This window comes from Silene latifolia, chromosome 11 (genome assembly GCF_048544455.1).
Source record: "Silene latifolia isolate original U9 population chromosome 11, ASM4854445v1, whole genome shotgun sequence".
NCBI lineage: Eukaryota > Viridiplantae > Streptophyta > Magnoliopsida > Caryophyllales > Caryophyllaceae > Silene > Silene latifolia.
The window spans coordinates 194,607,838-194,679,926 of record NC_133536.1 but is presented as its reverse complement, the minus strand read 5'-3'; the positions used below and the strand labels follow the sequence as shown (position 1 = coordinate 194,679,926).

At 39.2% G+C, this 72,089-nt stretch overlaps 1 protein-coding gene and 1 non-coding gene across 2 annotated transcripts; one reads left to right on the top strand and one right to left on the bottom strand.

Annotated features, from left to right (window-relative positions):
- Window positions 1-16,411: 16,411 nt before the first annotated feature.
- On the bottom strand, window positions 16,412-44,436 carry LOC141612234 (CHD3-type chromatin-remodeling factor PICKLE-like). Its single transcript, XM_074430969.1, has 31 exons — window positions 44,235-44,436; window positions 43,390-43,539; window positions 41,004-41,141; window positions 40,621-40,775; window positions 39,405-39,566; window positions 36,203-36,441; window positions 35,964-36,059; window positions 35,700-35,836; window positions 35,278-35,505; window positions 35,046-35,153; window positions 34,054-34,104; window positions 33,844-33,943; window positions 33,094-33,236; window positions 32,901-33,004; window positions 32,646-32,784; window positions 31,442-31,611; window positions 27,772-27,838; window positions 26,658-26,780; window positions 25,222-25,328; window positions 25,057-25,138; window positions 24,752-24,943; window positions 23,393-23,540; window positions 23,195-23,297; window positions 22,925-22,999; window positions 21,843-21,904; window positions 21,661-21,737; window positions 20,340-20,470; window positions 18,425-18,764; window positions 17,369-17,501; window positions 17,110-17,183; window positions 16,412-16,978 (listed from the first exon to the last, which is right to left on the bottom strand). The coding sequence occupies exons 2-31, from the start codon at window positions 43,534-43,536 to the stop codon at window positions 16,520-16,522; spliced, it is 4,290 nt and encodes a 1,429-aa protein (XP_074287070.1). The 5' UTR covers window positions 43,537-43,539; window positions 44,235-44,436; the 3' UTR covers window positions 16,412-16,519.
- Window positions 44,437-64,819: 20,383 nt separating this feature from the next.
- On the top strand, window positions 64,820-64,926 carry LOC141616466 (small nucleolar RNA R71). Its single transcript, XR_012530813.1, has one exon. It is a non-coding gene; the product is annotated as a small nucleolar RNA R71 (small nucleolar RNA).
- The last annotated feature ends 7,163 nt before the right edge of the window (window positions 64,927-72,089 follow it).

Here is a 72,089-nt window from a genome sequence, read left to right as displayed (position 1 = left end):
ATGGGGAAAATGTATCCCTCAAATGACAAGACGATAAAGGGTGAGTCTAAGCAATCCTAGTAAACAAACTACTAATCCAAGGTGCTCGCTAGCTCACACGTCTAAACCCCACAAATGCATCTTCACAAACCTGTCAGTCATGTAAACATGAAAGCCACAGTCAATGGGGAGTACCTCAAGGTTCTCACAGCCACAAATTGTCAAAACAAACATAACAAGGAACTCAACTAGGTAAATCATGTAAGATACTTACAAATGACATGAATATCAATTTTATGTTTGAACATGGCAATTAAATGAGATGGAACAAGATAGGTCAATATTAGCATAATAAAGACTCAATTATTCATGTGAGATAATTAAATAATATGAAAGACAAGAATACGGTCATTTAGACAAAAGCACACATTTCAAGGAAATATGACATAGATATGAGATTAGGATTCAAATCATATGAAGTAGATAAGTAAGGGATCAATCAATACAAAATACGTGAATGGAAACCGTAGCCATTACTTTGAAAACCTTTTAACAAACATTGCATGGGACGTGACTACTAATGTCACATTCATACTTATGGCTTGCATCTCACCATAAGAACGGATAGGAACATCAATCCCGGCGATCATATCGCAACTAGAAGGCTTGCATCTCACCTCTAGTATCCGATAGGACCAAGACCCTCACACCCAATCAATATAAGACGTAGCTCTTACCTTAAATGACATATGTCAATAACTATAACCCAGCAAAACCTTTATTACTCATTAGATATAATTCCCCTGGTAGGACGATAATGAAGATCACTAAGACTCGGTCCTAGTCTAAATCTGGCCAGACTCTTGTGACAGTACAGTTCCCGATTCGACATGCGGCAGGGCGGTCCGCATCCAAGACTCGAACGACAGATCGGAAGTCGAGAACCCACATTTGGCAGAACAGTCTGAAAGAGACGGAAGATATGAGTTAAACCCATACTTGGCAGATCGGCACAAGTAGGGCGTAAAGATAAGTCATGCATTAATGTATAGCATAAAGGCAGTATCATAAGAATACGACTCCTCACAAGTAATTATTTATAATAAATCTTTCATACTTGTATTATATTAATAAGCATGTCATTTCTTAAATATACGTGCCAGTTAAATAAAATATAACAAGCGGTAATGAATAATTTACGTTATGTAAAATACGAGATGAAAAGTAACTAACAACAAATGGGTCATTCATAAGTCTATGCCTTGATATTGGGTTGGCCCAATAACATGAAGCATACAAGCCCAACTAATAAAACATAACAAACCCAACTAATTTAACATAACAAACCCAACTAATTAAACATAACAAGCCCCACTAATAAAACAACATAAATCACCAAAATGGAAGAAGGAAAACAAGTGGGTAAACAAACCCTTCACCCGTGACCACCCCACAGACCACCAGACCGTGGCCACACCACCAGCTCACGGCCAGCCACCACAGCCACCTAGCCAGGCCCACCTGTCGGCTCCACGGTCACCCCTATCGTGGCCCACACCACTACAAAGTCGGTCCAACACATGACAACAACAACTTATTCAATTCAACCATACATGTAAATAACAAGACGAGTTCGTGAGCATGTTTCAGACGGAAATTCACATCGGCATTACAACTCAAAGCAACAACTTACCTACACCATATTGGCCACCAACAACAGCCCATAATCATCCCATAAACAGCCCCCGCAAACACTCTTTCAAGGCTGCCAGACAGTCTGTAAAACAGCCACCAAAAATCGTGCTAACACGGTCAATAGCTAGACATTTAACACGAGATTTTTGAGTACACACAAGATGATTTTGACATGTATAATGCAAGCTCAAAAAAAGTATCGAAAGACCACGCATCTCGTTCCAAACCAGGGTTCAAACACCCCTTTACGGCTCCAAAATAGAGTCCCAAAACAGTCCCTTCGGCTCAAAATTAAGACGGAAATGAAAGCAAGGTTGAGACGGAAACAAAGCACAAATAAAACATGAATAACAACCATTAAGTTTACTCCAACACTCAAAAATATCATGTAAAACATGGCACTTCTACCCGTTTTTGGAGACGGGAACCCACCCGACTGAGACATACCCATACCCGAACTTCATAGAGAAAACAAGTCATGTAAACTTACTTCAAACATGCATGTGGAAGACTAATTGATAAGGTTAAAGTTGTATCACCTTAATCAAAGTAAATCCTAAACTACTACTAACAAGATAGCTAGCGGTAAGTTAGGGTCGAATCCACAGGGAGGCTATTTAATTTATCTAGTTTGTTTATATTTAGATTGTCTTAAAGTAACCAATTTTAGGGGTTTGGTTATTTGGTTTCTAACAGCTAATAACAATGTAAAATAAAGATTGTAAACAATAATATTAAAAAGTCTACGGATTCGGGTTCACTAGGTAGTCATCCAAGGGTAAATTTAATTCATTGATTGAGCAATTTATATTGTTGAAAGTCATATGATCGGTCGATTCTAATATGTCTTTTTAGATCTAACTTAACATGCAATCGCTATAAGTAAGTCGGTCTAATTCAATTATCGTGGCCTATACTAGTCTTAACCCGATCGATGATAGTCCTAGTTTATGCGAGGCTAAATAATTAACTTTGATCAGTAATCAACTAATTAGAAGTAATAAGATAATTAAACAACAATAGAAACTAATTTAACAATCAATTCATAATAACCCCTTTTCTAACAACTTAGATCCCCTTTCACCCTAGATAATAGATTTAGCTACTCATACTAATTATAATCACAACAATAATAACGATATAAGAAAGCATAATTAAGAACATGATGAACAATAATAAAGATAAATAATGAATTAAACAATCATTATGGAAAGATTAATAATAATACCGTAGTAATGAAGAACAAGCTTAGATCCGAACAATAATAATGAAACTAAACTAAACTAAAAGTATTTGAGAGAATTTTAGAGTAACTATGCTAAACCTACGGAAAATAAAGCGTAATAAAAGCGTCAATAACTAGGGTACGATATTAGGTATTTATAATAAAACGTAACCGACTTAAGAAAATTGCGGAAATTATAGAACACCTTGGTTCCTCGATCGAGTCTAGGGCTACTCGATCGAGTCACCACTTCCTCGATCGAGCCCAGCTCTAGTTGATCGAGGAATCATCCCTTTTCAACTCCTTTCTTCGTGTTTTCTTCTTAACTTCTCTTCCTTCATTCTTATGGATTTCCGTGTCATGCTTTGTGTGTTCCTTCATGCCTACTCCGTGATGCCCATTTTATTCCTTTGCTCCTTAAATGCATTATTCCTGCATTAAACATCAAAAGGCGAAAATATCAACGTTCTAACATAAAAGGCATGTAAATGATATAAACTAGCACGAAATCGTATCAAAAGCAATTAGGGGAGGCATAAATATGCATATAATTATGACTCATAAAACTCCCCCAAACCATCTCTTTGCTTGTCCTCAAGCACAGCAAGACACAACACAAAAGACAAACATACAAATGGCGAATAAACAACTCAGAGCTAATGTTTAATGCATACAAATCCCAAGTTATTTGTATCTGTAACAAAGCAATGACCAAAGTGTACCAATAAAACAAATTCAAAGGTACTAGAAATAGAAAATGCAGCTCAAGTCTCAAGTCACCATACTATAGACAAATGCCAAATACCTTTCGAACTTGCAAGACAAATTAATCGGATTCTCGCGGATTCACTCATGCACTCATAAGTATTGTAAGGGTGAGTTATATGTGAAGATAGAAAGAAGTAGAAACACTCAATCGACTTATAAAACATGCATGCAATCTAATGTGATAGAGATTTCCCCAACTAATATGCAGTCACCATATATAGACAAAAGTACATGTATCAAGGACAATAAGGGTGGCAAATGGGTTAAAGGGACGGAAATGGTTTGTGCCAAAGCACGTTATGGATATGTGGAGCTAAGACGATAGTCGCAGCGCTAACCAAAACCAAATCTTCTGATAACAAATGCACCCAACTTAAAGAAATGATCTCAACTTTACAACACATGAGAGCTAACAAACTACTCTCCAAATATGCATTAGACTCTAACTACCATCCTTTTGATCCTTCACAAAACCAAATGAAGTAATCTCTTTTTCTTTTTTCTCAATTCTCTTCAATTCTTTTTTTTCGATTTTCTCTTTCTTTTTTTCCTTTTTCTTATTTTTTTTCTTTTTCTTTTGCTTCATATTTTTTTCTTCTTTCCAACACAATGATACAACACAATTGCTAAATAATTCTACTACACCCACAATAGACAATAATAATCCCAATCCCAACCATAGTAGTAAAGTAGACATGATAAACACGCAACTGCGACTGTCCCAATAAGGTAGGCAAATTCTTGGATTGTAGCTCATAAGATATAGTTTAAGATTCGCTACAGGTTCAAACGGGCTAACAAAACAAGGTAATGTATGGCTTATTTGAATGGTAAGAACCGCCTATCCATATGTACTTAGTCAAATGAAAGCAATAAAAGTATCAAGAAACCAATGTCACACTTATGCAGTTTGATATTACATATTCCACAAGGAGAAACCACGCTTAAGCCTAATTGACAATGAGACCAGTTTATTGATGTTCCTGGCCTAGGAAGCTCATTTAAGTAGTTTACCAACATAATTGTGTCAAATATAATCAATATAGGGCATGTTAATATGGTTAAGACTTGAATTATGAGCTTTGTTTCCATGGATAACGGGTCAAAACAATGTACATGGGCAACTATTTGGGATTCAAATGCAAAAACAATGCAATTTAACATCAGTGTTATTAAATTCACCAAGACTCGACCTAAAACAAAGGAAAAACACGTTTTTATGTTTTGGAATTTTTTTAGTTTTTATGGATTCTTTTATTTAAATGCACACAACAATAAATAAAGCACACAACATAAATAAACTCCTCCTCCAAACCTAAATGTCACAGTGTCCTCATTGTGACGCCTACAGCATAGCAATCACACACAAATCCAGCAACCTAGAGGACACAATTAACAAGAGGAAAGGGAAATACTTAAGATATTACAATAAAAGAAGGTACAAGGGAAGAGAATACCGGGTAAGAGCGTAGAAATTCCCCCAAACCAGCTGCAAAAATAGGGGAAAATAATCAATCGCATAATTCCTATCATCGTCTGGCTACGAAATAAACCCAACGAACAAGGTTACTCGATCGAGCCCCATGACACTCGATCGAGGAACCAACTGTCGAGCACCAATTCTGCATTCAAAAGAAATGTGCACACAAATCATAATCAATACAAGTTAAAGCTCGTAACAAAAAAATCAAAAAGTAGCGCATGTGCTACACACAAGCATAAGTAGCACCAATAAATAGTCCAAGCAAAGAACAAAAACAATGAAAAATGTCCTGGCTCATCAAACTCAAAGTTTATAAAATATGAGCAAGCATGCCCATCACTCTTCAATTCCTCATCCATAGGTAGGAGATAGAGCTCTTCATCCGTCACAGGAGCTTCCTCAAAGACTCTAACTGGCTCCTCTTTGAATATTTCTGCCTCTAAAGCATCCAACTTGGCTTCTATGTCAACGCTCTCATCACAGCTGTAGACCATCTCAGGAAGAGGATCATCTCCATAAATCAACCTTTCTATTTCATCCACTTTCTTGCTCCATGGATATGACGAAACAGCAGGGGCGTCAAGTGGATTCCTGTCAAAACACAAAGCAAAGGAATCATCAATAGTAGGTTCAAGGAGAGCATTAATCATATGACAAGAAACTTTTAAATCAGGAGGACGTGATGCTTTATCAAGACCAAAAGTGATAGCATCTTCTCCAATGTTGAATGTAAGACTCCCATGTCTAAGATCTATAACCGCCCCTGCAGTATGCAAGAATAGTCGTCCTAGAATAATAGGAACACGAGAATCCTCAACTATGTCTATCACAATAAAATCGACTGGAATGAAAATTTTCCCTATCTTAACTGGCACATCTTCTAAGATACCTATAGAGTGCTTAATAGACCTGTCGATCAGCTAATTGAATAGTCATGTTAGTACATTTAAGCTTAGTCATGTTTAATTGATTGCGAATTTTATACGGCATGACACTAACACTCGCTCCTAAATCGCATAAAGTATTGTCAATATTTAAAGGGCCTATAGTATAAGGAATAGAAAAACTCCCTGGATCCTTAAGCTTAGGTGGAGAATTGGCTTGTAATGCGGCGTAGTATTCATGAGTGAACGCGACAGTCTCCACTTCATCAAAAGACCGCTTCTTTGATAATATCTCTTTCAAAAACTTAGCATATGCCGGCACATGAGTTACCAATTCAGTAAATGGCGTTGTCAGTTGAAGCTTCTTTACTACCTCCATGAATCTCCCAAACTGTTGTTCAAGTTTGGATTTCTGCAATCTTTGTGGAAAAGGTAGTTGAATTGTGATTGGCTCGGCTTCTTTTGCATTAGGAGACGGTTTGGAAGTATTAACGTCAGTTCCAAAGGTGCCTCGATCGAGCCCACTAGTCAATCGATCGAGGAACCTATTTTTATCCAATGTCGTAGCTAAAACACGCGAAATTTCATCAATAGGGAGGGTGCCTCGATCGAGCCCGGGGTGAACTCGATCGAGTAAGGAAGTGCCTCGATCGAGCCCATGCTTACTCGATCGAGGAACCATGTTCTGCATCCTCTTTTCGCTTTTCGTCAAATCCCGTGTTTGATCTTTGCAATACTCTTTCTCGTCATCGCTCAACTCGAGATTTCCCAATCCCTTAGGGTGCATATAGGTAACCTCATCTTCATTAATGGGCATGTCCGGACTGCTATATAAAGTACCGTTCCTCGAAGAAATAGAATTTACTTGCTCATGTGGTTGTTTACCTTGAGGAGGAAGACCAGACTGTTTTGAAGGATTTTAAGCCGCCATTTGAGCAACTTGAGTATCCAACATCTTATTATGAGCCAAAAGTTCGGAAATTTAAGCCGTTTGCTTTTGTTGCATCATCAAAGTTTGTTGCAAGAGAGCTTTTAACTCCGACACCTCATTACTTGGAGCTTGAGAAGAAGGTTGAAATTGTTGAAAACCTCCTTGATTTGGCCTTTGATAACCTCCTTGTGGTTGATTACCACGATTTGGAGGAATAATATATGGATTTTGTTGAGGAGCTTGAGCATAAGCATTCTGACTCCATTCAGTGAAGAAGTTAGAATATGGATTACCTTGTTTGAAAGACTGGAAAGCATGTACTTGCTCAATGGTACTCATACACTTGGCCGCAGTGTGGCCATCTATCCCACATCTCTCGCAGGACACTTCTTGTTAAACCATGTGAACCATCTCTTGTTTACCCAAAGACTTGGTAGTCTTCAATTCGGCTATTTGAGCCGTTAGAGCCTCCAGTTGTGCCGCAATTGCATTATCTGACCCACTTCCTCTCTAATTGCTTCCTCTGGGGTTACCATACTCAGTTGTGTGAGTATCTATCTGATGAATCAACTTCCAAGCATTACCATCATTAGTGTTATCTTGGAATCTCCCATTGGCAGCTGAATCAAGTAAGGCTCTATGATCATCATACAACCCATTGTAAAACTGGTTGCAAAGGAATCAAATCTCAAATCCATGGTGAGGGACGGACTGCACTAATCATTTGAACCGTATCCAAGCTTCATTAAAATCCTCGGTGGGACCTTGTTTAAAGCTTGTAATATGACTTCTCAATGCATTTGTTTTCTGTGGTGGAAAATACCTCTTGTAGAATGCAAGAACTAATAAAGTCCAGTTAGTAATTGCGTCGGTCTCCATGTCTATGTCCCGTAAGGCCGTAACCACTCAGCTGCATCATCTCTCAAAGAGAAAGCAAATAAAGTTTGCTTGACCTAATCTTGAGACACCCCAGCTGTCTAAGGAATAGAACAGCAATAAGTAACAAACTTTTCCATGTGCTTTGCGGGGTCATCTCCTGCTTTTCCTCCAAACAAATTCCTCTCTACTAGGCTTATGTATGAAGGCGTGATCTCAAAAGTTCCCTTATCAGCGATAGGGAGCTTGAAGCCTTTAGGAAGTGGGTTTGGAGTGACTTGCTAATGTCGGCATCTGTAGTATTGTAAACGTAACTGGTGTAGACATAAGAGTGTCCTCTTCAAAGGACGAATCTTCTGCGAAAGTATACCGCTCGTAGTCAAGTGTAATCAAGTCTTCCACCTGACTTACTTCTCTTTGAAATTTTCGTCTGTAGCGAAAAGTCTTTTCTGGCTCGGGATCAAAAGGTATAATCTCTAACCTGTTAGAATGGGCATACACGAAAACAACAATAAAAAATCAAACTGTCTCTAGGAACTGAAATTCCCTGAAACAAAAGACAAAAATAAACAGAAACAAACAAGAAAATTGTTACCTCCCCGGCAACGGCGCCAAATTTGATAAGGTTAAAGTCGTATCACCTTAATCAAAGTAAATCCTAAACTACTACTAACAAGATAGCGAGCGGTAAGTCAGGGTCGAATCCACAGGGAGGCTAGTTAATTTATCTAGTTTGTTTATATTTTGTCACGTCTTGATTTATTTGAGCACGAAAAGACGTGTGCCACTCAGCCAAGCAATGCTACTTTGGTTGAGTCAGGCAACCCTTCACGAACAAGTATCACTACGGAAATAATATTGAAAGAACGATATAATACGAAACTAATAAAGTGAGGAATAATCGTAGAATATCGATAAAGAAAATGTATTATCATTATTGAGAATGGGAATATATAAATATAATTACAGGAGTTTCTATACATAAATTTTGTAGAAGGAAAAGGATTTGTAGAGAGAAGAGATTGTGGAAAAATGAAGGCAAATGCCTTCTTATATAGGCAAGGGGAAGTGGCGGTTGGGAGTGAAGGGGTGCGAGAGACACCCCTTGGTGTATTTGGCTGGAGGAACCAAGGAAAAAGGGCCTTGGTGTCCCTTGGTGTTGGCGGGAAGAAAAGGGAGGGAGGAACCAATGGTTCCTCTTCAAAATGGCGCCAAAAGGGAAGAGGGGAAGGGGGTGTATGTGTGGTTGTGAGAGGATAGGATAAGGATGAATGTGGATGCAACACATCACCACCCATGTGCCTCCTCCTCTAGCTAGGGTGAACTAGGGGTGGACTAGGTAGTGAGCTGCCCTAGTGACCCCAGAGTACTTGTGAGCTGACTTCCACTCCCCGTGAGCTGAGTGAGCTTGAGTGAGCTAGTCGAGCTGAGTGAACTAGCGTTGAGCTGCGTATAGTTGCCTTGAGCTTGCTTGAGCTTGCTTTGAGCTTGGATTTGTGTTTGTATGCAAATGTTGAGGTGCCCGAGCGTTGCTAGGCCATGATGCTTGCTCATATAACCTCAAAATGGCTAAGAAAAAAGCGACAGGTGACATTACATTGTCTTAAAATAACCAATTTTAGGGGTTTGGTTATTTGGTTTCTAACAGCTAATAACAATGTAAAATAAAAATTGTAAACAATAATATTAAAGAGTATAGGGATTTGGGTTCACTAGGTAGTCATCCAAGGGTAGATTTAATTCATTGATTGAGCAATTTATATTGTTGAAAGTCATATGATCGGTCGATTCTAATATGTCTTTTTAGATCTAACTTAACAAGCAATCGCTATAATTAAGTCGGTCTAATTCAATTATCGTGGCCTATACTAGTCTTAACCCGATTGGTGATAATCCTAGTTTATGCGAGGCTAATTAATTAACTTTGATCAGTAATCAACTAATTAGAAGTAATACGATAATTAAACAACAATAGAAAGCAACTTAACAATCAATTCATAATAACCCCTTTTCTAACAATCTAGATCCCCTTTCACCCTATATAATAGATTTAGCTACTCATACTAATTATAATCACAACAATAATAACGATATAAGAAAGCATAATTAAGAACATGATGAACAATAATAAAGATAAATAATGAATTAAACAATAATTGAGGAAAGATTAATAATAACACCGTAGTAATGAAGAACAAGCTTAGATCCGAACAATAATTATGAAACTAAACTAAACTAAAAGTATTTGAGAGAGTTTTAGAGTAACTATGATAAACCTACCGAAAATAAAGCGTAATAAAGACGTCAATAACTAGGGTACGATATTAGGTATTTATAATAAAACGTAACCGACTTAAGGAAATTGCGGAAATTATAGAACACCTTGGTTCCTCGATCGAGCCTAGGGCTACTTGATCGAGTCACCACTTCCTCGATCGAGCCCAACTCTAGTTGATCGAGGAATCATCCCTTTTCAGCTCCTTTCTTCGTGTTTTCTTCTTAACTTCTCTTCCTTCATTCTTATGGATTTCCGTGTCGTGCTTCGTGTGTTCCTTCATGCCTACTCTGCGATGCCCATTTTATTCATTTGCTCCTCAAATGCATTATTCCTGCATTAAACATCAAAAGGCGGAAATATCAACGTTCTAACATAAAAGGCATGTAAATGATATAAACTAGCACGAAATCGTATCAAAAGCAATTAAGAGGAGGCATAAATATGCATATAATTATGACTCATCACTAATAAATCCACAAATTCAACCACACATATGGGAAAGGCATAAAGAATCAAACTTTACGACAAAAGAGTGAAAAACCTAGTTAAAGGGGCGAAATTTCGACACTTTGTCGAGTAACCTATCACCGTTACCTCGAAAGCTCTCTAATATTCAAGTAAATGGTCCACAAAGCAAGAGTCTTCCTCCGGGTCAAACCGAAATTCCCATAAGACGGGTCATTTCGAAAACTCAACAAGAGTGAAACTTTCTTACCTATAAAGTTGAAGGACGGAAAGGGGAAGAGAATGGCGCAAAAATCAAAGGAAACGGTCGAGATAAAGGCGAAATCTCAGTTTGAAGGATGGGCATCAATGGTGTTCATGGTTTTTGTTTGAGTACTGCATTATTGTTGTTTGTTCGAAAACAAAAGAAAGGAGGGAGGGGGGTTGACCGGTATGTGAGTGCGAGAGTGAGGGGGAAAATTTATTATTTTAGTGAGGTGTAAAAGGTAGATGGGTGTGTTGTCGATTTGTGATAGGTCCAGATTAAACTAGTCTCACATGAGAAATGTAACGATCTTTTGCTAGACGGAAACACGTCTCAAATCTACTATAACTTAAGATGGAAATTATTATTATTATCACTATTATTACTATCCGACTAAAAATATATATTTTTATCTAAACTAAGCTTTAAAAATATAATTTTATAAAAACTATGCTTAAATGAAATTAATTAAATTAAGAAATTTAAAAATATAAATAAAGTAATAGAATGGTTAATTAGATTATAAATGTCAAAATGGAAAATTCGCGTGTGTTACATGTTGCACGTTTCAATTCATGTTGCTTAATTTCCGCATGCATTTGTCAAATGTATATATGTGTGGGTTTTTAATTATAGTCTTGCACTTAGTTTGTACATAAATATTTTGCATAAAAATGTGGTCAATGGAGGGAAGTAAATACCCCAAGGATGAGTATATTCCAATTGTGCCTTCCCCCTCCCCATGGCTTGTACCCGTGATCACTTGGTTATTCATGGGAAAAGGAGTTTGACTAACGAGTCTAGACCGCCTTGTGAGACCAAAGACTGTAGGCTAGACCTAGTTTTAGACCTAGCTACTCATATGTGAGGATTAGAGCCTCCTAGGGTCGGTGCATTCATACCCGACCCCCGTTTAGGATTGTGAGTAGGTCTCCTCGCGAGACGTGTTATGTTTAGACGCACAAGTGTGTCATTCCGTCCTTAGACCGTGAGTTGCTTTCTTTTTATGCACATCTTATGAAACAAACTTGTTTACATATACTTGAACCTCACATAGCCTAAATAAGCCTTGTTTTGACTCTTGCATTAGCTCCCCTTTTCACCCCTTTGAGACTTAACCTATTTCATTTGACATAACCACAATACAAGCTACATTCCATAAATGACCTTCCTTAATCAAGAATGAGTCATGTTTTTAGTAGTGAGTTAGGAGGTGTCTTGGGTCCTAGTCGGTGGATGACATATGCATTCACTTGGGTCGGAATATTGGATTTTATTTGGCATTTGCAAATAAATAAGAGTTTTTGAAAAAGAGATGAAAAACAAAAGAGAAAATTAGAAAAGCTTTGAAAAATACAAAAAAAAAAAAAAAAAAAAAAAAAAAAAAAGATAGTTTGTGATTGTAAATAGTTGTTTTAGAAATAGAGAAAGAACAAGCAACACCCCTATTCATCATTTAAGGGGTAGAAAAAGTCGTTGCTAGAATAAAGGGCATATGATATTTTTCCAAAGTGAGTCGGGGTTACACAATTTTTGCTTAATTTTGGGAAACCGGATTCTTGTTAGGGTGTAGACGTTACTCATTTGTTGAAATAAGGTGACAATTTCATATTTTTCCAATTTGAGTTGGGTTTATGCAATTTTTACATAGTTTTGGTAATCAAATCTATGTTACGGTATAGACATGTCTCATGCGTTGTAATAAGAAGTAGGAAAAGCGGTATGTTGACTATTCTTGATTTGAATCTCACATATCCAAATGGTTCTTGCAACAATACCGTTTCGTTCTTCTCCCTAACCCCGTTACAACCCTTATTTCATATTATATGCATCTTCCCATTTTTGCATCTCACTTGGTCATAAGATGGTCTTACACATTAGATTGCGGACACGTTCTAACGAGTCGTAGTAGGAGAGTGTTTCGGCCACTTTTTGTACACAAAACACCCGTTCTTTAAATGAATAGCGTGAGGATGTCGTTGACCTAGGCCCTCTTAGTCATGGGTCTTCTGTTGAATCTTGTGTCGGTCTCGTAAATCTCAAAGGACTAGTTCTATTTCCCTTTTCCCCACTCTTGAATTTGTTTCTTGAGCTTTAGTGGTCACATTAGGGTTGCTTGGGCCACCCTTAGGGGGTTGGCACCTCCGTTGGAATTCTAAGACGGTATTTCCCGACCAAGACCATGTTTTTGAGATTAAAACTCGGCCACTTAGATGAGGAAAGTGGACCATTTTTGTTAGATTCATTCTATTACTTGCTTATGTGCCTACATGTTGGATGCATTGCATTTTTCATGCAAGACCCTACTTGCCTTACGAGTCGTGCTTTACCTCATAAGCACAACTACGTGAGTTGAAGGGACGTTGAGTGCGCTAATACTCATTCGGTTATTACTCGTAAAATAAATTTAAGCGATGCTTATATTTGTGCATAAGGCTTCTCTATGCTAAGGGGGGTGAGTCCTAAATCTAATATTTACTCTAGAACGAGTAAAGGTCAAGTGTGGGGACATTGTATAACTCCATTTTATCCCTCATAAATCATGCTTAGGATCCCTTTTTGTCGCCCCTTTAGCTCTCTTAGTATGTCACTTTAACTTGTTTTAGCTTAATCCATGTCACTCCCACCATGCCTTGCACATATGGTGTTTTCGAGCTATGTTACTTGTTTTTGTTGACATCCTTGTAGGTACCTTGCTCGGGAGCTCATGCGGGACGGAGTTAGAGCGGAATTTACTCAAATAAAGGAAGCAACAATGAGGAATTGCAGCCGAGGGAGCTACTCACACCCGACTGGGCACCTCTATACCCGACCGGGCACAACTATACCCGGCCAGATATCTCTCACCCGTTTGGCGTTTTTAGCCATTTTTAGCGTTTTACCCGATCGGGTGAAGTTTGAGCCGACCGGGTACAATTCACTCCCTCAGAAGAAGTTTTCGTCTTCTCTTGTATTTCCACCTACCTTTTTGTACTTCATATAAACAGTTAATTTTTCAGAAAATTAGGGATCCAATCCTAATTTGTGAAGAATATTTGTAAGGTTAAGAGAGTAAAATTCAAATCCTTTTGTAGCTTGTTAATCATTCTTCATCAATCAAGATTATTGTTATTGTTCTTACTTTGTTCTTCATTATTCTTCATCCATCAATCAAGATTTGTTGTTTGTTGCTAGTTTAGTCAAAATCTCTTTCTTGTTTGTTGTTCATACTTTTAATTGAAGTTCTCCATATAAAGCTTGTGCCTTTGATTAAGCTTGATAAAGTTTGTCCCTTCTTTAATTAATTCATCCTACTTTTAGTTTAATTATTAAACCTCTTTATTTCCTATAGTTATTGCATGTTTAATTGTAGAAGCCATGTTCATTGCCAAATCATCCAACTTTATTAATTGTCTTGCCACAACAAACATGATTAGTGAGTAGTCTATTTACCAGGGTGTGATTAGACCCCAACATGAGTTGTTTACTTATTTGATTTCACTCAATTAGTTGTAAAAAGGGAATTTGTTGGGTTAACTAAAGGGATTGACTTGTTATTGCTCTATGGATATTGTAGTTGACTTTAGACCCTTGACCGTCAATGGGAGTTGGCTAGGTTTGGAGTTGATGCGCTTCTTGTAAAGTAGTTACCTACTTGAGTTGAATCCGGGAGGGGGAACTTGAGAAGGGTACCTTAGTTATCGGTTTGAAATCGACCTTTGGGAGAGGGAGTGGGATGACCGGGGACTATCGCGAGCCTAATGACTTGAGTCTTGGTGAGAGGTGGGTGGAAATAGGCCAATTTCGGTGAGCCTTAACCTTAGAGTTGGGATTTTGATCCATGAACCCGGAAGGGAGTTGGATTAATAGTACTAGTGTCCTATTGTGAACCCGGAAGGGAGACAATAGGCGACCTAGAGGCGTTCCTCCCGATATCTACCCTTTGACAACTAATTAACGAAATTAAATGGTAAATCATGAGTGCTGGTGGTTGAAGTCACGCCCTAGGCCTCTCATCTATTGATTAAAACCATATTCAATCGCTTGTCTCTTGATCTTAATATTTACTTAGTTTATTTACTACATGTTCTTTAGCTTAGTTGTTAGATAATACCCAAAACTTGCTCTTATTAGACTTAGCTATACTATTGAACGGAACGATTAGTAGTCTCATTTGCTCCTTGTGTTCGACCCTTACTAGTGCAACGATACGTGCACTTGCGAGGTTAAGACTTATACCATCAAGATTCATATCCAAATCCACGGCTGGGAAACTCGAACCAAACCGATTATCGATCCACTCATACCCAAAATCCAATCCATCAATGATTTTTAGGCTTTAGTTTATTTGAATTTCAATTTTTGTCATATAAAGTGAACTTTTATAGTCAAATTAAATTTTGGATCGAATTTTGGATTAAAGTTGTAGATAAGGTATGGTTTTGGATCACGTAAGGTTTTATTAAGTATATAACGGAGGGTATGGATTTTAAAGATATGAATCAGTAATCCAATAAGTGGATACCCTTATAAACGGATCCATCCCGATCCATTGTTAACTGATTGAGGCATTAATGTTCGTTGAAATAAAAGTGTTTTGCTATTTCTTGACAATTTTATATGATTTTGACAACCAGACTCATGAAGGCCTGTCAACCGAGGACCAAGGCAGCCATGTCACAAGGAGCTAAGACTCAACTCGTATGCACACTGGGACGGACCATAGTAGCATCACATAGGCGACTGATTAAGCCCTATGAGGGTTTCTTCACTTCTTGACCTACATTGCCCTCACCACGAGGGATATCGTGGTAAGGTGCACCACGTTATCGTTTATGGTTGGTTGGCTCAATTCCGACACTCCATGCATATATCCCGACAACTTTCATTCAATTCCGACCCAATGGTCCATAGTATCTTTCAGGCATGACTCTGGGTTCATGCCTTTTCAAGACTTTTCATTCAAGTCCGACCAAGCTCGACCTAATCTTTAACCGAATCGATTACACTACCGGCCCCTGATGCTCGCTTGACAAGCACGACATGTCATAGTGTGTACAATGACTAGTCTGCTTTTCATACCGCTTATTGGTAGACCTTGCTCAAGTCTAGTCACATGTTCCGGCTCATGGCTACCCCTTCGCCAGTTACCCCCAGCCTTGGTTATGAGCTTATGCTACTTCGTGGTTCCGCACTCACAAGCCTGAGCCTCACAGTTGGGCATATGAAGTCCGTGGCCTTGACTATCAGAAGCCCTTGGCCATGCTCATGCCTTCCAATCACCACCACAACTTACTTTTGGGCATTGTTCGCACTTGGATTGTCTAGACTAGCCTCCATCGCCGAGGCCGCAGCCCCCAGACTTCCAAATGCAAAACCACTGTCTTGGTCATGACTAGTTATATCCTGTTTCAGGCAAAAGAGCATGTCTCGTGTCTCAAACCTAAATGTCGCGGCCTCTACCTGCTGCATTTCTAAGCATTTCATGAAATGTGTCGGGATACTCAAGTCCACCATAAAAATATTGGTCGGCTCGATTCAAACTTTGACTAGACTACTCGTATCTGTGCTTGTTCCCTAAATTAGAAATGTAATACACTCATCTGAACTGCTCAGGAAATTTTTTTGCATAGAATTGCCATGAACGGACTAATAAAATATATCATTTCAGTCCCAGCTATAAGCAACACATTTAGGATTAGTTTATATCACTCATTCTGTTTTTACATCACTTTTTCTGTTAATCTCCGAAACAGGCAGACCAGAATCTCCTTCCGCTTTTTCTGTTTTTACATCACTTTCACGGCCTTTATCAGCTGCAAGGCCAGCAATCTTCGTATCAACTACACCATCCAGCATGTTCACATCACCTTCAACCTTTACATCCAATTCACGGGTTTCACTTTCTTTCCGTTCATTGGTTTCCATCATCACCGCCTCTGTTTTCACAATGGGACAAGAACTAGATGGCTGCTCTGATCTCTGATCTTGCCGCTGTTTTTGGCCAGGTTCATGCTCTGAAAAATGATACAGAGGTGGATTGAAAAGCTGGTTTATCTTTCCACATAAGCCTTCAAGTTTATCAAGTTTCTTTGCCAGGTTTTGGTCAGGTTCACTAAGAACTAAAGCTCTGACCGATTCTTTTTCGGATTCAGCCAGTACCTTGCATATCTGTAGATCCAATGAAAATTGCAAAAAAGATGTTATTGTCTAATCACAAAAACATTCATGCAGCTAACATATTCATCAATTAGCCAATAAAGTGGAAAAACCCCCGAAATCAGTGAAACTAACAGGTTTACCTGATTATAATACTGAACCAACTCCTGGCGTCTAGGATCTGTATCGTAAACATTATAGGAAACCTCTTTTGCAGCTGCAAGAAAACCAATACACATAACATTTCATCAGTCAACGTTCAACTAAACTGCGTGTAAACAGTTAGATGTAACTTGTAAAGCACTCTTATTCTGAATTGAGATGTACAATCATTATGCAACTAACTACTACAAATATCTTCCAACTTCAAAAACCATTCGCAAAAATGTTGGATCAACTTACCCAGCACTTCTATACGAGGAAGCTTGTCCACAAGCCCATCAACAACTTGTAGAACATTGGTAGTTCCCTCGCCTGTCCCGTTATTAGCATTTTCAGATTCCTCAGCACAAACACCATCATGTTTCCCATCACCCTAGAACATCATATGGAATAGAAATTAAGTCATTTGCTCATGAAAAGACAACATGAAAACAAGATACAATTTGAGTCAAAAACTCTATTATTAGGCATTTTACACTAACATATTGTAAAACCGCATCTTATTTACCCAAATGCTCATATATGCGAATATCTTGTAACTAGCTTTTATAGGGCATTTGCGTAATAACATCCGGTTTTACAATTACTTTTTTGTAAACTTGCAATTCATACATTTATGTGCAAGAATAATCAGGCTGCGGCAGCTTTTCTCATCACAAACCAGCAGGCCGTGAGGTCAAATGCCTGAGGTTACATTGCCCTCCATATCAATGTTGGATACACATTAAACCACAATCATAGACTAACTACCCACTTTGTTCATTTTTGGTGAAACATCGGGATATCCCTCCCTTCACCAACTATCCTGCTCGTAAAAGAAAAGAGAACGAGAGGAAAAAGACCAGGTTTTGTTGTTGTAAAGGACAGAGCTCAGGCCTCAAATACATTAAATTACCAACACTTAAGTCTCATTACACATTTACTACATTTTCCACGTATAAGTGGTTGCCAAAAACTACAACATGATGTAACAATTACCAAAGCCAGATTTAAATATATGCAGATCATTATACTCTTTGGGTTCTGGGTTATGATGGAATAAAGCAAAATGGCTCACTAAAGTGATTGTGCTTCTTTCTATTGTAAAGTATCAGTCCAATGTAGTTCTTGACGCAATTTTCATCTTAGGTCATTCGAAAACAACCTCTTTGTGTTGCTAACACAAGGGTAAAGTTGCGTACATCCTACCCCCCACCCCACCTCGCAGTTTGCGAGAGTAATTGAGGCATGGGGTGGTTGTTGCATATCATTACAAAATGAAATAGAGAGTAGAAACGAACCAGCAAAGAAACTTACATAACATTCTTTCTGACACTCTGCATATAAGCCCTTTTCCAGTAGTAACACTCTTTTTTTAATAAATTCTACTGATCTTCTTTGCATTTCCCGGAACTGATACAGTAAAGTAGTACTATATGTTCCTTCGGGCACTAAGTCAGATTCAGGACGGTTTTGACTGACAGTTACCTTCTGGGAATCAGCTGATTCTGCAATTGCCACCGTAGATGAAACTTGTGGTTGATTACTTACAACGCTATCAAGTTTGATCAAGGACAGATTTAGTTCTTGGCAAATTACTTCCTGAATCTTCAACTCTTTGTCATCAAGAATAGCTTGAAATTTTCCATACCCATGCCTTGAGACAGAGTTAAAAGAATGTGTTAACTGCCACCTTATTATAATGTCTCAAAGATTCCCGCACATAGCAAATAAAGAGTTAGATTTACAAATTGTTAAAAGGTTGACATTAACAAGAAATCCCCAGCAAAAGAACAGCAGCTCAAACTCCATAGGGCCCCACCTAGCTGACCATTAGCTTCTTTAATGCTCAAGCATAACATACTAAGAGCGATCTATCATAGACAATATTGACAAAAATAGATATTAATTGTTTGGTTCGAGGCATCTATGGCCAATACTATCCAACCACCACTCTGAGGTTTCCCGACATTATCGTATAGCATATTAACAATCATCCTAGAATATTAGGAAGCTTTGTTTTGCAAAGGGAAGCCCTTTAATTAGTTTACTTGTTTGGTTAGGAATACGTAAGGGAATGATTAAAAACTGCTCAAACCCAACCACCGCCCAAAACCACCAAAGACCGCCCCGAAACCCACCCTAACACAAAACCACCGTCGCCTACCGGTAAAACCACAACCGTTGACACCCCCCCAACCCAAACCATCCGCCGACGCTCCTACCCAGCGGCATGCTCTTCCCTATCGACCCCCTCCAACAACCTTCAAAATTCCCACCTCGCCACCATAAATACCACCCCCAACGCTAAGTGATTGCCGCTAATGGTGCCGATTGAGGTGATGCTGGAGGTGATTGGTGGTAGATGTTGGCGGTGAGTGGACGGCCATGGAGGTGATAGACAAAAGGGTTTTGGAACCATTGAGATGCGGAAATAAATTTGGGGAATAAGAGGTGAGCAGATACTGAAAAATGGGTAAAGGGAATTGGAAAATGGAGGAACCAAACATCAAGTACGAAATTCGAGAAACTTCATTCCCTTTCCCTTCTTTAAAACCCTCCAATCAAAGGCCTCCTTAATGTTTCTTACTTTTAAATTTACTTATTCATAAACAATTATTTATAAAAAAAAAAGGCCAACAACAACAACATCAGAGCCTTAATCGCAAAATGATTTGGGGTCGGCTGACGTGAATCATCCTTTAAAACCGTCCATGGGTGAACGCACACCTCAAAATGCGAAAATATAGAAAAGAAAAAGTGAAAAACAAAGGGAAGTGAAACCTAATACAAAGGAAGGTAAACTTAAGGTTTTAAATCGAAGTCCGGATTTCTTTTATAAAAACTTAGAATTTAAATCGAGAATAAAGATTAAAAACGATTTTGAAAACCGAAGTAAAACTTAAGGGTCCGGAAAACCTTAAAAGTGAACTAAGTATTAATATATAAGAAAGTTGTTGGTAAAAAGGTGTAATAAAACCGAAAAGAACAACTACATTTTTAAAAATTAAATAAAAAACATTAAATATTTCAAATAACGTCAAATACTAAAAGTCCACATGTATCAGCTCCCTCCATTGTGCCCTCTCCGTCACCATTCCCTCATCAAGCCCGAGAAATCTCATCTCGTGCTCTATCACTCTCAGCCATGTCTGTTTTGGTCTCCCTCTATTACAGTCACAAATTCAACCATGGGCCAAAGCTGTCAGAAGAATCTAAGATCAGAATTTACTTTGTCACTGCACGTAAAAGCATCAGATCATGTTCTGGCTTCCAAATCCTTCCACCTTTTAGGTTTGGATAACGTAATATAATGTCATCACCAAAAAGGGGCTCCTCTGGCTTTGCTAAAGCAGACTTCACCTGTTTGTTTGACACAGAGAGAACATTTAAGAAAAGATATAGCAGACAGATAAAACCAACTGACGAAACAAACAAGCAACAAATGATAAGAAAAATGAACCTTTTATCTCACGTTACTAGTTGCATCTTATAGCTTTCGACCAATAAAATCATAATTTAATTAAAAACAAGAAAATGATGCTAATTGTGTTAACTTGGTGAATAGATGGATGGGGTTGGATGGTTTTAAACTTGTCAGTGACTACGTGTTCACATATGGAGGGTGCACAAATAATGATCCGAATAGTTATGCAGTGAACATCTCAGTCTCACACACTTGTTGCACAACCATGTACCTGCTATCATTTAGAGAATTGAGATACTTTGTACCTCTCAGGCTCTCAGCTAGGCAATGCTTGCACAAGATCATGTGAAAATGCAATCTTATGTTAAAGAAACACTAGACCCAGTACTTGACTTCTTCATCGGGGAAGCTATCCCACTTTGAATCATGTAAATTGCATCTTGTTTACTTTCTAATTTTCTAGATCGCACAGTTTCTTGGTAAACTCAAGATGAGAATCTAAGGAAGTTACAATTTGTTTACAACACAATTCCACGTATCAACGAGTATATCATATTTCGTATTTTCGTCCATAGGCTTTATCTTAGGTCGCAAAATAACAATTACAGAGCCAGTTTCTAGTGGATAAAGCAAGGACACTAATATTCAGCCCAAACATTTGATACTGTCAGGTAGATGACGCTATTCTTACGACCTTACGTAAATAAAACAATGCATCAATGTACCAGACAGCGCCCATTTCTCCAGACAATTTACAATGGTAACGTCTTACAAGCAGATAGCAGCAAATATAGCATTCAGCCAAGTGCCAAATGTATCTAAATGCTTGAGAACTATGCAGATATGCAATACAAAGACTGTAAAGGGGGTGGATAACAGAGACTAGAATCAGAGTAGAAGGATGATAAAGCAGTTTGAACACCAATAGACCAAATTTGGGCCTTACAATTACTGCTAAAAACAATTTGTTATTAATTAAGCTCAACATTGGTACGGGTCGCCTCTTATTATTGTTGTGTTACTGTTTGCTTTAAGTTAAGGGGCTCATAGGGTAAGATTGATATTTTAACTATTAAAAAAATATGAAGAACGGGCTCAAATTAAAAATCTACACTCTTTCATTTACCTTGTCTTTGTACAGAATCAAGAGTCCTATTCTGGCGAGAACATCTAGTACTCGTAAGCCCTCTTTTGGAACACCATCTATGATATGAACAAGCATTGAAGATTAGAGTTGAGCAAACTACAACTGAGGCTCCAATCAGACCTAAAAATATAACGATGTCAGAAGAGAGAAAAGAAAATTACCTGAAAAAGTTGGTGAATCATTATCTCCCTCAGAGAGATGAGACATAAAATGTAGTCCATAACTGTTTGTGAGTCACGTAATCAAAATCAAAAGGAAATAGTAAATACTCGTACGTCATTCTGTTAAGAAATAAAGAAAATCGCAAAGAGCAAAACATGGAAGTGTTCTACTCAAGTCTGAAAATGCAGCTTCTTCAAAACGGATAGACGACTACATAAGAACATCTGTCTGACACGGGAGGGTGGATTAGAGAGGTAAATTTGACTGTGTGGATTACTTTCCCAGTCCAAATCCAATTAAAGATATTTAGGACAGTTATCCCGTCAAAACTTTTATACTACTCAATCCAAAAATTATTCTCAATGTCCATAACCCAATCCGAAAGTAGTTTCACTTGTTCATTGTTCTTTTTCTTTTTTCTCAGAATTTAAACAACCTTTTGTCTAAATTATCATTAAGAACTAATAAAACAGACTTGAAATACTTCTATCAAACCACATTCAAAGTGCTTCACAGGCAATTTTCAGTTATATCAAAATTTTCTAATATGAATATGTGCTGGATAGCATCTTTTAACAAAACTTGGACTCTAATCTGGACTTTGGAATCCAAATCCTTGATTACATATCAAATCTGAAAATTTGAATTTCCAAAAATTGGACTCCAAATTTAGTTCTTTTCAGAAGAATAGCATATTTTGTTCATATTTATATTTATGTCCAAATACTAACACCCCTCTAGGCAGGACAGACATCATGATGTCCTCAAATTGTGCAAGTTGGGACATAAAAAGTCCAGAAAGAATAAACAGAATTGGCAATTTGCAAAACTATAATTGAATAGAAAAAAACTATATATATACTCATATTCTGGCATAAACAAACCAGCAAAAAAGAGGTAAAGCAGAACTGCCAGGGGAAAAACGAAGGATCCAGTCAATGCTAATAGTGAAATCTGATCATGGTTTGATGCAAACATATATCGAGACAAATTCAAGGAACATATAAAACATGAAAAACGTTAGCCAATTTTTGTGCGATTGATTTTTCTAATCCAGAGATGAACAAGCCATATTACGTACTTCTCAATTTCTTCGTAAGTCTTCAGCTTCAAACGCGGCACAAACTCCGCCCAGTCATACTCTCCAAATCCAAATCTGCAGCAAAACAGCAACAAGTTCAAACCAGATCTGGCAAAATGCCACAGCAAAAAGGCGTCTACTTAAATACTTAATCCTAATTCCTAAACGAATTTAGAGTCAGCCAATGTGAACCATAATAGAGTTTTGTATGAAGAAAGGAGATACAACGCCTCAAAATCAGTTAATCAGATGACTAAATTAATTGCAAACCTCATAAGAATTTGTACAAATGCAGCTCGCTGACTCTGATTAAATCCCAGGACTCTAAATGACTTCCCTTCACCATCCATCAGAGGAAGAGATTCAACTTCAGCTGCAATTACATATTCCCACAAACAGCCAGTCATCAATATTCAATATCGATATATATTCTACCAACTGGGTAAACAAGCATCAAAAACCAATTACCGCGCGCTCTTTTTCTGTGAGCCCTTCTACCTGAAGGTGCTCCAGAAGACGTCTCACTGTCCGTCAACTCAGCCTCGTAGTTGTCGTCTTCGCCATCAGAACTAACATCCATTAAGCCAGCCAGATCATCATCTTCAACAGAAACCATCTGAGCGAGAAAATAAGGACTTATTGCATTTTGTACATCAAAAGTTGTGTATGATATCCTATAAATAAAATTAGGTTAACCTGACAGTCTCTTTATATAGTAAATAGGTAACAACAGCCATCGCAGTAGGCAGCGACTGATCTTCATGTAGCTGGGCCTGGGCCCGCTCTTCCAATTTTCAGAAATGCCTGATTCTAATACAAAATTTATTTAATGGGCTGCTGACCGTTCTATAATTGGTTGGCCCTCATTCCCTCCTATAGTTTCCGGTTTTCTTAAGCTCAAATCTCACAATAATACAAAATAGGACATGATTCTCTTTAGACAAAAAGAACTTTATTACTTGTTTCCTTATATGTTTATAGAAAAGCTAAATAAAAGTTATGTTGACACTTGAAATTAAGCAAAACTACATGTATTTAGGACTTGCGTAGTCCTTTCACACTTCCATAATTATTTGTTTCACAGCGACAAAAAATGTTTATTGGTATTCCAAAGAGCTGCACAGGAATTCTAAACCTAAATTACCAATTGCAAGCTTCACCAACAGATTTATTTTTAACGGATAATTCACGCGGTACCCTTAAAGTTTGCCATTTTGCACGAAATACCCAAATTTCTGATCCGTAAATCTTAAAGAGGTCATAACTCGTGTTTACGTGTTCCAAAAGTGACGAATTTTTTTTCCAAATCGCTTATCTTTTCGAGAACTACAATTTGAGAAAAAAAAATGGTGCATTTGGATTCCGCTACTAGGAGTTATTGTGTGTCAAAAATTTTTCAACCGAACAAACTTTGAGTGAGCATATCTCCTGTCCACGAGTTCCAAACTCGTCAAACTTTTTTTTTCAAATCGTAGTACTCAGAAAGATGATCGATTTGAAAAAAAAAAATTTACTTTCTGAGTTCGTAAACACGAGTTATGGCCTCATTAAGTTTTCCGGATCAAAAATTTGGATATTTTGTGCAAAATGACCAACTTTAGGGGTACCGTGTGAATTATCCGTATTTTTAATATACTTTATCATATATCCCGGAAACAGCCTCTCTGTTCACGCGGTACATAATGTCATCGGACACTCTAAACAAATGGAATATTACTTTTTAATTTTCTTCAAATTCTACTTCGTTGTAGGGAAGTAATATGTAATCATTGATTATGACATAGGACAACATACATGATATACTGACAGAAAACTTATGAGTAGTACCTGTTTACGGCTTCTCTTTCCTTTTCCTAGAGAGTTGAACTCCTCAACTTTATGCACTGCATATTTATCTTTTAATAAATCTTCCCAGTAAGTCATTCTCTCTGAACTATTAACATTGGATTTGGCCTCAGCAGCAACCTTTTGTGCTTCTGCTGCAGCTGCAGCTTCATCTACAAATTCAAAGTTTGCAACCTACAACACATGGCAGACGCCTAAAAAGTCTACACTTTAAACAAGCAAATTGAATGAAATATCAAATCAGGCTAAGACTATATTGAGGCATAAACCTCAACCTCAATACATACCTTGAAAGCTTTTAAGAACTCACTGTCATCCACATCATCTAAGGTATTCTCTTCATCACCAGCACGCTCACGGTCAAGTAATCTACATAATAATAATTAAATTATAATACTACATACTAACAAGAAATATCAATAGAATAAAACTATTATTAACCATCATATTACCTGTCTATTGCAGTATCATCATAATGAATTTGACGGGCCTTTGCTTCTTCAGTTTCATCTGTAAAAAGCTCCTTTGAGCCATATCTTATGATGTCATCCAGCTCTTCCTGAACAAAAAGGCAATATTGGAACTAGCATTGAAATTGAGATTAACTGAAAAAATCTATAGACAAAGTGGAAAGTGGAAACCACAAAATTCTAAAACAATAAACTACTCCCTCCGACTCCGCAGATTCTTTACATATTCCTTTTTGGGGAGTCTCAAAAGGTTCTTTACATCACTTACCCAGTTACTAATTTACCCTTGTGAATAGCCCTCGACCACAACTACCCTTACCACTTCTCCCACCCTCCCTCATTAACCAGCCAAACAACCTACCATCACTCTAACTCACTACCATCCTCCAACACCACCATTCACACCAACCCCATCTCCACGTGTCAGAATAAGCTCCCACTTAAGTGGCCCCATTTACCGGAACAAGTTCCCTCCTAAGTTTCCCCACCTGCCTGTAAAACACCCACCCATGAACACCATCCCAACTCCGATGAACACGACTCACCCCGATGAATACCGACCTCAGCCCGTCGGAAACCAAACCCCGCCCTCCATACACCATGTCCTACCCTAAGAAAACGCTCCCCGGCCCTATAAAACTCTAGAGCTAGACTTTTTTTATGGTAACATGGTTCAAAATCTCGACCGAGCTGTATCGGTTTTTCACTTTACCGCTAAGAGATCGCCCATGAAATCACCGAGAATCACCGCAATTCATTCGTGACGACCGATTAAGAGCCGATTACATCGCTACCGCGACTATGATCGATCCCAAGTTTTTGAACCATGGATGGTAGGGGAGGGAGATTTGAAGGTGGATGAGGGGCTTTTAGGCGGGGAAGGGTGGGGGTTGTATGGGTGACCTATGGTGGTTTGGTGGACGGAGACCGGGTTGGGTGTAGTTGGTGGGTGGTTAGAGGTAAGGGTAAAAGTGAAAATGACTAATCCATACTCCATACCCACTTATCTTAGCTTTCCTAGAAAAACTTGCAGGGGAAAAAAGGTAAACATCATGTTGAGTCGAAGGGAGCATTAAAGTAAAGATGTGACCCAGGTCATGCATTTATGCTTACATGATCTCTACAGCTTAAAAATCTTGAACACTGTAACAAACTAATTCTTTTTATAAAGCTTCCTCTAATATATCCATATCATTTCTGAGATTTTCTTTAGTTCTTTCATCTTTATATAGTTCAAATTGTAAAACAAAAGTTTCTAAAAATTAAAATTAACAGCCCCTCAGGCTAGGGTGAAAACAACAATGTGCTACTGTTACCTTTGACGTGTTTTCAATGCAATCTACTTATATTATCAATAAGCTACTCAATATATCTAACATTAATACTGGGCTATAATTCATATCAGAACAAACAAATACCTGGTTGATATTTTGTGTCTTCAGCTTTCCGACGACTAAATGTTCTAATACCATCTTCTTCTTAGTCATCTCCATCATTCTTTCTTCAATTGATCCCCTCGTCACGAGTCTGTATATCATAACCTGTTAACATTCAAAAGTAACACAAGTATATTTATATGAGCAATAAAAATCCAAAATAGTTTCAAAAAAATGGCAAAAAGTTGTCACCAAATCAAAATATGTTCCATAAATTACTATGTTCAAATGTCTTAACTCTAAAGGAGGCAAATGTAAGTAAAATGAGTGTCCATAAGAGGTATAACATAGTTATAATAACCTATAGACTATAGTACAAGGATTAAACATCACTCCATAACAAGCTTCTCACTTTTCTTATTTTGGGTATTCTGACAACATAATCCCAAAATGATTTGCGGTCGAAACGCCATTAAATGGTCTGCACACCTCGAAATGCAGTGAGAATAAAAAAAAAGAGTGAAAGGGGAATGGGAAGCGAAACATGGTACAAAAGTCATTTTAAACCTATTGGTATAAAAAATTAAAAACTCAGTTTTCTTTTATAAAAACTTAGATACAAATTACAAATCAATGACCATAATATTTGAAAATAGAATAAAATATAAATTAATGTTAGAAAATTATAAAAACTAAACAAAGCATGATGATATATGGAGTTTTATGTATAATGTTTTAAAAATCTCAAAAGTAGACAAAGAACAACATTACCCGTGCCTCAAGGGCTCCCACAAATTGGGGGTAAACAAATACTCCCTCCGATCCAGACCAAAGGTAACATAGGAGAAAATGGATAAAGAAAATGTGGAAAAAGCAAGGGTAAAGAGGGAAAAAATAGGTGGGCCATGTAATTGTGGGTTGGTAAGTGGGGTAGGTAATGGCATTTTGTGTAAATATCAAATGGGTATAAGGACAACTTGGTAATGTTGTGGGACAAATAAGGAATGTTACCTTTAGTTTGGATCGTCCATTTACCTTTGATTTGGGTCGGAGGGAGTAATATTTAAAAATATATAAGTAAATTATATAGCAAAAAAAAATACTAAAGAAACCAGTAAAAAAAAAACTCGAACTCCAAAAATATACAAGTGTTAACCTTATTCGTCTGTCCAAGTCGATGGGCTCTGGCCATGGCCTGCAGATCAGCATGCGGATTCCAGTCACTGCAATAGAAGTGACAGAATTAAACAAGACAATCATTGTATAACCAAAAGCAAGAAACTGCAAATGAAGACTACTACAAAGACTTAAATGCAAATCATGTAGGAATAAAAGTACAGTTCATTCAATAACCTGAATACCACAGGCAATGGCTTACAAAAGAAGAAACAGTGAGAATAGTGATTTGTCTTAAAACATGTTCAGCGGGCTACTATAAATGTATCTGGTTTGACGGAATATATAATCCAATCCAAGGAAACTAATAAATGGAAATCATCATCATCATGTATTTAAAACCTCAAAAATGTCGAAAAACAATTAGCTCTTTTGCTCAGATTCTATTACAACAACAAATAAAACATTTCATAAAAAGTATCCACACACTATTAGTGAGCAAGGTATCCTACAAATTACAAGTTGATTCAATTGCATTGTAGATTTAAAAGTGAAAAATGGGAATTCTCTTCATAGAAACGAATGGCTCTAGCCATAAGAAAAAAAGAAAAAAAAAAAGAAAAAGAACTTCCCCAAGCATAATACAATGAATAGTCTCGGGAGAAAAATATGAAAATTTCCTTCGGTGCATATACAGTAAAATCAGATATTCTCTATAAAATAAGATGCAATATCATAAAGTAGATAAACACTAAATAGGGCTAACTTCAACACCATTACCCCACTGCCTCAATGGCTCCGGCAAATTGCGAGATTAAGGGGTCGGATGTACGCAGCCTTACCCTTGTGTTAGCGACACAATGAGGTTGTTTCCAAATAAACCAAGATGACACTTGTGTCAAGAACTGCATCGAAGGACTGGTACTTCAGAATAGAAAGATGTGAAGCCACTTTACTGAGTCATTTGGCATTTTGGCTCCATTAGAAATGGAAATAAAAGGGCTAACTTCAAGATGGTAAATTATATGATCGAAAATGAGTAGTCAAGAAACATTGAGGTTTGAAACATAAAAGAGTGTAAAAATTAGGTCAATGTTTTACGCGAAGAAGCTTATAGTTAAGCCATGTCGGCTCTTCCTATAGCTAAACATAATTAAACAGCAACTAGATAGCTCAGTATATTACCAATGAGATTAGAAATATTAGTTTCTAGGCAGAGGCAGTCAAGAATTCAAAAAACTTGTTATTCCTCTAGAAATGAAAGGGAAGTAGGCTACAAAGACAAAATCTCAACAAATGGATGTCCTACGGAGTAAGAGTGCAAACGACCTAATGTTTATTAAAGTGAGATATGCCGAAATCCGAGTGGCAATATTAGGAGAGGGTTTGATGTGTAAATATTAATGGTAATCCCATTTAAGCAACAAAATTTGGATGGGAAATCATTAATCATTAATTATGTTAAATGTTGATAGTACAAATGTGGAGAGTTGTTTAAAACTAGTTTAGATCCCGCGCAATGAATGCGCGGTATTTATAGACTTACTAATATAGACCATGTGTAATATATGCACGGTATTTATAGAGTTTTACTTTTTAGTGTATTATTTATAAAATTTAAATTGACAATTCTTATTTTTCATGTTACTCCTTAAAGTATTTTGATTAGAGAAATAAATAAAAATTTAAATTGTAAGAAGTAATAAAATGTGTTTTTTTTTTTTTTTTTTTTACCGAGAAATTAATGATGTTAATTTACAAATATTTACAAAAAACATATTTTTTAGCTGCAATTTTTTATCAAAAAAAGTCAATGAATTTTAACAAATATTTACTAATACCATATTTTTTAGCCGCAACTTCTTATCATAAAAAGTCAATAAATTTTTATCATAAGTTCTTTAGAAAAAGAATTTCCTTATCCTAAAAATATTGGAGATAAATTTGTGCAAAATGTAGAATATTAAATGTTATAAATATTTAAATACAAAAGATTATATCCATTTATAACTTATCATGTCCACACCTATAGTATATGCTAAAAATACCAAACACTATTCTAGGACATATGTTTTAGGTGGGAAAAATTGGAGGTTTGCCTATTCGTTTAGTAAATAGGGGATTAGATAGTAGTTTCTCCAATGCTCTATGGGCCTAAATTTGATGAGCATCTACTAAATAAATGTACGTTGCTACTCTTCAAATTTATGTTCTTCAACAAGACTGAATAATTCCTAAAAAGAGTTTCAATATACTAAGTATCGAGCACTATTTTTCCTTCCACCCCCTTGCCCAGGCTCTATCTTTTCCCCAACACCATTTTTCTAGCATTTTTCTAGCAGAACAATTTTGAGACCTTCACATAGAAATCAAATTTCCCATGGTCAATCTATAATTCTATATGCAGGAAACCAAGCTCACTAAGATCCTTGAAAATTTCTTCCTGCTTCTAACATAGATTATGAAAAAAAAAAAAAAAATGGCCGCCTTACATTATTGGCCATAATAACGGCGTGATTTGAGCACAAAATTTCCACACACGCGTCTACAGCAACCTACAGAAATTAATGAACTAAGAGAGTCCCAATTATCATTTACCCTCCCATGGCATCAAACAAATCGGATTTACATCACGTTCCGCATCCCTATAACTTGCTAATGAACCCAACCAATTTGGGTATATCTTTGTTTTTTAACTTCAGCAAATTATTTGTTTTGCTACCACCTCTTCAGATTGCTCAACGACACAATTTTGCTACTTCAACAATTTATTGTATTCCTTGTAATCTTCATCTTAGAAGAAATTATGGCTGGGTGTGACATGATAAATCCTTGAGGGCTCTAAACTTTGAAAGATATTACTCTCGCTGACTTATCTGATAACTACCATAGTATACATGTTTCCTCATGAACATTTGTGGGCAACAACATTCACTAAATGTGTGAATGTGTCCTCAACTAAGGTGCTCCCCATTATGGTAGCTATAAATTGTTTCTTATCCCATGAGATTGAAAAGTCGTGTCCTTCACCTTTCTGGTCTATAGCATATTTGTAAGACAATGATCCAGATAAGGTTAAGGAATTTGCATAGACATCTTGTTTGGAGAAACTGAAACTAATATATGTTACAAGGAACAACCAAATTGTTCAATTATTCCCATCTTTGCAGAGCCAGCTACATTCTCGTGGGCCAAACAGATTACCAAGGAGAATAATGTATATATTAAATTGAATGAAACAGAAAATAGTTAAGCTACAATCTGAGAAATAAGGAGAAGAATCTTTGTGGAGTATCTTCACAAATCTGCATGATTTACTTTTCTTGTGACCTTATAGTTGGAAAGAAACCAGATATGCATCAGTACAATTTTCAGCCAAGATTTTCGATCATAAAGAGCAGCGTCCAAACTATATCAAAATTTAAAACGGCATGCCCTATAAACATCCCTCACATACTCGTCAAATGGATGTATGAGATGCATTTCACCAAGACGAATTTTTTGAAGGAAGCAAAGAGCCGCGAGACAATAACAATATCACTAAAATAAATTTAAGAAATGCAACTAATTGAAAGATATTCTAAACCAAAAGTGTCAAATGGTCGAGGCATCTTATAGACTTATAAACAACTACACAAGTTTCTCGTAATCAGTATCTAGAGAAATAGAAGCTTCTGCAAAGCAAAGCAGGATTAAATCAAAAAATTCACCTGTCATAGATAATTACTGTGTCTGCTGTTGCAAGATTTATTCCCAAACCACCAGCTCTCGTAGATAGTACAAAACAAAACCTTGATGAATTCTTGCCATTGAATCTATCTATACGAATTTGTCTCTCAGCTCCACTAACCTTTCCATCAATCCGTTCATACTGCCATTTCTGATCAAAGAACACATAGTTGGGAGACAAGGTAAGGTTACACTGAAATATTACATGTGACAGCACTACAAACCAAAGAACATGACATTAGGACTTAGGTACAGAGAAGTTATTGAAGGCAACATAAATCTAATTTAATGTTCATTTTCGATAGTGTGAATGTAAAATGTCCAGGTACTTTCTTTTTTTAAGAAGTGAAATACCTAGATACACAACATAAATAAATACTGAAAAGAGCTAAAATTCCATTCAAAAGATTTTTGGGGGATAGAGCATACAACACAAGCTTGTCTAATTCTTTATGAATATACACCACATCCCGATTACACTTGAACACAAGCTACAAGATTTTTGTGACCTTATAGTTCGAGTGTTTGTTCATTGATTTTTAGCAAATGCCAAGATAGAATACGCTTGAACCGATTCAAGATTTCCTGGGGGTCGAGTGAACCGGTCACCCAGGCGTACATAGGAGATAACAACAAAGATACGCTTGAACCGAACTAAGAATCGCAAGGAGTCGAGTGAATCCGGTAAACCAGGCGTGCATAGGAGAGGAGGACATTCCAACAACAGCAACAACAACAACTGAGGTACTAGCTCTAGCCTACTACCTCAGTCTTCAAATGCTCCACCCCCTATGGCAGGGTACGGAGAATTTTATGCACATAGTCAAAAGCCATGTCATGAAGATACAAAAAACACAAGTTCTGACCTGATTAAAATTTCATAACGAATTGCATTGCCCAACTGCTACTTCACATGTAAGATATACATTTGATATATAAGTTCTATCTTAATTTAAAGCTACAGGTAGTTGGTTCCATTGGAGATAGATAAAAAGGGGACAGGAAGTCAGCAAAGAAACTTGGTAGGCAAACAAACAAAACAAGAAGACCCGAAAAGGGTAACTACCCAACCAAGAAAATGATGGAAAACAAAGCCTTACAACACGAGATAGAACTAACAGCACCATAAACCAAATGAACGCCAACATAGAAGACCATCATAAGGATCAGTGAGCATGTCTACACCTTGTATATTAAGTAGTCTTCAAGTATGTCCAGCATGTTCTGAAATTGGGAATATATCAGAACTCTATGGCCTTGCTCCTTCAGCTTCACCAACATTTTGTCCAACAAATGCAATTTTCCTGATGATTCAAGGAGTTGCCTGTCGTAGAATAAAAAAAGGGTTACAGAAGGCAGTGCAAAATGAGAGATCCAAAAGCAATGTATTTTAAATCAGAATACAAAATTGAAAAAGGGAGTCATAACATGAAAAATTACTTGAAAGATTCATTTGAATCTGGTATGACTGGCTCAACACCCTCCAACATGTATGGATGACAACATAGCTTCCGCAATTCCATAACAACATTGATAAGGGATATCTGATGATCAGAAGCATTCAGGTGTAAGATCCTCTCTATTATCTTTAAAAAGGATCAGATGAACAATGTAACATTTAAAATTAACTAACTTGTCCACCGCCTTTGCGAGTTAAGAGCTCATAGTTCCGAGTCAAGATTGCCTTATAGTATTCCTTTTGCTTACTGCTTAGTTCGACGCGTAAGATCAGTTCCTTCTTAGGAGGGAGCTCCTTCATCACATCTTTCTTCACCCCTGTAATAAAATTCATTATGTGAAAGGCATATATATTTATAACAGCGAAGGTTCCAACTTCCAATACAGGACCAACGACAAAAGGAAGATTAAACAAATTCATCTTCTGAATCAGAAAAATACAACATATTTTAACATAATAAACATCCAGCATCCCCTTTTTCCATTTCAAAAAACCTTACACAATTCCAGCAAACTCAGAAGGCTTTACCAACATTAATGCCTGTAGTTTTCACTTTTGCAAAAGGTTGAGGGCATAGAGTATATGGCAAACTGGCAAACTGGCAAACTGGCAAAGTCACCATGGAGATTTCAAACACGAAAAAGTAAACAGAAAATGTATATTATACATCAATATATCAAAAACACTCTCAGATTTTCATCGTGTTGTATGTTTCAGATAGTTTAGACTAAAATGAGAAAGACAGCTGCAAAAGGCAGCACTGAAGGGAACATCAATTGAGTAGAAAATCATCCAACAAGAGCAAATGTTTTGATCAGTTAGAAGCCCCATACTCCAACTATACTTAGTCTCAAGCAATACATAACTTGGAAAGTTTTAGGTTACACAATGGCACAAATGCATCACTGAGTCACTGACACATACTTCTAAGAAGATGAGGAGCCAGCATTCTGTGAAGCCTTGAGACCTGCTCCTCTTGATTGATATCCTTAAACTCATCCTGGAACTCCTCCAAACTCCCAAACTGCAGTTTATGTTTACATAAAAAGAACAATTCTGAAGTATAAATATTAAATAACCATCTTGAAATGGCCAATTGAAAAGCAATCTTATAGCTCCATCACAAAGACTGACCTTCCCGGCATCAAGAAAGTGCATCAGCATGAACAGCTCATCAAGGTTGTTCTGAAAAGTTCACCAAAACAATAAGGTTGACGATGCAAGTCAACTTGACCAGCGAAAACGTACATGGCTGATTAATAACAGCAGAATACAAGCACCTGGGGAGTTCATCATCTTCCCAAGAGAGGGAAATTAAGCACGAGACAAAGACTTACATATATGCCTAGTAATGGAAAAAAAATTCTATCATATGAAAACCTCCATACAAAAATTTCAAAAAAGCAACTATCAGCATAATTAAAAAAAGAAAGAAAAAAAGACAAGATCTTACTAAGACGAGATCAAAAACAGCCAAGTTTTCTAAGAGAGTCATACTAAAAGTACATAGTGTGATAGTGGGACTCCCAACAAGCAATTGTCATATAACAATCAGTTAATATAAATACTGAATTAATTGACCATTTATACCACCAAGAACAAAAAATACAAAGTCTAGTCCCAAAATGATTCGGAGTCACCGAACATGGATCATCATTAATGAGAGGTAAAACAATTTACAGAGGAGAACCCGAACATGATAAAGTGAATAAAAAGTAGTATATATATAAATAAATGTAGTTTGTAAATTGCATTAAAGGAAAAAAAAACTAAAAATGTGGACAGAAAAATAAAATAAAAAAGTATAGTTACAAAACATGAAAATGAACCCTTATAATGGGTAACATTAATTAATAAACAATATACACATGAAACATAAAATGAAATCATGGTTACCAGATTTGTAATACGACCAATGTAAATTCGTAATACAAATATGCAATTCGCTCAAAATGGAGCATAATTCGATAAAATTATAACCAAACGCCATAATTCGATGCAAGTCGAATTCGTAATTCGTTAGGCAATTAAGTGAACTATGTAATGGTCTAATACAGAACCTAAACAATAAAATGACCAAACAAATGTGCAAAAATAAAATCCAAATATTGGGGGCTTTGCAAAACCTGAAGAGGGGTTCCAGTTAAAAGGACACGATGTAAACTGTGAAATTGCTTCAACTGAAGGAACAATTTTGAATCCTTATTTTTGAGACGGTGACCCTCATCCACAACCTGAAGTAAATTTTACAAAGGAACCATCAGATAACACGTCTGTGAGCAGCAGACTTTAGGGCTCTATAGATGACCAAAAAATTTAAAAAGGCTCAACAAGAAACAGATACAGCAGAAGCATTACCATACACTCCCACTTAATTGGCTTTAAAGTTACAGCATCTAAGTTGATCATTTCATATGATGTAAGGAGGACATCAAATTTGATTCTGTCTTGTTTGTCTTGTTTGCTTTCACTGGAGATCGGCCCAAATTTTTTCCTCTTGAGCTTCCCAGAAGTAGGCTTTTTAGGATAGTAAAATTCATATTGCCTTATAAGAGAACGAGCTTGTCCGGATCCAACATACATAATCTGCATTTTATATACAGTCAATAGGCATAATGAGTACTCAATTAGATAACATATTCCTCTTGTTTACTAGGTTTGTATTTAAGACAAGGTTCAAGGAAGAGAGAGTAGACTACGATGGATATGATATCTAGCCAACTGCCCAAACAAAAGATTAATTACACAAACCCCTCAATCCAAAAGTAAAGAATACATACGACATTCAATTGTGGTGCCCAAGTTGCAAATTCTCTTTCCCAATTGCGTAGTGTGGACAATGGTGCCACCACTAAATGGGGATAAACTCCTTCTTCAAAAAGAGATGCCAAGAAAGCAATACTCTGTATCGTCTTGCCTGGGACCATTTCATATTAACGATTACTTAAAAAAGAAGGGAAACAAAAAAAGGTAAGAAAGAAAAACACACACGCATATAAACACAGTCCCCGGAAAAGTCAATTTTAAGAAACGCAAATACTTACCAAGACCCATTTCGTCAGCAAGTATCACATGCGTCTGTTTGGACCATGAGAAACGTAGAAAGTTCAGCCCTTCAAGTTGATAAGGATGCAGAGAACCTTCAATTTATGAAAGAAACATATTTAACTAAAAAACTCTAATGAAAGGAAATGAAAATTTTACTAATGGACCACAGTTAGCTTCAAGTCCTCAACAAAGAATACCAGACAGAAATAACTTTCTGAAAGCAACCCAACATTACCTCCAGGAAGAAAACTAGGAGTCTTTTCAAACTGTTGAAATTCCTTGTGTTTCATATGGGGATCCAAAGAATCACATGGAACATTTTTCAGCTTAGAAGGTCTGCGACGCCTGGACTGTATCCTACTAAACCTTTCAATATCAGTCTTGAAAGCAGAAATATCTGCCTCAAATTCCCAATAGCACTCATCGTATGGAAGCTCTTTCCACTTAACAAGATACTCCTTTTCATCGTCTCCTCTTCAAAGTAAGAAGACAACTTGCAATTAGCTCTCCAAAGACAAAAACAAGCTCTCAAAAAAAATGTCGCAAAAAAATGAAAAGAAGGAAAGAAGATTTATTGCTTACTAGATTACAAACAAAAGAAAAACAGTACAATAATGTGGCCAGAATAATACCAGATACAATAGCTAAAAATATTATCCTCATTAATTCATTATGTTCTTATTGTGATTAAAGGCACCAGAGGTATTAAAGTTTTTTTCTTCAAAATACACGAAAAATTTAATAAGAACAATATGATAATAAAGGAATCCAGTTAATGTAGAACGATGAGTGGCATTTAGACATCTATAACAGAATAGGGTGGCATTCTTTGAATCATTACAAATTAGGAGGCGGAGAAAGACATAACTAGGGGAGCATAATAATGTGAAAATCCGTGAAGTTGGAGTATTACACGTAGAAGGATCAAAAAGACTTTATTCACCAAACTCACAAATTAATGGAGTTTCATACAGTGAAAATGAAAATCAGAAAACGTATAAATCATGGGAAAGGCTGATCAGGCAACAAGCTCAGATGTTAGAATCTCCAATATAAAAACATCAATATCACAAATGCCTTATAAGGCATGGTAGGTACTGTGACTCTTCACTTCTAGGGCCTATGAGTATGGAATCCATATCCAACCCTTACCAATATGCCAGTTCGCTTTCTTCAAAGAACCAATAAGGGAGGGCTGCATAACAATATGGTCTGGAATATACATTGTATGAATCAATTTGTATGATATATTGATATTTATGCCTTATTGACCTCTATTTCACATTTTCACTAAAAAGAAAAGGAACTAAATATTAAAATTTTATAAATGTATTTTATGTTTTGAAGACATGGCCCGCACAAGTGTACACATTTAGGACAAACTCCACGTGTCAAAAATTGAGTCATGTCAAGTCCAACCAGCTTTAGCAAAATAAAATACAAAACTAGTATTGGTGCCCGGGCGGTACCTACATTTACCGTCTAAATTTTATATCATATGAAATTGACTTATGTTGACTTGCCTTATTTATACTATTACCATTTATGAATATGTTTTTGCCATATCTAACATCTAACATTATGATTAAAATAAACTTTATCAACCATATTATGAGACACATTCCCTACTCCCATGGTTACTATTGCTACTTTAACTACATCCGTTGTTACTACTGTTATTTTCACTACTCTTGCCATTATTATTATTACTTTCACTACTCCCGTTTTTAATACTGTTAATTTCACTACTCTCATTGCTGCCATTGTTACATTCACTACTCTCATTGTTATTATTGTTACTTTTACTCCTTACATTGACGATTACTATCATATTTATTACATTCAATGTTGCTACAACTATTTTCATTACTAATACAATTACTTTTGCTACTGACACAATCAGGCTTGCATATTTAAATAATAAATATATTACATATTTGCATTAAATCTTAATTTTATATCAAATGGTTATCTAATTGTATTACTCATATATTTAAATAAATATTTAACATTAGATTAGAATGTCATATCTAACTTGAGTACAAATCTAAAAAAATTATGGAACATTTTATATTTTGAAAATCTTGATTTATTTACCTATTTATAGTTTCCAAAACCTAACCTACTTATATTATTATATATGCTAGACAATAAACATCTTTTATACATCTAAACTATACAGTATATTTTATAAACAATAATCCTGGTTTTCGGTTTATATATATAGTATTAGATAGAAGATAGATAGCTGAATTGGTGCAATTTTGCTCTTCGTGATACGAGGAATAAGATGGCCATGATAACTATGAATCTTAGCCTATGACAAAACACTAAACTCCTAACTTGACCACGCTTGATGTAAATGCCTATAAGACTATTACATGTATTTCATCAAATGACACGTTCGCATTTACACCTGACACGTTCGCATTTACACCTAGGGTGTTCACATAAGTAACATGATAGCTACCATGCTGACAATGACACTAGTAACCAACAACAGAAGAAAGACCGGACCTAGAATTAAATTGCATATCATTAATTGGCTCACAAAGGATAATATACAAAATAACTAAAACATAAACAGGGAAGTTATATAAAGGTTGTCAAGGTGCACTTGTTTCACTAGTTGCACGTTGCACCTAATCATTTCACACACAAAAAAAAAACACTAATTAAGATTTTGAGATAGCCGTTAGATTCCAGCCCATTCAAAAGTACAGAACAAAAAGAGAATGAGAAGGACTGAAACCTTATGGCCTTTAGACGCCACACCCTACCCGCCCACTAAGGGGTCGTTTGGTTCGCTATAGGAATTGAAGTTCCAAGGAAGTTACAATTCACATGATTTTGCAATTCATGTGAAATGGAAAAAAAGTGTTTGGTTGGAATGTGGGAAGTGAATTCCATAGGAATTCCCACTTACCTAGGGGGACCTAGGTAAGCAACTTCCCCCATCATGGAGGAATTAGAGTTCCTATGGAACTTCAATTCATGTGATTTGGGGTAAACAAACAACCCACCAATTTTACAAATCACATGAATTGCAATTCATGTGTTTTATGTTGGGTAACCAAACACCACCTAACATTCACCAAATAACTAGGTTCATCCACTGACCATCCCATAAAAAAGGGCAGCCCGGTGCACGATGGCATCCCCGCTAGGCGAGGGTCCGGGGAAGGGTCCCACCACAAGGGTGTAATTGGGGCAAGCCTTCCCTTGCCATTTTGGCAAGAGGCCGCTCCAAGGACTTGAACCCGTGACCTCACGGTCACAAAGCAACACCTTAACCAGTGCGCCAAGGCTCCCGATGGCATCCACTGACCATCCCATAAAACATCAAAAAATTAATAAAATCTTTGACAAAAGAAAATGGCACCAGATGTTAAAGTCACTATAAAATATAATAATAAATAACTGTCTAGCTAAGTAACCTGCAAGCAAGGATCCGATCAACAGTAGTCCACTCGGGTCGTATAGCGACATAGTCATCATCGGAAGTGTTAACAGATGACATTTGCCGATGAAAGTTATTAAATTTGGTCCTGAGGCGAGGAAGGGTTTTAAAGGCCTTCATAAACTGTTTTTCCGGCACCCTGCATTGTTCAGCAAGACATCGAGAAAACAGTCAGCTTAAGAGAAGTAACTACAGAAATGAGTCAGTATACATAAGAAATAGAACAGTAGGAACGGCAATCAAGCTAGATAGTACTCCCTCCCATTCTCAGCGTACATATTTCATACAACTTTGCTCATTCACTGGATTCATACCATTATCTTAAATGGTAAGAATAAACTTACCAAAACTCGTATATACCCTTCTACACTCACCCCACCCTCATAGCCTCTCCTCCTGTATCCCATATCTCATACCCTAAGTCCCAACCCCAACACTAGACTCCATCACCACCACCTCAACGTCACATCCATCTCCAAGTTGTCGTCCCACCACTCTCACTACCAGACCTACCATACCAGTTACCCACACACGTCACCACCGCACCACCAACACTCACCCGTAACGTGTCTACCACCTCCTCACTGCACCACCCATCTACCACCACCTTTCGGAGTTTGGACACCTATCCCACTCACTCACAACCAAGAACCTGTCGACCACCATGTCTAACACCACCACCACCACCTTTGAAACCGTCACAAGAGAAGCGTGCGGAGGTCGGCTTAAAGAAGTTGAAGGTCGAAAACCTAGATCTAAGGTGTGGAGATCGGAGGGATCCGGTGATGGGTAAAGTCGGGGGTTGTAAGGCGGCTTTAGGTATAGTGTGGCAACGAAAACATAGATCTAGGGTGCGCTCAGTTGTGGTACTTATGTGGGGGTCGTTTCAGAGAAGTGTGAAATGTGGAGTGGTCTTGACGACAGCTTGCGGTGCGGTGCGGCAGTTCCGGTGGTGAAGGTCAGGTGGTTTGGCTGGAGCTAGTGGGAAGGGGGATAGGTTGGGGTGTGATGGGTGATGAAGATGCGGATTTGTGGGTTATGTAGGGAAGCTCATTTTAGAAAACACACATATTTGGCCCACTTGTCTTTATAATTTATATTGAGAGGAAAAGAAAATACTATGTTTACACTATATGAGAGGGGTAGTATTTAGCACAAGAGAAATTTGAAACAAAAGGTAAATAAGAGACTACCAACTGCAATGCAAATAAGAGAACGCCTTCCACTTTACAAGATACTGTTTGACAAATACTTGCTTTGAGCCCACGGTGGTCGCATCACCATCATCTGCTAAAGTAGGACGCATTTCACATTCCAGTATTTTCTCAATTTCATTAAGCGGGTTAACCTACATATTCCATAAAATTCAGATACTTTATTCATCAAGATACCATAAAAAGAAAAGGAATGACACTACTGCCTAGTGCCTCAAAGGCTCCCCTCTATGGTATAGTTGGGGGTTGGATAAATATAACTTTACTCTTCAGAACACATAGTGGTTTCCAAATGACACATAATGCAGATTGCGTAGAGATTCAAGAAGAACAAGAAAGTAAATGTATGTGCAGACACATACGCATTCGGGACACTTCCAATCATCAGGGAAAGGTGCTTTAAGAGGTGGAAGCAAGCATTTCGGATGGTAACTGTAAGTACAAGTTTCACACTCCAACAAACTTCCACTTTCTCCACATGACTGACATGCATCATCTTTCTGCAAGCCATAAAAAGGATAACATGAAAAAGAAAAGAAAAAAAGACATACAAACACCATAGAACATAAAAAAGTAAAGTTTGTAGAAAATGGAGTTTAAGAAACTGTGCATCACCGACAAACTCTAGACTTCATATACTTTGCAAAGAGAAATGTGAAGTGAAGAATGAAGTAACTCCAAAAGCTATTTATAGTATAAATATTTCAAAGAAATTGTGGCAGAAAGTGAATTGAAATTATTTGTTTACTTCTACAAAGGATGATCAAATGTAAACCAAGCATTGTATCCGCTTACGACTATATGACTATTGAATTATCAGTAATTTAACTTTACATAGCGACAAAGCACTAAGAGGATGTTGGAAGTTTGGCAAAAAAAAAAATATTGCATTCTAACATTCGATTCAACCAGAGACAACTATATTACAAGTATTATCAACTAGTACAACCTACAAACAACAATCATGTTTAGTCTAAGAAGCGAAGAACCAAATGCTCTTGCAATTGGACCAAATACATCTACCAGATGAGTATTGTAAGAAAGAAGAAAAAAAAAGTATCAGAGAAACCAAAAAATATTCATCTTGGAGCTTCAACTCTGATACCATATAACTGCAGCCAGAGATATAAAATCTAAACTAATCAGACAGCAGCTAATAAAATAGATCCCATTTGGACCCATGCCTCAAAACCTTCTACACCTTCAAACATTTACAGCATATATTAGACTTTCAGTGTTCATGGAAAGTTCTAAGACTAAAAACTTATGGTAGTTCATCAACAGATACATATGTAGTAGTCTGACGAAGAAGGAAACTTGATGGCCTGCCATTTGAGTTACAACATACTGGTAGCATCACAACAGAATATGATTTTTATTTGGACTCGATAAATCTTTCCATCGATTGTACTTAATGGCGCGGCATTTCACCGGAAGAATAGAAATAGTAGTGGAACTCCTTTAATTTTAAATTGAAGAGAATACTTGGCAAGAAATCCTGCTTGCTATAGACAATCCCTCGGCTATTCAATCATTCATCTCAACTACTTAGAAAACCCTTAACCCTTTTTGACAAAATATTCAAACAAAAAAAATTATTCCATCCATTCCACTTTTATTATCTTACTTTTTATTTTGGGAATGATTTAAGAAATATGGGTAAAATAACAACTCTACCCGTCAATTAAAAAAATGCTGACAATGTCATTTTGATAGAGGGAATGGTAGTTAAAAGATCAACAAGTCTTACTTGTGACGTCTCACAACCCCTTTCCTCCTTTAGGATGTGTTTGGATTGGGTGATTTTGAGGGAAAAGAAAGGGAGGGAGAGTTGGGGATCTAAAATCCCTTGTTTGGATAGTAAATGAGGGTGGAGGGAAATGGAGGGGGGGAGATTTTGAGGGATTCAATTTCCCTCCTCCAAGCCTAATCAAAATCTCTCCACAATAGGCAAGATTTGGAGGGAAATTGTATCCAAACACCCACACTCCATTCCCCCTCCTCTTCCTTTCCCTTCCTTCCCCTTCCCTCCTTCCCCCTCCCCTCCCTTTCCCTCCTTTTTTCCTATCCAAACACACCCTTAGGGTGTGTTTGGATTGAGAGAATTGGAGGGAAAGTGAGGGGAGGGAATTGGAAGGATGGGAAATCCATTGTTTGGTTAGGAAAATGAAGGTAGAGGGATTTGGAGGGGAGGGAAAATGGATCCCTCCATTTCCCTCCTACAAGGCAAATTATTTCCCCACCAACATAGGCAAGATTTGGAAGGAAAATCATCTCCTCCATTCTCCCTCCCCTCCCCTTCCCTTAGTATCTCTTCCCTCCTCCTCCCTCCCCTTCTTTTCCCTCCTTTTTTTCTATCCAAACAAGGCCTTACAGTATTTATATTGGGTGCGAGCTGTCACAAGTAAGATTTTGTGTTAAGAGAGTAGGAGTAATATTGATAGGTCACCCATTAGCCATACTAAATTTAGAAAGGGGATAATTAATTTGGAATAAATTTTAGAGAAAAGAGGACAATAAAAGTGGAATGGAGGGAGTACTTTGTTATACTCCGTAATAATTAAGCAACCAATGTACATAGTTAAAAACTGATGCATAATTGCTAACAAAAGGCATGCACCTAGCAACATCATTGAAGTATAATCTTTGTTCCGACATGAAACAAAACCATTTTATAAATAGGATGCATAAAGTTGAAAATGCGCATCTATGAGAAATTAAGCAACAGTATCACAAGGTATGACCAACCGTATCATCTCTGACAAACCGCTCAAACTTCTCAGAAGACACCCCAGACTTCCCGGGCATAAGATCCGCCTCATCATCTGAAATATCAACTTTATACAAAGGCCTCCGGTCCGTCCTCTGGCGAAGCCTCTCGACTAAGCTACTCATATTCTGCAGAAAACGAAACGCAAGCATTACATTTAACCAACGTTAATAAACACAATAATTCCTTCTTCGATCGACCAAGGCTCAGAATATGAACAGAAAAAAGACCTAAATTAAAATAAATTCAGCTCCTAACTTTCCTTCATAACTTGATTATGCTGCCATGAAACTCCAATGACGGATCTTAATATAAAAATTATAAGGGGGTCAAGATGTGAACACTGAATCTCATGTGTGAATATTTCCACTCAACCGCCAAGGGGGGCCGAGTGATCATTCATTCATTCACTGAAATGTATATAGACGTAAATAATTAGGAGGGTCGCCCCCTCCCCACATAACTAAGGTCCTCCACTAGGAAAGCAACAATCATATTATCAAAAAACATGTCAAATAAAGCAATTTAAATAGTTTTGATCTGCAAACCACGCAATAGCAAAATCAAATAATCACAATTACACATGAATTATACAGATACAGAAACTAAAAACTCCAATGACGGACCAAATTCACGAATGCTACTACATTTCAAGAGAAAAACGAATTAAAAATCGTAACCGAAAACTCAGAAAACCCAGAAGCTTTAATTGACGCAAAATATGTCACAGAAAACCCTAATTCTGCCAAATATACACACAAATGGAGAAAATTAAGAAATCATAAGTAACATTAAGAAATAGGGACAGAGGTTAAAAACTTACTGAAGAAATTGCGGTTTACTGCTGATCGCCGGTGAAAATTACGCCGGAAATTGTAACTGTGGCGGGAAGTAACATCAGCTGTGTTTTTTACCGGCGAGTGCAGGAGAAGCGGTGAAATTAAATGACTGTTTTCGTACACAAATAAATCCCGATAAAGAAAGTTTAGTACAATCAGTCCGTATAATATAAAAGTGGCTTGAAACGAAGTGGATGCGCTACGGCCTAGTGTCTTATATATGACAAATATTTACTACATCTAATCATTTAATATGAACATAATATCATTAATCACGTTTGATGTCCGGCTATGTCCGGGTTACCTTTGTTACCATTTAAATTTTATTTTCTATGAAATATGATTCGCTATATTTGGCTAACTTATACAGTACATTTACAATTTATATCTTGAAAATATGATGAGATGTAAAATTAATCAACAAATTATGAAACACATTCATCACTCATGTTGTTAATATTATTATTTTCACTACTTCTCTTGTTAATACTGATAAGTCCATTTTATATAGACTTTATCCCCTTATTTTGTCTCTAATATATTATATACTCCCTCCGTACCAGACCAAAGATAACACTTACTATAAACGGACGTACCACACCAAAGGTAACATTCCTTATTTGGCCCACAACATTACCAAGTTATCCTTATACTCATTTGATATTTACACAAAATGCCATTACATACCCCACCTACCAACTCACAATTAAACCCACAATTACATACCCCACCTATTTTTTCCCTCTTTACCCTTACTTTTTTCACTTTTTCTTAAATACTCCAATTTTCCCTACGTTACCTTTGGTGTGGTACGGAGGGAGTATATGATTATTGCACTAACTTTAGTGATTTTATGAGCTAATATTGTATTCTAGTTGTTTTTGCATGGTTTGTCACATTTTGTAGGAACTTAGCTTTTAGGGCTTATTTCTAACAAATTTGTAAGAGCTAGAATCAAGGCTAAGTGTGGAAGTAAGATGGACTATGGTAGGATTTTATGGAAATGACAAGTCAAAGCATGAAGAATTATGAAGTGGGTTGTTGCACGAAAGAAATTACAAATGAAGCCCAAATTAAGAAGTTCGGACGAACTCAACATAGGATGCTCATGGGATGTTAAATTGTGTGATTAACCGGAGATTAAAGACGTATTAAGAGCTCACTTTGGATGGTCGTTTGGTTCACTACTTAGGAATGGAATGGATTGGAATGAGAAATCATAGTAGTGTGGGTTCCAATTCCATACCTTTCAAAACATGTTTAGTTCATTAGAAAATAAACATGAAGGAATGGAGTTTGAATCCACATGGAGAAGGTGGGTATGGGATTCAAAAGGGTTGGGGTGGAATGAGAATCTATCAATATTCTAACTCCATTCCAAAACACCCCAACCAAACACTAGAATGACTAGAATTCATTCCATTCTATTCAAAACCTCTCAATCAAACACCCCCTTAATAAAACCTTTAATCAAATACACCCGGATTTCCACGACCTTGATCAGGGTTGGTGTCCCTGATCGGGGTTAGCCCCCTCTATGCCCGAACATTACTTCCTTGTTTCCCTATAAATAGAAGTTTTGGTCGACACTTTTTTGGGGGGATCTAGCTTACACATTTTCCACATATAATTCTCTCTAAACTTCAGTAGTTAGATTAGCTTAGTATAGTTTTGTTTTCATTAGTTTGTTATCATTTCCTTTAAGTATTACAAATTACAATCTCATTTCCAAGTTATTTTATTTTACATTGTTCTTCAATTCCATTTCCATTTCCATTGTTGAGGTAATTTATTTCTAATATTATTTATTTATCATTTTGTTCATCATTAGCTTAATTTACATAATGCAATAACAGTATATCTTGTCTAGGGGATAAAGGAAGTCGTGTTAAATAACGAATCACAATTGTTAAAATGAGATGTCACGATAATATTAAAATAGTTTCTATAACATGTTTGCATTATTTTGTTTAATCTTTGGTTATTGGCCGTAATCGTAGATTAAGTTTGTTAATTCGTTCTATAAGTTAAGAGACACGGAATTGAATAAGACTAAGCATGTGTAGTAGGACGGCCTAGTTATAAACGAGAGTTCTCTAGAACTCGGTCTATGCTTCACACTAATATCGAGAGGTGGGTGTCTCTAAACCTAACCAATTTATCATTATCAATGCATTTCTAAATTAACATGACTAATTAGTAATTTGCATGTGTGACCCGATTTTCCTAGATGCTTCATTTATCATTGTTTTCATTTTACTTGCATAACCAACTAACAACCGATAACCTGGTCTCGATAGAATTTAATCCATGGCAACTTGTTTAGCAAACTCCCGTCTCCTTGTGGTTCGACCCCTATTATTACATTTATTTGTGTTTAGGGAAATTATCTTTGATTAGGTGTGCGACATAATCTATCAAATACTGTTACGTTCATTACATCTTCGGTTACTGTTGTTTCTTTAACTACCCCTGTTATTTTACCGGTTAATTCGTTAGTTATGTCAAACTCATATATTTAAATAAATTAATATTTTCCTAAAATCAAATTGTTAGTTAATTTTTCATACTCTCTATGTTGTTTTTATTGTTACTTTCTGATAGGCTATCGCATACTTATGCAAAAATAAATCCCTAAACACAAATGAATGTAGTACGTAAGAGTCGAATCCATAGAGAGACGGTAGTTGTAAATTAGTTGTTATGGAGTGAATTTTATCTTGAGTCGATGAGGTTGGTTGGTTGATTTGATTTATGTTGATGTAAAAACAATAATAAATAAAGAGTTTAGAGAAATTGGGTCACACATGCAAATATATGTAAATGATTTATATCAAACTCGGATTAGATAGTAATGATAATTGTTTAGGCTTAAAGATACCCACCTCACGATATTAGTGTCAACCATAGACCGGGTCCTAGAGAAACTATCGTTTATAACTAGGTCGTCCTACTATATATGTTTAGTCTAATCCGATTTCGAATCTCTCGACTTATAGAACGAATTAACAAATTTAATCAAAGATTGTGATCAAGAACCAATGTAACACCCCGTTTATTTAGGAGTCTTTAGCAAGACATTCCCAATAAATAGGACTGTTACCATCTCGATTGCCCGATGTAAATGATACAAATTAAAACAAACCAAAATACTTTAATAATTTAAACTGAAATAACGGTTTTATTATAACATGATTAAACCCAACTGAAATAATAATCAATACAAACTCGCAGCGGAAATAAAATGAATAGACTACTAATTAAATTGTGATGAGCTAATTAAGTCAGCTAGACGCCTAGGCCACGGTCAAGTCCTCACGCAATCCCATGCTCCCAAGTCAGCTAACTCAAGTACCTGTCAAATCTGCTCCCCATTATGGTTCATCACATGTGTTCACGAATACACTGTCAACCACAAGGTTGAGTAGGATAAAATACTTCATAATAAATAATCAATAACAATTTCACAACCGTCAATATGCCACATTTCACTTTCAACTGTCCACGTTATCCACCAGAGACTAAGCATGGGGCCTTCCAATTAACTACACACGTTATCCACTAGAGACTAAGCTTGGGGTAGTGGTCGGACTCACTTGGAGGTTTAGTTTTCGGTACTTGTCGTTAAGAGCACCTAGACCAAACACACAATTTATAACTCCACAAACAACTCTACAATTAGTAAAGAGGCAAGTAAAGGTCGGATCTCAATTGCAGCTAGTGGTATCTAGGGGTGTCACAATTTGGGGTTTGAAGTAGAAGATCACTAAACTAAGTAACAATAAAAGTAAACAAGCAAGATGATTAAAAAGGGATGTAAACAATTAATAAAAGGCACTAGGGTGCCATGGGGTCATAGGGGATTCATGGGAATTGATCATACAAACATATTCTCAAATTATAAGCAAACAATTATTGTTGTGATGGATCGAGTTGGTTTATATCTTACAATCCTAGGAAAGTTTGGGTCCCGTAGCCGAATCGATTAGATTGTACAACACCTACAAGTTGACTTAATCTTCCCTACTCAACTATATGTATGGTCTAATGAGACTCGAGTTGGTTTATGTCTTACAAGTCTCCATTGAAAAGATAGGTGATGGGTAAAAAATGCAAGGATTCATAGACTCGCATTTCATCAAACATAACATGTGCATAAGTTGAGATCACAACAAGCAAGCAAATAAACTATGAAAACATATTAATTTAAGCATGAATCATCCCCCATGTTGGTTTTCCCTAATTACCCATTAACCCTAGCTAAGGAAACTACTCACTCATTATCATGTTGAACATGCTAGCAAGGTTGTCAATCATACCAACAAAGTAAAACATGATTAATAAATGAAGATAATTAACTGTTCCGGGTGTAATTCCAGAGCAAGTATCGTTACCACCCGTGGCTCGTAGAATAATGTCTTGAGTTGGATTCCTCGCGTCTCTATCGTCCCTCCCGGCCTCTCCTGCAACAATGAACGAACTGAGGGCTTGGCTTTGTGCCAAGCGTACTTACTCCGACGCTCAAGTCAGTAAACTCAAAGGATTAAGCTGTGTTACTTGGCTAGATATGTTGTAGAGAGATAAGGGAGATATTACCAGATGAATAGTGTATTTAGGTTCAGTTTCTTGGATCCTTTCCTCAATGAAGGTTGAGGAGTATTTATAGGCTTTCACCTTTTGTCACGTAGTGGCCAAGTGGCTAGCAGGTGGAAAGACCGATCTACCCCTCGGGCGAGGGACCTATGGCAGGCCGGCGGGCCATGTTGACTCACCGCCGAGGGGTCTTGGATATGAGTACGCGGATATGTGTCCCGGCGACTAGTTGTCACGCCGAGACCCAGGCTAACGAGCCGATGGGTCGCATCGGCTAGGGTCGTATAAGTCGTTGACTTGGTGTGGACATCTTTGACCTTGCTCAGTATGTTGACTTGGTCAGCGGTGCAGAATATGCCCCATCAATTTGCCCCCAGCGTAGTCTATGCCGTGGTATGGGCTCCGATGTATGTTGAGCATATATTCTGCATATTTCAGAAAATTTTCCTGTATCGGCCTCTTGGTAGGCCGTACCGTATACCATATCCCCCCTCCACATGGATGCATAAAGGGTATCCGATGTGGAAAAGAACATATTTGGCCGAGACCAGGGTGAGAGTTAGGTTGATTTTGATTGCCCCCGGCCGGTGCTCCCTAGCTTGGTTGATCGGGTGGCCGGCGGAGACTAGATACCTAGGAATTTGTTGAGGAAGATGATCAGTCGAAGAGATGTGAATAGGCGTGTTGAAGACGCTTGGTCACTGTTGCATTGATTGACGTTCGACTGTTGCAACGATTGACATCCCACGGTTGCATGTTTGACACGTGTATGTTCGCTGATTGGTTGACGCTTCATGGGCTGCGCTCTGATTGGTCCTTCTTTATGGGCTTTTTCCCTATAAATAGGGCAGTTTTTCCGTGATTTTTGCCTCCATTTTTGTTTTCTCAAATTTTCTCCAAAATCTTCATTTTTCTAAACTTTCAAGGGCTTCCTTTTTCTTCCAACCTTCGAAGTCTTTGATCCGGCGAGCACTTTTTCCTTTTAAGGTAAACAAACGAATTTTTCTTTTATCTTGCTAGTAATTTGTTGTGAACATGTCTTCGCGATCTTTGGACCTAGTGAGCCTGTGTCGGAGGGTCATAGGTCTCCTTCCCCTGAAGTTGATCCTCAGTGCGGAGGAATGGGAGGATGAAGATTCTTGTGGTGATTTTGGTGATGATTTCGGTGAGGAGGAGGAAATATCTCGTCCTAGTGAGGGGAGACAGTACGTCATGGATCACGGCTATGTCTGTAAGATCTGTCTTGACCGCGCTTGGTCCCATAAGTTAGCCAGTTGTTCCGGCGAGAAACTTTTCGAGGGCCATTTTTTCTTTGGTAGGGGGTATGAAATTGTTATCCCTGGGGAGGGTCAGTCCGTCTGTTGTCCTCCACCGGACCACACAGGCGTGTACATGCGGCATTTGGAATACGGGCTCCGGTTTCCGTTGAACGGGTATGTTATGGCCATAATTAGGGCAATGAACGTTGCCGTTGCCCAACTGCACCCGTTGGCCATGAGAACCATAATCGGTTTCGTCTGGCTTTGTCTCTTTAAGGGAGAGGCTCCGACGGTGAATTTATTCCGCCGACTTCATCATCTTAAACCATCAATCTCGGCGCGTCGGATGGTATAGTGTGCAAACGGAGCGGGGTTATGTCTCTCGTTGACAAACTCTCTTCTTGCAAGGACTGGCGGGGTCGGTGGGTGTACGTTAAAGTCTTGGGACGACTATCCGCTACCCCGCTCCTTCCAACACCAGGTTAATTTGCGGTGTGAGACTAGGGCGGAGCATGACGGATGGGTCACCGGAAGCATCCGAAAATGGATGCCAGCAAGGTCCATCTGAAGGAGGACGAGAGGCTGGCGATGAGGCTCTTTGAGGTGGACAAGAGTGGGATGCCGAAAAGATGGATTCCCCCGACGCAGATCATTCTTCAGAATGAGCCGCTTTGCTATGTCGGCCTCATACCGGCCCTGGCACGGGGTGAGTGGGGTCGGTGTGAGGCCCATCACCGCTCTCGATGTTCCTGTTTTCTCGGACCTCGACTTATTTCTACTAAACTCTTGCCTTGTTTCTTTTGCAGACCACTTTGGACCGGACCTTTCTGAGGATATCCTCCGGAGAATGGGGCTGCACAAAGATAAAACCGTTGCTAACTTGCATCCCAAGGCTCTAGCCCACGACCCAGGATGTCGCCGAATGATCTTATGGAGCAGTGAAGGGTTTGAAGGGTTTGAGCAAGGAGGAGGCGCAGGCGAGGGTTGTTAGCGGCGTAGTGCGTCGGACGCGGAAAACGGCGTCGACACCGGTTCCAACTCCCGTCCCCTCCCCTAAGAAGGTGGAGATTGTTGATATTCTCGATGAGGGGGATTCTGACGCGGAGGGATCTCCCCTTATCCGTAAGAGGAGAGGGACAGTTTCTACCGCTGGCAAGGAAGTGCCTCCTCCGGCCAAAAAGGCCAAACATGGTACCTATCTAGCTTGTGGCTTAAATTTAGCCGTGCCATTAGGTGTTTCTGGTAAGTCAATGTTGATACTGATGTTTTAATTGAATTTCTGCAGACCAGCCGCAGTCGGCTATTGCTCACGTCGGGCAGCCGGCGGTGGGGTCCTCTGCGCAGGTTGGTGATCAAGGCGCCACCGTCAACCCTCCATCCCAGAAGGTTTTCGCTTCCCAGCCGTGGGTTAGTGGCCAAATTGTCACCACCGTCCCTTCATCCCAGAAGGCTTCCGTCTCCGAGCTTATAGAGGAAGGCACGAAGCTAATTAGGGAGCTGGCGAGGTGGAACGTAGTTACCGGTGCTCGCCTCATGGAGCAAGAGAAGGCCGTGGCTCGGGCTGTTCATGAGCGTAATGCCACTAAGCGGTGGCTGCGTCGGCGAAGCCTGGATCTCCTTAATGAGCGGAGGCTTAGGGGAGAAGCGAGAAGGCGCTCTTGGCCGAGAGAAAACTCGGGAGGACGCCGAAAGGGAGGTCCTTCTTGCGAGAAGGCTAAGGCCGAGGCCGGCGGCGAAAGCGCGAAGCTCGCCGAGTAAATGTGACCTTGTTCAGGGGCGTGTCGACCTCTATCTCCAGCAGAGGGATGAGCTCAGGGGCCTTTTTAAGGCTCAGGCGGAGGTGGTTCGGGGCAAAGAGGCCATCATTAAGCAAAAGGAGGTGGACATCGAGATGCTCCAAACCGTCATGCTCCCCAAACTGTGCGCCCAGTTCCGGGATTTGGCCGAAGATGCTGCTAGGGAAGTTATTGGGGAGCTTTTCCCTCTTGATGGTTCCTTCCCGTGGGGCAGGTTCGACGTGCTGCTTGATGACAAGCTCGAGGCTAAGGAGAAAGCCGCGGTGGAGAAGGCCAAGGAGGCGGTGAAAGCGAAGATGGAGAGGGAGGCGGCCGCGGAGAAAGCAGCCCTTGCTGAGAAGGCTAGGGTGGCTAAGGAAGAAGCCGAAAGGATGAGGGCAGCTGAGGCTGCCGAGGCTAAAGCTGAGGCTGCTAGAAAAGCTGCTGGGTTGCCTACTGAAGAAGATGCGGCTACCGATGCGATGGCGGCGCAAAGAACGAGTTTAGGAGAGCAAGTTTCTGAGCAGATCTGTTTGACTCTTCACGTACTACCATGTGCTGCTTGATGAGAACAAGTTTACAGCAGATCTGCTTCAGCTGTTCGGGGGCCAATTACTCAGCTCTTCCTCCCCGCTATCTCTTGGTACATGAGCATAATTGTAGCTTTTGCTTTTTCTCTCTTTTTTTTTTTTTTTTTTTTTTGTACACCTTTGGTAGGTTGTGTTTCGGCTCATCCTTGTGGGGACGGCCGTCGTCTGTATTCTTTTCACTTGTAATCTTGCTTGTAACTTATCTAATAATAGTTCGTTTCTTTCGCCTTCGGCCTGGCCGAGGTCTTTATCTCATCTTCCTTTCCCTTGTGCTAATAGTTGAGCATCTCAATCTGTACTTAGCGTTCTTTATTATTATTATAATTATTTTTTTTTTTTTTTTTTGCCTCTGTTTCCGCCTCGTCTTGGCCGAGGCGGTTTTAGAGTGTGTTCCTCAACTGTGCGACGCTTCTAAGGCGTTTTGATCACTTCGCGAGTATCGACTGCGCTGGTAGAGACCGTCGAGGTATTTATTTCTTGAGGATGATTGCCATTTTTGCCGGTGTGACGGTATCAGCCGGCGAGTGCTCTTCGTTATTGACTGCCGCTCTTGTCGGTATGACAGTGTGAGCCGGCGTCGGTTTCTTGATAGCGTGTTACGTGGCGTCTACCACTTGGAGTGACTGCGACGTAGTCTACCTCTCTTGGGGTGACTGCTAGTGGCGTCTACTACTTGGGGTGACTGCGACGGCGCCTGTATTTCTTCGCAACGACGCGCTCTCTTGTCGGTATGACGGTGTGAGTGGCGTCGGTTTCTTGATAGCGTGTTACGTGGCGTCTACTACTTGGAGTGACTGCGACGGAGTCTACCTCTTGGGGTGACTGCCGTGGCGTCTACTACTTGGGGTGACTGCGACGGCGCTGTATTTCTTCGCAACGACTGCCGATCTTGTCGGTATGACAGTGTGAGCCGGCGTCGGTTTCTTGATAGCGTGTTACGTGGCGTCTACCACTTGGAGTGGCTGCGACGAGTCTACCTCTTGGGGTGACTGCCGTGGCGTCTACTACTTGGGGTGGCTGCGGCAACAGCTGTATTTCTTCGCAACATTGCCGCTCTTGTCGGTATGACGGTGTGAGCGGCGTCGGTTTCTTGATAGCGTGTTACGTGGCGTCTACCACTTGGAGTGACTGCGACGTAGTCTACCTCTTGGGGTGGCTAGTGGCGTCTACTACTTGGGGTGGCTGCGGACAGCGCCATGTATTTCTTCGCAACGGCTGCCGCTCTTGTCGGTATGACAGTGTGGCGGCGTCGGTTTCTTGATAGCGTGTTACGTGGCGTCTACCACTTGGGTGAGCTGCGACGGAGTCTACCTCTTGGGGTGGCTAGTGGCGTCTACTACTTGGGGTGAGCTGCGACGAGCGCTTTATTTCTTCGCAACGACATTGCCGCTCTTGTCGGTATGATAGTGTGAGCGGCGTCGGTTTCTTGATAGCGTGTTACGTGGCGTCTACCACTTGGAGTGAGCTGCGACGGAGTCTACCTCTTGGGGTGGCTAGTGGCGTCTACTATTTGGGGTGACTGCGACGGCAGTGTTGTATTTCTTCGCAACAGCTGCCGCTCTTGTCGGTATGACGGTGTGGCGGCGTCGGTTTCTTGATAGCGTGTTACGTGGCGTCTACCACTTGGAGTGATCTGCTGCGGAGTCTACCTCTTGGGGTGGCTAGTGGCGTCTACTACTTGGGGTGGCTGACGGCCATGATTTGTTTCTTCGCGACGCCGCTCTTGTCGGTATGACAGTGTGAGCGGCGTCGGTTTCTTGATAGCGTGTTACGTGGCGTCTACCACTTGGAGTGACTGCGACGGAGTCTACCTCTTGGGGTGGCTAGTGGCGTCTACTACTTGGGGTGGCTGCGGCAGTATTTGTATTTCTTCGCAACGACTGCCGATCTTGTCGGTATGACAGTGTGAGCCGGCGTCGGTTTCTTGATAGCGTGTTACGTGGCGTCTACCACTTGGAGTGACTGCGACGGAGTCTACCTCTTGGGGTGACTGCCGTGGCGTCTACTACTTGGGGTGACTGCGACGGCGCTGTATTTCTTCGCAACGACTGCCGCTCTTGTCGGTATGACAGTGTGAGCCGGCGTCGGTTTCTTGATAGATGACTGATGTGAAAATTTTGCTTTGATGGAAGGCTTGGATGGTTTTTCATTAGGTAAAAACATGCGTTGGGGTGTCCACAGCTATTTTGGGCACCTCCGCAGCTACATAAATTTCTACGAGATTACCAATGCCCTAATGGCTCATCACAGGTACCCCTCCCCAGTCAGCCACTAGTTGCATCCATGAGGTCGCCTTCCTGCTGTAAGGACGGGCTTTTTCCTTTTTCGGACTTCCTCGCCTCTTTGAGGGATTGCATGTTGCATCCTCGGGCAGCTATCTGGATGTTGATCACCTCATCCTTCTCGTCTTTGGAGACGAGCTTATGCGCTTCCCCCCGGTCCGAGACGTACAGCAGTGTTAGGGCCCGGATGGACATCACTGCGTCGGCCTCGCTCAGGGTGACTCGGCCTATGAGAACGTTGTAGGCGGACGAGCCGTCAATGACCACGAACTCAGCTAGGACGTTTTTAGCCGCGTTCTTTTCGCCGAACGTCACCGGGAGTCTGATTGATCCCAGCGGCACCAGGCCGGCCCCGGAGAAGTCTGTATAGGGGTTGGTGCGGGGGCTCAGTCCTTGATCTTGGCCGAGGCCGAGAAAGCACTCTCTAAACATGATGTTCGTGTATGCGCTGTGTCAATCGGCACCTCTTGACAGGTGGTTGGATATGTCCAAATTGACTACAAGCGGTTCGCTGTGAGGGGCGATGACCCCTTCGTAGTCCTTTCCTCCAATGGTCATATCGGGGATGTTTGCAGAGGGGATCCCTGAGTTGGGCACAAAGTTGATGGCCTGATATAGCTCGTTTAGGTGTCGTTTGTGCCCATGAGCGGATCCTCCGTTCTCGTTGCCCCCGATGACAACATGAATCACTCCTATCCGCTCGAAGACGGACTTCTTATCTGAATTGCCAGCGTCAGTCTTTTGGCCTTTTGCAACGTACTTGCCGAGGCTTCCCTTTCGGATCAGTTCCTTTATGGCATTCTTCAGATGGCGGCAGTCGTTGGTTAAATGGCCGGTGTGGCCGTGGTACTCGCAGTACTGGCTTGTGTCACCGTCACTTTTTGGCTTGGGGGGTCTCTCCCACTTCTGGCCCTCGTTTTTGCTCAGGGAGAAGACCTCGGCGGCTGATACGACGAGAGGGGTTTTCTCACTATACCGCCTCTGGTGGTACGTTCCTGAGTTCCATCCGGCGCCCGCCGAGTCTTGCCTCCGGTCGGATCTGTCCGACCGTGATCTGTTATTCTCACGGCGTCTTCCATCGGACCGCGAACCGTTGTTGTCGCGGCGTCCTTCGTCCTGACTGTCCTGCCTGTGACTCTTCTTTTCTGAGTGCTCGGCTTCGCTGGGATCTACCCAGGTCTTGTGATAGTCTTCCACCTTGATGGCTTGGTCGGCCAACTTCCTGGCGGCGTCCAAGCCCAGGCCTCCGCTCTTGATGAGCTCGTTTTTAAGGCTCCCTTGGGAGGCCCTTCATCGCGCGAAGGCCGCCAGCTCGGGATTAATTTCTCGAATCTGCTGGACCTTTCCATCAAACCTCTTCACATAGCTCCGGAGAGACTCGCCCCCCTCCTGTCTGATAGTCAGGAGGTCAGATGTCTCTACGGCTCTTCTCTTGTTGCAAGAGTACTGGGCTAGGAAGGCGTCCTTTAGGTCGGCGTAATAGTACACCGAGCCGTCGGGAAGCCCTTTGTACCAGCTCTGAGCCATCCCATGCAAAGTTGTTGGGAAAATTCGGCACTGAGACCTCATCGGGCCGCTCCCATACCGACATGTAAGACTCGAAAGCCTCGGCGTGGTCGGTGGATCACTATCTCCCTTTATATGAGAGGTGGCAACTTGAGCTTATGCGGCACCGGGACTTCCAGGACGTAGGCGTTGAGGGGCTGCCTAACCACGTGTCGAACGACACGCGGCGATCGGCTCCTTGCATCCCTAACCTGGCTCCTCCCCCCGTAGCGGGAGGGGCTCCTTCTTCGACTCGGACTTCTTCTCCAACTCTGCTGAGTCGGACTCCTCTGGCTCCTTTGGGGTAAGCCTCGTTCGTGCGGCGGGGACGCTGTCCTCCCACGAGTGCGGGAAGGACTTAGGTCTACCGCGCCCACTTTGGGCTCCCCCGGCGTCTTGGCTGGGTCGGCTTCTCCTAGTGCCCCGTTCAAATTTCTCGGAGTCACGTTTTGGGCCCTAGCCTCCTGGACAGTTTCCGCCGCTCTTGTCGGCGTGACGATGTGTGAGCGGGCGTATTCCGATTAGGTCGGGGAGCATTTTCAGCTTTGCTACGTCAACCACCTGTCCCATGATGGTGACCTGGTTGGCTGGCACCGGTGTGTCGGGTATTATTGGCATTCCGAACTCTGGTTGGATTACTCCGCCGGTGGAGGGCTGCACGACTCCAGAGTTGTTGAAAGCATCATCTTGGTAGAACGCGGTTTCGTCGGTCACGACTGCGTCTTGTTGTTTCGACATTTTCTTAGCTTTTTGGGTGGGTTTTTGTTGATTTGTTTTTTTTTTGTTTGGGAATGAATGTGACTAGCTTCTAGTGTCTTCCCCACAGACGGCGCCAATTGTTCCGGGTGTAATTCCAGAGCAAGTATCGTTACCACCCGTGGCTCGTAGAATAATGTCTTGAGTTGGATTCCTCGCGTCTCTATCGTCCCTCCCGGCCTCTCCTGCAACAATGAACGAACTGAGGGCTTGGCTTTGTGCCAAGCGTACTCACTCCGACGCTCAAGTCAGTAAACTCAAAGGATTAAGCTGTGTTACTTGGCTAGATATGTTGTAGAGAGATAAGGGAGATATTACCAGATGAATAGTGTATTTAGGTTCAGTTTCTTGGATCCTTTCCTCAATGAAGGTTGAGGAGTATTTATAGGCTTTCACCTTTTGTCACGTAGTGGCCAAGTGGCCAAGTGGCTAGCAGGTGGAAAGACCGATCTACCCCTCGGGCGAGGGACCTATGGCAGGCCGGCGGGCCATGTTGACTCACCGCCGAGGGGTCTTGGATATGAGTACGCGGATATGTGTCCCGGCGACTAGTTGTCACGCCGAGACCCAGGCTAACAGGCCGATGGGCTGCATCGGCTAGGCTGTATAAGTCGTTGACTTGGTGTGGACATCTTTGACCTTGCTCAGTATGTTGACTTGGTCAGCGGTGCAGAATATGCCCCATCATTAACAATAATTAAAAAGGGATTAAGAGAATTATACCTACTAATGATTTAAATAATAAAGCAAAGAATAATAGAAGTACTTGATGATTGATTGGAAGGTTGTCAATCTCCCAATAATAACCCAAATAGTCTTCAATTACCCAAAATGAAAGATGAACAAGAGAGAGATTAAGGAAATGAAACTTGTATTAAGACTTGATTAAATGTTGATTACAAGATTAAAGAGAGATTTGATTGATATCAACTACACTAAAGATTGCTAAGAAGAACATGATCTTCTAATTAGCCTAATGGGGTATTTATAGTGGGGATTAGTTACAAAGATTAGGGTTTACTAAGGGCTTAAATGACGAATAAGTCCTTGAGGAATCGCCGGTCTCAAGGGAGACTCTGTCTCCTTTTTGCTGGTCTTAGAAAAATATGCGCATCCTTCCTTGAAACTTGTAGAAGACGAAATGGCTGACACACAATCCGAGCGTCCAGGGCACGTGACGGGCGGATTGGGGGTGTTTTGGACGAGCGGATTGTGGTGGTGGACGGGCGGATTCTGCTGTTTCTGGACGGGCGTCCACTGGGGGAAGACGCTCGGATTGCCCTTGCTGGACGGGCAGCTTGTGGACAATCCGCTCGGATTGTCTTACAACTACTTTCTTTCTTCTTTTCTTCCTTTTTCTTCATAAAATCCTTGAAGATTTCCTCGGGGATGCAAGGATCTTTTCTCATCATTGTCCATCTACTATAGTATGTATAAAGGCCTTCTAATCTTGTCTTCTCTTTGATGCTTGGTCATTGAATTCAATCAATTTAGCTCTATTTTGCCATGAAAATGCAAGGTTTGCACTCCTTTCCTACCAAGGAAACAAAACCTCAAAGAATATGCAAAACAAAGGACTAAAGAAAATAAATGACCCAAATATGCACTAAAAAGTATGGGAACAAGGCTAATTCGGGGACTAAATATGTTCTAATTATGGTCACATCAAATATCCCCAAACCGAAACTTTGCTCGTCCCGAGTAAATAGGTGACAAAGAGTAAGACCATTATTTAAACTAACCTAATAGCATAGCCGATATGAGACAATTAGCGGGTCTCACTCCGCCTCTTCAACTCACAACAAGACAACCATGAGGTAGGATGCCTTCTTGCAAGGCAATGTGGGTCTTGCCAAAATGGCGACACATCCAAACATTAAAACACACAAAGTCAAGTAATGGATGCATCTACAAAAGAATAACTTTTGTCAATAGTAGACGCCCTATGGCGTTAGAAACACTGGAGGATCGCGGAATTCCCCCTCTTGTCTAGACAAGAAGAAGGGTCGTCCCCTCTCTACCATGCACAAAAATGGATACGATGGATAAAGGGATCAATAGATATTTGAGTTTCATTTTGGGAGTTTGCTTTTGTTTTTGTTTTCCCCCCAATTTCTTGTGGCATTTGACATTTGAGAACACTTTCTTGCCATTTCTTTTGATTTTTGGGTTTTCAACACTTGACAACTTTTCAACTTTTTGCATTTCTTTTTGAACTTTTTCAAAGTCATCCATATGTAGTGAGGATGCCTTATATTTGAAGCATTAGGAGTCTATTTTTGCTCCTCTTTTCATTTGATGCATTTTGCAAACTTTCTTTCACTTTTCATTTCATTGAACTCAAATCAATTTCTTTTTGTGCCCATTCCCTTTGATGACAAAAATGTGGTAGAACATGGATGATGGATGCATGCATGGTTTCAAGGGTCACCTTGGAATAAACGGTAGCCAAGGAGTTATCACACCACAAGGTACTCTTGACTAGGCCTTAATCCATGGGTCAAAGGATACTAGCATGACACATCCTAGGGTGTTTTACAAGTATTCTAATAAGTAAAGTTTTAAGAGGAAAAAGCATCTACTAGGGCCTATATATACTTGTCGAGCTTCCCAAGTAGACGGTTTCGCAAAATTTTCTAACATGCAACTACATACCATGATGCAACTAACATATAAACATCATAATGCAAATGATTCTACCAACTAATATGCCATATAAGCTAAATGCAAGTCCTAAATTCACATTGTTATACCGCATCAATCAAAATAAAGCCACATAGTCATTAACATAAAGAGGAAAAAGGAGATTGGAAAGATCATATCGTGCGGTCTTAAATATCCTCATGTCTCGGATGTAGCGTAGTCGATCAATGTGAACAAGGATAAAACAAACACAATATATACAATAATATATACAAGTCTACACTACAAAGGAAATGAACTTGTTTTTGTATTTTCAAATTTTTCAATTTTTTTGATTTTTCGAAATTTTTTTGATTTTTTTTGGGTTTTTGAATGAAAGTTAAGTTAGAATTTCCCATCCCCACACTAATATGGGCATTGTCCTCAATGGCCAAAATGATAGGAAATTATGCAAGTATGATGCATGAATTCTATACTAAATGCAAGCTATACTAATCTACACTACATGATGCATGGGTTTTTGTTTATGACGGAGAGCGTAATTTAGATTACCCCCGTTGCGTATGCATGTACTTCTCCAAACCGAGATAGACATTATTTCTAATGTCTTGAATTATGGGATAGTTCATGCACACAAGATGCAATGCATGAACCTAAATTGTCATTTTGGATTTTCAAAACTGGAACAATAAAAGAACACCTCAATGTGGCCAAGGTGTTAGTCCTCTATGTTGCTAGGACTCTCCAACTATGATCAAGGTAAAAATAAATAAAACAAAGGAAGAAGTAGACAAACCTTAAGAGGGTAGGAGCCTCCAAAGCTTGCTAGTCGTCCACCATATCATCATTGTCATCATTTTCCTCCATAGAAGCGGACTCATCACCACTTCCCTCTTCACTTCCTTGCTCACTTCCTTCATCATCTTCATTAGCCTCTTCTTCTTCATCATCTACCTCTTCATCAATACCCTCATCATCATCAACCTCATCATCGACATTCCCATCTTCACCCGGTCTTTAATCCCTAGATGTGCTTGGAAAGAAGACTTCCCTATCCGCCCAACTAGGCAAAGGACATGAAGGATCAAGTAGTCCTTGCCTAGCTAAATGAAAGAGGGGTGGATATTGGGCCAAGTATGCATCTACTCGATCATTGTAAGCTTGTTGATGCATCTCTTGCATAAGTAGAGTCATGTAGTCATTGCCCACTTCAACACCTTCGGGTTTGAATTCTTGATATATAAAAGGATAGGGTGGTGTGACAATGGAGGAGGAGGGCTCTTCAATCTCGCCCCTTTGTTGACGGATGATGTACTCAACGCCTTTTGAGAGTGGAAGTAGGTAGTTTGTTCTATGAGCACTCAAGCGGCATATCTTGGAAGGCAAAGTGAAAGATCTAGCATCATTGGTGAGCCACCCATAGTTGGTGTCAAGAGGATTATGCTTGACCCACTTGTACTTGTTAATCATGGCATCCATGTCAATGAGATAACCCCCTTTGATCGCCACATAGGTGTTATCCTTGTTGAAATTTGGATCAAAGTACTTGGCCAAGAGGGTAACTAGACCTCCATTTACGATAAAAGCGGTGCCTTCCTTACCACAATGAACATTGAGCCATATTTCCACCAAAAGCCTTAGAGCATTGTAAGGCTTAGTGAATTCCCTTCCAACATTTAAGGCCGACTCAAGTAGAACAAAATCAAGCTTTGTAAAGTGATTAGTGTCTTTTCTTGCAATTATAGTATTCCCGATGACCTTGTGCCACACTCTAATGCCCGGATGGTGGACTAATAGAGCGCGACAAGCATGAAAGTTCTCAAATTTCTTCCCGGAAATCGCCTCCCAAAGAGGAGCGAGGTCATACTTTTCGGGCTTCTTATGATAGTATGGTGTATCACTAAGACCTAATGCTTTACTCAAAACATCAAAGGTGATGCGCCTATTCACATTGGCAAGGCAAAACTCGATATATGTTCTAGTCTCTACCTTAGTCATTTTCAATGAACTCAAGAATTCCAAGGTAAGGTAGGGGTATGTCAATTCTCTTGTGGTAAACAATTTTCCCAACCACATGGCCTCAAATAAGGCTTTTGTTTGTTCAAGGACACCCAATTTGTTCAAGGCATCTTCACATATGAATTTGGTGGGTAGAATGGCTTTCTTAGCATACTTGGCAAATGTATCCCTATGGGAGTTAGAAATGAAAATTACCTCCGGATAGTTTGGTAATTGAGCAATTTCCGGAGTTGGTGTTGTTGTTGTTGCTTCCAAGGGAGGATCTTGTTGTTGTTGAACTTCCAAGTTTGCATTAGCAACCACCATAGCCATTGAAGCTTTCTTTGCTTGAAGGCATTGTTGCCTTTTTGAGAGTACCTTTGCCTTGAGTGCCTTTGTTGACCCTTTTGTTCTTGCCATTGATGATTATACCAAGAAAAGATTGAAAATCTTCAATTTCCAATTATACCCAAATCGATTTTAAGATGAAAGGATTTGCCTTTGTATTTCAAAAATCGACTCAAAGGTTGAAGATTTTGGTGCTTGGATTGATTATTGTTGGAAAAGGAGTGATTAATTGTTATTGTAAGGAAGTTTGGATTTGATTTTGTTGAATTTGGTTGAGGAAATCTTGCTTTTGGTGATGGAGAGGATGATGGTTTTGGGGGTTTTGGGGTTTATGGGTAGTGTTTTGAATGTATGAATGAATGAATGAATGAATGTGGGAAGGGGTATTTAAAAAAAACACCCGAAATTTCGAATCTGCAGGGGGAAGACGAGTGGATTCCTGTCGGGACGCTCGGATTCTGCCTAATTTGGGTTCAGGAAATCTCGCCTAAAGACGAGCGTCTTTCAGTGAAGACGGGCGGATTTCTGCAATTCAGGACGAGCGGATTCCTTCAGAGACGAGTGGATTCTGTTACAGGAACTTTTCTTATTCTGCACTGGCAAAAAGACGAGCGTCTTCTTGCAAAGACGAGCGAATTCTTTCTGCTGGGACGCTCGGATTCTCTAACAATCCCAAATTTTCAACTTTGTAGCTCATTTGGACGGACAGATTCTCCAACAGACGCCCGAATTCCCTTAAGACGAGCGAATTCCCTATCAGGACGCTCAGATTCCTCCTAGTCTACCCGAATTCAGTTCCATCCGTGCACTTGCATATCCCGTGTCATTTTCATTCTTCAAATCCCGTGTTCTTCATTGTAGGGGAACTAAAGATCTCTTGAGTTGATAGAGACAACTCTCCCACTTTCTTGTCTTGGCCAATGAGGCCATCTTCTTCATTGCTTGACTTTGGTGAGCTTTTCAAGCTCTCTTTGTTACAATTTCCTTGCTCTTTGAATGGAGCATCATCGATTTTCTTCTTCCATTGGAATTCCGACTTCTTCCTATTATCCTTCCGACTATAGTGATCAACCATAAAACATGGTTCATGCAAACGGGGAGCTCTCATGGTCTTGTCAAGATTGAAAGTTATGCTTTCATCTCCCACTTCTAGGGTGAGCTCTCCATGCTTCAAATCTATCACCGCACCCGCGGTGTGCAAGAAAGGTCTACCTAGAATGATCGGAATATTGGAGTATTCTTCCATGTCAACAATGACAAAGTCCACCGAGATGAAAAATTTCCCAACTCTTACGGGAACATATTCCCATATCCCTAATGGTGTCTTCGTCGATCTATCGGCTATTTGGAGTGTGATATTGGTGCATTTAAGCTCTCTCATCCCTAACCTCTTACTCACCGAGTACGGCATAACACTCACACTAGCCCCTAGATCACATAAGGCTTTGTTGATCGTGGTGTCCCCAATGGTACACGGCATTGAGAAGCTTCCCGGATCTTTAAGTTTTGGAGGTGAACTCCCTTGAAGTATTGCACTACTCACCTTAGTGAAGGCGATAGTCTCAAGCTTCCGGATCGACTTCTTCTTCGTAAGGATGTTTTTCATGTACTTTGCATAGGCCGGCACGTGATTGATTAATTCCGTAAAAGGAATCGAGACTTCCAAATTCTTCACAATTTCCATAAATTTTCCAAGTTGGTCATCAAATTTGGGTTTGGCTTGACGACTCGGAAAAGGAAGTCTAATCATAATGGGCTCCTTCTCCTTGACTTTGTCTTCATTTTTCTTTGAAACTTCTTCTTTTGATGGTTCTCCATCCTTGGAGTTTTGCACAACTTTTTCTTTGTCACTAGCTTTCACAACTTTATCCCCAACTTTCTTCTCCGGTGCTTCATACCTTGTACCACTTCTCAAGTGAATGGCACTAACCGTTTCATGTCTCGGGGGATTACCTTGAGGTGGTAATTGCCCCTTTTGTCTTTGTGAGCTTGAAGATGCTAGTTGAGTTAATTGGGTTTCCAACATTTTGGTGTGGGCTAGGATGTTGTTGATGGTGATTTCCTTTGCTTGACTATCCTTTTGCATTTGAGTGAAAAACTCTTATTGATTATTTTGCACTTGGAGGACCACTTTTTGAACATCAAAACCTTGGTCATTTTGTTGATTGTATGGAGTTTGATTTTGGTAACCTTGGTTTTGGTTGTAAAAGGGTATTTGATTTTGGTTTTTCATGATAGGTGGGGTGTATGTTGGTTGAGGATTTTGGACATTTTGGCTTTTGTATGAGAGATTTGGGTGGAATTTGGTGTTTTTATTGTAATAGTTTGAATAAGGGGTACCACTCTTGTATGCTTGAAAAGCATTCACTTGTTCATTTGTTCCCCTACATTCACTTTGGTCATGTCCCAAAGTTCCACAATTCTCACATATCCCACTTGGGATTGATGAAGATGCCGTCATGGCATTAACATGATGCTTTGGTGATTTTGAGGCTTCTTCAAGTCTAGCCATAGCCTTTTCGAACTTCAAATTGATGGTATCAATGTGAGCACTAAGTTGAGCACCCAATTGAGTAATAGAATCCACTTCATGCTTTCCTCCTCTAGTAGCCTTGCGAAGTCTACTATATTGTGAATTATGGACCGCCATTTTCTCAATCTTGTTCCAAGTTTGATTGTCGTCAACTTCGGTGAACATTCCATTTGATCCCATGTTGAGAATGTTTCTTGAGTCTTCATAAAGACCGTTCCAAAATTGTTGTACCAAGAACCACTCGCTAAGTCCATGATGAGGACATGAGCGACAAATTCCTTTGAATCGCTCCCAAGCTTCATACAAAGATTCTTCATCTCTTTGCTTAAAGCCCGTAATTTGAGCTCTTAGCATGTTAGTCTTTTCCGGTGGATAGAATTTTTTGTAGAAAGTTAGAGCCAATTTCTTCCAAGAATCAATTCCGAGAGTAGCCTTATCAAGGCCTTTCAACCATTGTTTTGCGGTGCTAATTAAAGAAAAAGGAAATAAGACCCATCGAATTTGGTCTTGAGTTACACCGGTTTGAGAAATTGCATCACAATAGTCACAAAAAGTCTCCATGTGAGAGTGAGGGTCTTCACTAGGCATCCCCCCAAATTGGCTTCTTTCGACTAATTGGATAAATGCGGATTTGGCAATGAAATTTCCGGTTAAATGTTGTGGTGTGGGAGTACCGTTGGGTAGGTTCTCCTCGGTTGGTACGGAATGTGATGAAAATTTAGGCATTGTGGGTTGATTTTGTGTTGGATTTTGTGTTGGGTTCTCCTCACCTTCTCTTGCAAAAGGGTTGATGAACTCAATAGTGTTTGGTTGAATATCTACAACCTCACCAATACCTCTCAAAGTTCTCCTAGCAAGTCTTCTATTGGTTGTCAAAGTCCTTTCAATTTCGTGATCAAAGGGTAACAAGTTACCTTGTGATCTTCTAGACATGCAAAATATCAAACAACTCGAAAATAATTAGAACAAACCTTTAGGAGTTTTACTTCCCCAAGGCAAAGAAAGACACAACTAATAATAATATAAGAAAATCTAAATCAAGTTAACACCGTCCCCAGCAACGGCGCCATTTTTTGGTCGGACTCACTTGGAGGTTTAGTTTTCGGTACTTGTCGTTAGGAGCACCTAGACCAAAACACAATTTATAACTCCACAAACAACTCTACAATTAGTAAAGAGACAAGTAAAGGTCGGATCCCAAGGGACGGGAATTGAGATGAGATTTTCAATTGCAACTAGTAGTATCTAGGGGTGTCACAATTTGGGGTTTGAAGTAGAAGATCACTAAACTAAGTAACAATAAAAGTAAACAAGCAAGATGATTAAAAAGGGAGTTAAACAATTGATAAAAGGCACTAGGGTGTCATGGGGTCATAGGGGATTCATGAGAATTGATCATACAAACATATTCTCAAATTATAAGCAAGCAATTATTGTTGTGATGGATCGAGTTGGTTTATATTTTACAATCCTAGAAAAGTTTGGGTCCCGGAGCCGAATCGATTAGATTGTACAACACCTACAAGTCGACTTAATCTTCCCTACTCAACTATATGCATGGTCTAATGAGACTCGAGTTGGTTTATGTCTTACAAGTCTCATTGAAAAGATAGGTGATGGGTAAAAAATGCAAGGATTCATAGACTCGCATTTCATCAAACATAACATGTGCATAAGTTGAGATCACAATAAGCAAGCAAATAAACTATGAAAATATATTAATTTAAGCATGAATCATCCCCCATGTTGGTTTTCCCTAATTACCCATTAACCCTAGCTAAGGAAACTACTCACTCATTATCATGTTGAACATGCTAGCAAGGTTGTCAATCATACCAACAAAGTAAAACATGATGAATAAATGAAGATAATTAACAATAATTAAAAAGGGATTAAGAGAATTATACCTACTAATGATTCCAATAATAAAGCAAAGAATAATAGAAGTACTTGATGATTGATTGGAAGGTTGTCAATCTCCCAATAATAACCCAAATAGTCTTCAATTACCCAAAATGAAAGATGAACAAGAGAGAGATTAAGGAAATGAAACTTGTATTAAGACTTGATTAAATGTTGATTACAAGATTAAAGAGAGATTTGATTGATATCAACTACACTAAAGATTGCTAAGAAGAACATGATCTTCTAGTTAGCCTAATGGAGTATTTATAGTGGGGATTAGTTACAAAGATTAGGGTTTACTAAGGGCTTAAATGACGATTAAGTCCTTGAGGAATCCCCGGTCTCAAGGGAGACTTTGTCTCCTTTTTGCTGGTCTTAGAAAAATATGCGCATCCTTCCTTGAAACTTGTAGAAGACGAAATGGCTGACACACAATCCGAGCGTCCAGGGCACGGGACGGGCGGATTGGGGGTGTTTTGGATGAGCGGATTGTGGTGGTGGACGGACGGATACTGCTGTTTCTGGACGGGCGTCCACTGGGGGAAGACGCTCGGATTGCCCTTGCTGGACGGGCGGCTTGTGGACAATCCGCTCGGATTGTCTTACAACTACTTTCTTTCTTCTTTTCTTCCTTTTTCTTCATAAAATCCTTGAGGATTTCCTCGGGGATGCAAGGATCTTTTCTCATCATTGCCCATCTACTATAGTATGTACAAAGGCCTTCTAATCTTGTCTTCTCTTTGATGCTTGGCCATTGAATTCAATCAATTTAGCTCTATTTTGCCATGAAAATGCAAGGTTTGCACTCCTTTCCTACCAAGGAAACAAAACCTCAAAGAATATGCAAAACAAAGGACTAAAGACAATAAATGACCCAAATATGCACTAAAAAGCATGGGAACAAGGCTAATTCGGGGACTAAATATGATCTAATTATGGTCACATCAGGTAGTCCATTCACCGTACTCATTATCCACCAGAGACTATGCCTGGGGCCGTCCAATTCTCATAATCTCATTCTCGTAATTAAACACGAAAAACATGTATATAAACCATCCAATTAAATAATATGATAAACACAATTGCCAATCAACCATATTCCCATATCATAACCATATGATAAACAACACCAATTACACAATCAGTGAGGAGATTATCCTACCTTTTCAGCAATACTCCAATTTACGCAATCAACTAAAATATTCCCCAGTAATCCGTTTCACAAATCCATCACCTAACAAATAATAATGGTTTAATATTAATTATTTATACTTTATTTATAATTCATTGCCAATTATCACATTTATTCATTAACTTTAATAATTATATTATTACGTAAACTAGTTATCAAAACCCGTCTTAAAAACAACTCAAATAAACCCGTCATAAAATCCCTTGTCAAAATTAGACATGAACCAAAAATAATTAATTGTCTAATTATACTCCGTATGACTTAAAGATTCAAGACCTGTCATCAACACAAGCCCCAACAACTAACACCTCGTTTCACTCAGTTTTCATACCAAAACCCGACACCATCAAGCACCTCAAGTCAGCCGTGGCAGCCACCATAACCACGCTTGACACCTCCTGCACCGTGGCCCAACCACCAGCCCATAGCACCGCCACAACATCCCCATAAACACACGCCCTAAACCAGTAACAACAAACACGAGTGTTACAAACTCCGGCGAGAGCACCACCCTAGACACCACTAGAGACCACCCAAAACAACCCAAGTCCGACTTCACACCACCTACAACTACTGCCAACCCGAGTCAAGACTCAAACACCCACAACCCGCGTTCATCTACACTGTTTAAGACACGACCAACAACCCCTTTTTTCCTCTGTTTTCGCGAAATCCAACCACCACCGCACGAACCACCATCTACAACCACCCTAATGCTACCCCTAGGGTCGACCCACCACCCACGGTCCATCCCCCCAGGTCTGGCGCCAAGTCAAGTATGGTGGGGTCCCAAACAAGCAAAAACCCGAGTCACACAACCACCCTAAACACCCACGAAAATCCGGCAATTGCCCCTACCCCGACGGTCAACGGTGGTCAAAAAGATTTTCTGGTCACTCCCTAGTGGTCCACAGTCATTCTCGCGGCAGTGGCGGGTCATATGGTGTTCAATTTAGCGAGTTATTAAAAATGATTATAAACGAGTTATATTATGAGACGGTAATTATAACGAATTTACCTTGAGACGATTATAAATGATTTAGACGGGGACTCCTTCTAGTTTCTGAAATTATGACCTAATATGGGATACATGGGTATTTATAGGGCTAAATAGCACAACTTTGACAACTAGTAGGAAAATAACAAATTACTAGTTATTTAATTATATAATTTATAATTATATTAATATATCTCTTAAATTTAATACCTTATTATTATTTCATAATGTTAGTATGGAAACTCATTGTTGTTATTATTATTATTATTATTATTATTATTATTATTATTATTATTATTATTATTATTATTATTATTATTATTATTATTATTATTATTATTATTATTATTATTATTATTATTATTATTATTATTATTATTATTATTATTATTATTATTATTATTATTATTATTATTATTATTATTATTATTATTATTATTATTATTATTATTATTATTATTATTATTATTATTATTATTTATTATTATGAACCTTATTACTATTAATAATAGAAATCGACTGATATTACTAGCCAAACACAATTCACTAAGTCCATTCTGAGTCACTATTACTCCATCATTTTATTTATTCATTCCGTCTCACGATATAATTCTTAATATAATTATTATTTATAAAATACACCTTGAAGCATGTTTTCAAATATCATTTACACATCTGTTTTGACATTTCCACCATTGACTAACCGCTAACCAAATCCTAGAAATACGGGGTAATACAGTCTTCCCCCCCTTAAAATGAACTTCGTCACGAAGTTCACCAAAAAATGCTACAAAAGTCTCATTAAAATATCAACACATCTGACTGCCATTTCAACTCATTATCATTGCAACATAATTAAATTACTTAATAATTATCAAACCATATCATACTTATCAAAATATTTCACAAAATAAACTTAAAACATGAAAATGTAACACAAATTAACTCAAAACATGATCAGGTGTCACAATCAAGATTAACAATAAGATACAAGCATGTTATAGAAACTATTATGTGATCACTAAGCATCCTAAGTTATCATGTTACAAATACTTTTTATGCATGACTCCCTTTATCCCCTAGACAAGGTATAATATTCTTGCATTATGTAAATTAAGCTAATGATGAACAAAATGATAAACATAATGGTAAACAAATAATACTAGAAATAAATTACCTCAACAATGGAAATGGAAATGGAATTGGAATTGAAGAACAATGCAAAAAGAAATAACTCGGAAATGAAATTGTAATTGGTAATACTTAAAGGAAATGATAACTAACTAATGAAAACTGAACTATGTTAATCTAATCTAACTACTGAAGTTTAGAGAGAATTCTATGTGAAAATGTGTGGAAAAAGGTGTGTAAGAAGTGTTGAAGTCTACACTCTTTATTTATATAGGAAATGAGGGGTGAAACTTAGAGTAAATATAAGGGGTCAATGTAACACCCACATACTCCAAGTGCCTTACCAGGACCACTCAGGTATAAAGATGCTACCATCTCGGTTACCCGAGGCATGATAATCACAAGACAATGAAGAAACATACTTTATTAAATAAGTTTTAGCGATTACATAACAAAACCAACTGTAAGCAAAATACAACTGTTCTCAAACTATAAACCAACTGAAAGGAACTGTCCTAACAAACACAGCGGAAGACTAAAGACTCTGATATGTGATGACTCCATCCCTGACTAGATCCCACGCGTATCCAAGATATACCGCAAGCAAATCGCTCACCACCCCGAATGGATCACCACGAGTTTTTAAAACATTTAAACGGGTCGATACTAATCACACAATTAATATATATGTCACAATAAGATAAACAGATGACTTAATCGTCACACATACACAACCAACCAACTCCAATCATCTCAATCATCGATCGTCCACTTGGACCACCGCCGATGGGGGACCGCAACCGTACCACCAAATCCCCGCTCCACATAGTGAGCGATAACCCTGTCCATTAATGTGCACATCCCTTCTGTGGCGGGTTCCACAGAAGGCGAAACTAGGGCGTGAAGCCACTCCCGCAAGTGACTCCACTCAACCGAGAATCATCTCGAGAACCAGAGACAACCAATCACAATCACAATCACAATCACAATCACAATCACAATCACAATCACAATCACAATCACAACCGTCACAATGCAACCACGATATTAAACAATCAATCTCAACACATCAACAATCATCCCATTATGGGACTAATACTGAGTAGGAAATCCTACCTGGAATGCAACACAAACATCAGACGATCTAGCAGCTGTCTCAAAACCTTTCCTCTACGAACCCTTCTCCTATACACATAATCACATAATCACTACCAACACAACAAATCATAAAAACCCCCAATCCCAAAATTAGGGTTTAAACAAAGTCAACCAAACGCTATAAAATTGGTATGTAGGACTTACCCTTGACGCAAGGAACACTATGATGCAAAGAACAATGAAATCCGACACCTCTAGCTCCGGGATTTGCTAATGATGCGATGACAGACAAACTACGTAACTCCTTTTCTCCTCACTTAGGTTTTAGAACATATAAAAGAAACTAAGAAAAGTGACGGACAACCTTTTATACTTATCTCGCATCATTTAACAAAACCCGACAAAACATCCCCGTAAACCGGCTACTCGATCGAGTACCCAAGGTACTCGATCGAGTACCCCTTACTCGATCGAGTACCCAACAGTCGAAACTATTTTAAAACGCAACTCACCCTTACTCGACGAGTAAGGCCTACTCGATAGAGTACCTAAAGACTTATAAATACGGAGTATTACAGTCTTCCCTCCTTAAAAAGAACTTCGTCCCCGAAGTTCAACCCATACATAAAAAAGACAACCATACTAACTCGACCAAGACACAACAACATAACTAAGAACTCAAGAACTCGACCAAACATAAAACATGAACTTTTAACACCCACTCCACCAACTATGTTTACTTTCCTAACATGACTCACGATATCGTATCCACCACATATATATCTCTCACGACACCAACTCCATACATAACCAACTACCATCCTCTAACGCTGCTAGCTCCATAATATCATCCACTATCAAATCCAAAATCAAGACACTCATAGACATCAAACGGAATGTTACATTCTACCACCCTTAAAAGGAACTTCGTCCTCGAAGTTTACTCACACTCATAATCTCATCATCCAACTGTCAACACTATCGAGGAATTCTCGCATTCCTAACATCAAACTACTACAAGCACGTCCGTGACCTTTTAACACTATCAACCACAACATATACAAATCCATATCTTATGCTACACCAACGCTCTACTTCCAAATATACTACCATATGAACAACCATCAAAATCTCTTTTATCGCATCCTACTCCTCTTAAGGTACTCGATCGAGTACCCCCCTACTCAATCGAGT

What these genes read in the sequence shown, in the direction of transcription:
- LOC141612234 (XM_074430969.1), bottom strand. Translation starts at nt 43,536, where the DNA reads ATGAGTAGCTTAGTCGAGAGGCTTCGCCAGAGGACGGACCGGAGGCCT. An exon ending in TCTTATTTGCATTGCAGTTG is followed by an intron (nt 39,567 to 40,620) that starts GTAGTCTCTTAT and finishes TGAACAATGCAG; the next exon opens with GGTGCCGGAAAAACAGTTTA. An exon ending in TCCTCGTATAGAAGTGCTGG is followed by an intron (nt 17,184 to 17,368) that starts GTAAGTTGATCC and finishes GTTTTCTTGCAG; the next exon opens with CTGCAAAAGAGGTTTCCTAT.